Source organism: Hyalella azteca, unplaced genomic scaffold (assembly GCF_000764305.2).
Source record: "Hyalella azteca isolate HAZT.00-mixed unplaced genomic scaffold, Hazt_2.0.2 contig15555, whole genome shotgun sequence".
NCBI classification, from domain to species: Eukaryota; Metazoa; Arthropoda; class Malacostraca; order Amphipoda; family Hyalellidae; genus Hyalella; species Hyalella azteca.
The window spans coordinates 1-51,617 of NW_025945400.1; the positions used below are offsets into that span (position 1 = coordinate 1).

Consider the following 51,617-nt stretch of genomic DNA (forward strand, 5'->3'; position numbering starts at 1 on the left):
CAATCACCGCAGGATTGTGCGCAGATTGCGGCAGCGACAGCGCCGCGCAGGCGCAGATTTTGGACCTGCTGTCGTGCGCTCCTGCGGTGCGCAGCCTGCGCGCTCTGCAGTACCTGCCTGCGGGCCTGCGGTGTCCTGCGCTCTTAACCGCGCGCAACCACGCCGCAACCATACTTAATGGTGATGGTCCCAGCCTGCCTACCAGGCCTACCAGACCTGGCAACCATGGTGCAGGTGAGAGACGATTTTTTTGTTATTTAAATAATATCAAATTATTAATTTAATATTAATTTAACCGCGCGTAACCACGCAGCAACCATACTTAATGGTGATGGTCCTAGCCTGCCTACCAGGCCTACCAGGCCTGGCAACCATGGTGCTGGTGAGGGACATTTTTTGTTAGTTCAACAATATTAAATTATCAATTTAATATTAATTTAACCACGCGGCAACCATTGGTGACGGCCTTAATGGTGACAACCATACCTTGGTGCTGGTGAGGGATGCTTTGGCTATCCGCGTAAATTTTTTGTTAGTTAATAAATTAAAAAAAATGATTAAAAAATAAAATTTATACATTTTTAATAAAAAAATTAAAATAAAATAATATTTCGTTGGTCAATAATTAAAATATTAAATCGTTAAATATCGTATTAAATTATTAAATTAATGCAGAAGTAGTAGTATTCAATAAAATAACATGATTTATCACTGCCTGAAGATTAATGATATTGATGAAACTGTACAAATCATTTATGTTCGATAATCATTATCGTGATGACCTGAGGATGTATGGACGATTGCAATCAATGGAGTTTAATTCAATCACGCTTTACTAATTCTTTAATTAGATCAAATTTACTTTCATTCAATCAAATTAAAAGCTTCTACTACCTCACATGAGTAACTGGAGCAATATTACTAGTATATTAATATCACTAATATAATATAATGGTATAATTAATATTAGTAATACTAGTAACTGGAGCAATATTACTAGTATATTAATATCACTAATATAATATAATAATGCAATTAATATTAATAATATTAGTAACCAGAGCAATATTGTCACGCGCCTACTTCCCAAAAAGGATACGTTGCTGGTGAGCGCAAAATGACTTGCACTGATGGTTGCCGCCGCGTACGACAACTTTAAGATGTTCTCTGTTGCGTACAAACGTCCTCAGGTTGCTACACTCATAAGTTTACGTATAATTTAAGATGAAAGTTACTTTAAGATGTTCTCTGTTGCGTACAAACGTCCTCAGGTTGCTACACTCAATAGTTTACGTATAATTTAAGATGAAAGTTACTTTAAAATGTTCTCTGTTGCGTACAAACGTCCTCAGGTTGCTACACTCAATAGTTTACGTATAATTTAAGTTGAAAGTTACTTTAAAATGTTCTCTGTTGCGTACAAACGTCCTCAGGTTGCTACACTCAANTATTGTCTTGGTTATTGTTGCCATTGTTATTATTGTTATTATTGTCTTGTGGCCATTATTATTGTCTTGGTTATTAAAGATTGCCATTTACATTATATTCTTGGTTATTGTTTCATTGTTATTATATTTTTTGCTATTGTTGCCGTTGGTATTATTGTCTTTGTTATTGTTTCCATTGTTATTATATTATTTGCGTTTTTGGCCATTGTTACTATATTCTTTGTTATTGTTACTATTGTTATTATTGTCTTAGTTATTGTTGCCATTGATATAGTTTCCATTGTTATTGTTTGCATTGCAATTGTTGTTATTGTAATGGTGTTTCACAACGCTACATCACTCTCTGTCCATTATAATGACAGGCACTCTCGACATAAATAACTATTAACATCACAGTCGTTATTCTCAACACTATAATGTATAATGATGATAATAATAAATATGACACTATATTGTATAATGATAATAATAATAAATATGATTGTAATAGGCAATGAGCCTGAACCTGAGACGATACACCGATAAATTACATGAGAGAATTAAATTAATGGGCTCCATGTTTGTCGTGAGCAGCGAAGTTATCTGAGCTGGACGTGGGGCTGCTGTACGAGGGCACGCTCGCCGCCACCGCCCTCGCCGGCCGTCCACTTACCGCCCACGCCGCCCCTCACTAGCCTGCGCCGCCCCCCACTAGCCTGCGCCGTCCCTCACTAGCCTGCGCCGCCCCTCACTAGCCTGCGCCGCCCCTCACTAGCCTGCACCGCCCCTCACTAGCCTGCACTGCCCTCACTAGCCTGCGCCGCCCCTCACTAGCCTGCGTCGTCCCTCACTAGCCTGCGTCGTCCCTCACTAGCCTGCGTCGTCCCTCACTAGCCTGCGTCGTCCCTNAGTGTCACTATTTAGACAATATGAATTATTTATTTTTCTGAGTGAATTGTCGTAATTTGCAGTGGCTGCGTAACTGCCTCATTTAGTTCAAATTATTAACTTGTCTAGTGTTAAGTTAGAACAGGAGAAGCACTTAGTCAACTCTTCTCTTTTCTCAAATTATATTTCCTGTATTACTAATTCTAGTTTTAATTAATAATGTAATCTGCATAGGTTTACCGAGATACAATGATAGTGTTGACGGAAGCGTAGAAAAACGCTCAGTCATGTCGAGTTTACAACCAAAAAGACAATTAGTCTCCCTAACTAAAAATCTTCTGAACCAAAAAAATTCTGAACTCAAAAATGTCTTGAACCGAAAAATCCTCTAAGGAGCTAATCTTAAAACATTGAGAAGCATAAAAATTTTTTCTTTTTTCAGTATCCCCTCTCGGCAAGGAAAAATTCAACTGATGATGGAAATGCTGATGAGTAACTCCGTGACATCTCATTTTACTCGCCTGCCATAAAACTTAGCTCTGTTGTGTAACGATTGTTCAGCGATATATTTCAATTATATTACAGAAAAGTCTTGTTTATTGTGATGGATGAACTTATGTTTGCGTGCTTAGCGTTTAGAAATGAACGAATAATATCGTGCTTATTTCGTATATTTTTTTTTGATTACCGCTCATTCCGTCACATTTTCACGGCATTTTGTAGCCTATTTCATTGTACCTATTTCATTTATATTGTTCATATTTCATATATATTGTACTTATTTCATTTATAAATTCGTTAGCGAATCTTTCGAGGATATCAAAAATTGTTTATTTCCCATGTACCTTAAAGAAGAAAAAATGTGTGTTTAGCTTAGCCTCTCTTATTTTCTTACCATTAAGGGCTATGATAATTTAACAATATAATAAAAGTAGAGGTCAGCATTAAATATTAGGTCATTCTGATCTGCTTATGATTCCAGCAAGATGTTCACAGGTAGCTGGGTCTCGAACCCACAACTCACTGCTCTAATTTTGGAGCTCTTTACTAAGCCTAATCGGAAGAAACTTTGTGCGCATTCTGAGCTTGTTGAGAGATAACAAGTTTGACTCCTGCTCCATGAACTAAGAATTTCATTATTAATGCCAAGGTAGGTCTAAATTATAAGCTTTTCATCCCAACCTGGCACAAATGGCAGCCGTACATGAACTTTCTAAGTCAAATAATTACATTACTGCACTGATTCATCAGCAAGTGATGAATTGCCATGGAATGTAATGATGAATTGCCGTTGAATGTAAGTAATTAAATATCTAATTTATTTCATTAACCTTCACTACTATTTAATTTAGAGTCATTCAATAGTCTCCCATACTTGAAAGGTAATTGAGAAGATCTCATTTGAAAACGAAATTCCATGTTAATAGATCAGAACATCAACAATATATTCTTGATATTGCATAAAAATTGTCAACACATCACAGCATTGATTAGAAAATATTATATAATCTTCTAGCGTAAAGAAAATTTCTAGAACAGTGCACGCGATTGTAATTACATAACCACAAACTGCACAAACCAATGCCAACAAATTCATCAATTCTTCGTTAATGTTTTTGGCCATTTTGAGTAATTTTAAAACAGGCAAGCGCTTCTCCCTCGCCATTAAAACTATTGATTACATTCAATTTATTAAGGATGTCATTCACGACCGGCGAACTTACTTCTTAATCGCGCAAGTTATGATTATTTTTGAAATTTTTTTTTTTACAAAATATATGATCTGTTTTACGACAAAACTGCTCGTGACGCAAGGATGTTGGGGACATTTTTTGGTCCCAGCACCAAGGAACACATTCAAAATATGATAGAACTCATTCCCAGCATGGAGGAACTCATTCCCAGCATGGATAGCAAGATGTTCACAGGTAGCTGGGTCTCGAACCCGCAACTCACTGCTCTAATCTTGGAGCTCTTTACTAAGTCGAATCGGAAGAAACTTTGTGCGCATTCTGTTCTCTTGTTGAGAGATAACAAGTTAGACTCCTGCTGTATGAACTAAGAATTTCATTATTAATGCCAAGGTAGGTTTAAATTATAAACTTTTCATCCCAGTCTGGCACAAATGGCAGCCATACATGAACGTTTTAAGTCATATAATTACTTACTATACTGATTCATCAGCAGTGAACGAATAATATCTTGCTTATTTCGTATATTTTTTTTGATAGCTGCTTCGATTACCACTCATTCCGTCACATTTTCACGGCATTTTGTATCTTATTTCATTGTACCTATTTCATTTATATTGTTCATATTTCATATATATTGTACCTATATCATTTATAAATTCGTTGGCGAATCTTTAGAGGATATCAAAAATTGTTTATTTTCCATGTACCTTAAAGAAGAGAAAATGTGTGTTCAGCTTAGCTTCTCTTATTTTCTTCCCATTAAGGGCTATGATAATTTAACAATATAATATGAACTCATTCCCAGCATGGAGGAACTCATTCCCAGCATGGAGGAACTCATTCCCAGCATGGAGGAACTCATTCCCAGCATGTAGGAACTCATTCCCAGCATGAAGGAACTCATTCCCAGCATGGAGGAACTCATTCCCAGCATGAAGGAACTCATTCCCAGGCTAAAGTAAAGTGACCGACAGAACGTAAATAACAAAGGTCATAGTATACAAAAAAATTTTAGTCCCACTTGAAAATTGGTCTATGTACAATTCTCTACGAAGGTGATAAATGATGTAGTTAATGAAATTAGTTTCTGAAAAATTAATAATATAATAGAAGTGCAAAGATTTTCATTAAATGAAAATTATTGAATAAAATATAACTATGAATAAATCAACAGAAACAAACCGGCTAACAACGTTTCATTTATCAAAATGTATTCAAAGCAACGTCCATGTCGCCTCAATATAACTCTAAGTATACCAAAGTTTTCTAACTTTCAGTGCAATTATGCGTACGAAAAAAACTTGAGCAATCAGCNTTCAAACTTTCAGTGCAATTATGCGTACGAAAACAACTTGAGCAATCAGCTGAGGGGTTCATTTTAACTTCTTAAAAATATTTTAAAATCTTTACTCTGAATTTTCTTGACAAAGGAAATGCTGCACGGATTATCGGACCATAAATGATTAGAGTGAGATCCAGCTGCATTAATGATTATAATTATCAGTTCAAAAAATTTATTTTTATTTTGAACTGATGATGGAGCTGATCTCCGAAACGTTTTCATTGAAAATATGGTTAATGGAATCGGTGTTTTGTCTGCTCTTAAGTTCAAGTTTCAGTGGCACAAGATGGGGAAACATATGTAGTCCATTTCAGTAATTTTCGGATGACAATCAATTGTTTTAATGGCACCTCAGTAGAGGCCTGATGGGATGTCGAGGATGTGCCGAGCAAGAGGGGAAGTAGCGTTCAATGTCCCAGCGGGGGTGACGCCGTAATCTGGTGTGGGGATGTCGGGGTCAATATCCAGAGCGTTCCAGCGGCCATCGTTGCCCCAGGGCTGGACGAGGGGCGATGAGAAATCGTGGGCGGACGTCGGGGGAAAATCATGGACGCCAAATTCGGCAGTGTCGCCGAGAAATTCGGTTTTACGTTTATTTGGGGCTTTGTTTAGGACAAAATTTGATCCGTATTCAGTTTCGACAAAACCGGAGCCGGGGTTGATGAATCCATTGAAGGCAATGAGCTCGGAGTTGCTGAATCGCTTTTGGAGGATCTTTGCTTTGCTCAATTTCTGGAAATTGGAAGCTTTGCTTTTGCTGTTATTGTTCTTATCAAACTTGGAAATGAGTCTTTCCTCGTCATGGTTTAACCGGGATGAATTCTCCCTCTTTTTGCTACGGAACTTGGTCCTGGGTAAGAGATTAACTGGGTTGTGTCTTCTAAGGTCTTCTTCAAGCCACTGGTCTAGCCTGTCTTCGACGCTGCGACACTGACGTCTCTTCAGCGCTGCCGTCAACAGCTCGTTGACTTCGTTGTTGAGGAGAACGTCTTGCGGGGTATATTTGGTGAACGTCCGTCCGTTGATAAGCACTTCCTGGCCTTGGTCATCAGCTTCGATAAGAAGATCTGTGGACCCGCCCCGTCTCATGGCGTAACCCATGACGCTGCCTTGCTCGCTGTCGCCGGCTTGGAAACTCTCGCTTCGTCTCAAGCCGCGCCGTTTGCCTTTTGATGCCTTAGAGGAATCTGTGTGATCCATGAAGGTGTCTCTGCGTCGTAGCATCTTGTCGGGCTGGATGAATCCGAACGAACGAGTGGACTCAGTCTCGATCGTGCGAGGACTTGGGCATCGATCGTTGCGATTGAATGACTCAGAGTCACTTGTTTCTGTCGGCGAGTCGAAGTCAAATATCATAATAGGTTCACACGAAGAAGCCACGTTGAGGTTCCGCTTCTTGGCCGGCAGTTGAGGTCCGCGACTTGGGATTATTTTGACTTCATCTAAATTTTGGCCTTCAGGACTAACTCTGCCTTCCCTTATTCCGCTAATGGGAATGTCCTTCACGGTGCCCTGTGAGTCCGAAATTGGTGAACTGCCTCTACTCTTGCCATAAGCATTTTTATCGTCACTTATATTTTTGGCAGACTTAGTGCCTTTGCCCGACGCGTCACCTTCATAAAAATTTTTTGCCGAGTCTCCAGTTAACAAGTTCTCATAATGCTTAACGGAGTCACGAACGGTCGTCTGTTCGTTAGGACTATCAGCACTTCCCCACCTCCCAGAACCAGCCATGGAAGTTTCATTGGAGTTTTTCCTGTGCCTCTGGACACTCGAGTTCACTTTCCTGATGTTCCTGTTGGTGCTGCTCGCCTGACTCGACGCCTCGCTCGACGATCCTCGACTCACGAGCTCGATCATGTCGTTGCCCATGGTGATGGCCTCGTACACGACCATGTCCCGCTCATAGTCCTTCTCATCGAGGCTTGTGAGTGCGTTTGACTCGATATTTTTGAGCTTCAAAACGTTCTGGTACTCAGGATCTGCTACAGCGTTATGGCCTTCTTCGATCTCTGCTTTGTTTTCATACTGGGGTCCTAAATCCGGCTTGTAAATCTGTTGCGGGCTGTTCCTCTGTGCACCTCCTTTGATGGAGGCGGCAGAACAAGAGGACGAGGAAGATAGAGAAGAAGTGGACGAACACAAAGAGCCGTCGCGATGGATGGAGTCAGGAATTAGCGGCGCTCTCCTCTTTGTAGTGGTTGGGTACTTGTTTTCTTTAGTGTTCGACGATTGAAGTCCGGCTTCATTTGATCCAATTTTGGCGACTTCGTTTCTAATATTATTTATATTCGCATAATTCGAGGTCAGCGCCATGTCCGGAGGCGAATAGCGGTCCAATGTTTCGTTAGCATCTCTTCCCAAGAGCGCCATGTCTATTGGGTTGACATAGCAGGGAGCCATAACAGTCGGCGATTCAACATCATTGATCCTCATATTCTCTTTGGAAGAGTTGGCTCGTGGCATTAGAGAAGTGGACCGAGGTAAGGGTTCCGGAGGAAGATCCTTAACACATTTCGCTCCACTCGTGTACGTAAATGTGTCACTGTTAACGTGTCCGTTAGATTTCCTCGGCAGCACGTCTGGGGTTGCGGATCGCTGGACTGCGTCTTTGGCGCCCTTGTCCACAATTACTGTGTCCGCACTGCAGCTCCTGGTGAAGGACTTAGAAGGCCTCCTGAGAACGGTTCCTCGTCTGACAGGCCCTATGGAGGAGATGTCTGAGTCTGACACAGAGGGCGTGGGTGAAGGGGCAGTAGGGAGACCGTTCATCTGGAGACGGCGCTGCAGAGCCATGTATTGTTCCTGAACCTCCCCACCTACAGTCTTCAGCAACACGTTTTCTTCCAGTAGTTTCTGTGAGAGAGAGAGACGTGATAAAATAGATAAGAGAGAATCAACAAGAATAAAACTTGGATATAATAAACTACGAAACAAATTTTCATTTTGAATCCTGATTGCCTATATTTTGGATAAATTAATAAATTAGACACAGTAAACCGTTCTTAAATCCAGTCAAATATTTTCGATTAGATGCCTTGAAAATTACTTCATATTATTTTTTATTCGGTTCATATCCAATAGATATTAAAAATCGATATTAATTTTTTCCAATCGATGTCAACCAAACTAATTGTTTTGTTCCGCTCTATACACGTTAAAATCCCTCAAACACGAAATTTCATCCCTCATACAAGAGTGCCAACCGCTCTTGCCATCTTAATTATACCTCGCCTCGCTATGCCTCTGGCCAGTATAGGCATCCACCATGTTGGCCCACCACCCACAATGTTGGCGCACCACCCACCATGTTGGCCAACCACCCACCATGTTGGCCCACCACCCACCATGTTGGCCAACCACCCACCATGTTGGCCCACCACCCACCATGTTGGCCCACCACCCACCATGTTGGCCTCCCTGAGGTTGGCCAGCTCCTGAAGGAGGCCCTGGTTGGCGGTCTGCAGACCATCGAGCTGCAAACCCAGGGCGGAGACGTCGACGTAGTTCTGCTGCCAGCGCGCGAGCTGCGCTTCGATGGCGCTGAACGCGGCGCCCTCGACACCCGCGCGCTCTACAGCCTGCAGGGGAAGAGGGGTTGTCTCTTATACACATCTAGATGTGTATAAGAGACAGGATGAATCCATTGAAGGCGATAAGCTCGGAGTTGCTGAATCGCTTTTGGAGGATCTTCGCTTTGCTCAATTTCTGGAAATTGGAAGCTTTGTTTTTGCTGTTATTGTTCTTATCAAACTTGGAAATGAGTCTTTCCTCGTCATGGTTTAACCGGGATGAATTCTCCCTCTTTTTGCTACGGAACTTGGTCCTGGGTAAGAGATTAACTGGGTTGTGNTTGTGGTGTGGTGTTGTGGCTGTCTCTTATACACATCTATATCACTAATATAATATAATATAATAATTAATAATAATAATACCAGTAACTGGAACAATATTACTAGTATATTATTATCACTAATATAATATAATAATATTAATAATATTAGTAACTAGAGCAATGTTGTCACGCGCCTACTTCCCAAAAAATATAACTCAGTGACAGAGAGCGCATTTGCTCGCCGACGAAAACATGAAGTCACGGACGGACGGACATGGCGAGCACAATAGTGCATTTTCTGCATAAATGAGAAAATGCGCTAAAAATGATACGTTCTAGTGATACGTTCTAGGATACGTTCGTTCTAGTGAGCGCAAAATGACTTGCACTGATGGTTGCCGCCACGTACGACAACTTTAAAATGTTCTCTGTTGCGTACAAACATCATCAGGTTGTTACAATCAATAGTTTACGTATAATTCAAGTTGAAGGTTATGTTCCCTGAGAGTGACATACCGCGATAGAGGGTTAAGTATAATTAAATTAAAATTAAATGCAAGCTACAATTAAATTATTAAAATGTCTGCACTTACCCTCGTTAGTGCACGGTGCGCAGTACACGTGTCCACGTTGGTGCACGGTGCACAGTACACGTGTCCACGTTAGTGCACGGTGTGCAGTACACGTGTCCACGTTAGTGCAAAGTGCGCAGTACACGTGTCCACGTTAGTGAACAGTGCACGTGTCCACGTTAGTGCGCAGTGCACGTGTCCACGTTAGTGCACAGTACACGTGTCCACGTTAGTGCACAGTATACGTGTCCACGTTAGTGCACAGTATACGTGTCCACGTTAGTGCACAGTATGAAGGTGGATGCGCTGCCGCAGCCCCGACGCGCCCTCGACTACCGCGTTCACCAGGCGCAGTGTCCACACGGCAACGCTGGGGCAGGGAAGGCAGTGTTATCATCTGTACATATGGGGCCGCCCTTTGAAAAAAGCATGTGTGTTCATATGTTTTTTTGTACAAACTACACAGATATAGATAGAAACGTATCTATAGATAGAAACGTTTTTGTATAGATAGAAACGTATATATGTTTATAAAACATAATCTGTATATATTTGACATTAATTCGCAAAGTACACGCAGTAGCCTGTGAGCACGTAGCGTCCGATTTCTCGTTCGTCTTTGGTGGGTTTACCTTGAAAAGCCGTCAATGATTGGTTGATAAGTTAAAAACCTTGAAAATCAACGATAGAACGCCCCTTAGTTTATATTTTACAGTCTTGTACTGTGGACCGCGACTTAGAAATTATTCTATACTGAGTTACATGACGCTGTAATGTTTTTCCTCGGGTCTTCTAAACTCAGAAGACCTCTTCGCCAGACCTCCGCACGATGCTGCCTGCGGACTCCCAACATCTGACACTACATTAGATGTTACGTTGCAGCGTGAAGCGCAATCGACAATGCAGGAAAAGTTCCGAATGTACGTCGCCTAACTTGCGTATGTGTGTACATGTTTAATGGAGGATGATGATGGTAGTGTATCATTCAGAAATTCGTTAATGGGCGAGCTTCTGAGATCATATGGTTGTTCCAGAGCCATGCTTCAATCCAGGAAGCACATCGGTGGTTTTTTCTTCAATTATGGAGTTTCCACCGTATTATTTCCACCGAGTGACTGAAATCCCTGCGAGACAGCAGCGGAGAAATGTGATTCTCGTGTGGGAGTGAATGTCTTCTCGAGGATGAATATCAAGTGCGATCGAATGTCGATTATCACACATCTGGAAGCGATGGACGCTTCGGACGTTTTTTTCAGCGTCCATACTGCCGATTTATACTGTATACTGACTTATACTATTGCTGACTGATGTTGTGTGGTCCAGCGTACTGCCCATACCCATGTACTGTTTAGTACCGCGTCGAAATGGGAGCATTGAAAGGGCACCTGGGCACGGGTGGCGCCCGTTCCATATCATTATCCGTCACTTCATCGTATTTTCTTCTAAAGCTTTCATTTCTGCATCTTTACTTGATGCAGAACTTTACTTTACTTTACATCTAATTCATTTTTTTTAATTAGTACCCCGCCGTAATGGGATCATAGAGTCACCTGGGCACAGGGCGCCCCAGCAGCAGCGACACGAGGAACTTGAAGCGGACGCTCTCAGCGCAGCGCAGCCGCAGCGCCGACATCGCCGCCAGCACCTCCCGCTGCCCCTCCGCCCCTCCACCTTCACACACCCGCGTCAGCACCTGCAGGGAGAGGGAGTTATTGGGCACCCGCGTCAGCACCTGCAGGGAGGAGGGATTTATTGGGCACCCGCGTCAGCACCTGCAGGGAGGGGGGAGTTATTGGGCAGCCGCGTCAGCACCTGCAGGGAGAGGGAGCTATTGGGCACCCGCGTCAGCACCTGCAGGGAGGGGAGGGAGCTATTGGGCACCCGCGTCAGCACCTGCAGGGAGGGCAGGGAGCTATTGAGCACCCGCGTCAGCACCTGCAGGGAGGGCAGGGAGCTATTGAGCACCCGCGTCAGCACCTGCAGGGAGGAGGGAGCTATTGGGCACCCGCGTCAGCACCTGCAGGGAGGGCAGGGAGCTATTGAGCACCCGCGTCAGCACCTGCAGGGAGGGCAGGGAGCTATTGAGCACCCGCGTCAGCACCTGCAGGGAGGAGGGAGCTATTGGGCACCCGCGTCAGCACCTGCAGGGAGGGCAGGGAGCTATTGAGCACCCGCGTCAGCACCTGCAGGGAGGAGGGAGTTATTGGGCACCCGCGTCAGCACCTGCAGGGAGGGGGGAGTTATTGGGCACCTGACTGACTGAGTGGAAGTTATTAAGGGCTCTGACCAAATAAGGCTTGATTAGTGATCCGACCAAGTGGCGGGGGGTAACTTGCGGATCTGATGAAAAGTAATTTATAAGAGACCTGATCAAGGGGACATCTATGGTTATTTATCAAGAGAAAGATCAATTGGGGCAACGACAGTATTTCAAGACTGGGGCAATTGCCAGGGGGCAATGACAGTGGGGGTGGGAATTGGGGCCATTGCCAGCATTAAGGGAGGGGGGAGTTGGGGCCATTGCCAGCATTGGGGGAGGGGGAGTTGGGGCCATTGCCAGCATTGGGAGAGGGGGTAGTTGGGATCACCTGGGTCCCCGCATGTAACGCACCTGTAACGCCATGGTCCTGGAGCGGCTGAGTTCGGTGATGACGGCGGCGGTGACGCAGTAGAGGCCGTGCTGGTAACGCGCCAGCAGCGTCGGCGTCACGTCATAACGCAGGCAGTAACGCAGGCAGCGCAGCACGCACAGCTCCTCCTGCAGCGCCTTCTGCAGAGCCTGCTGCTGCTGCCTGCTGCACGCGCTCTCTGCAGCAGCACAAACATCGCTGCTAGGATGGTGCTGTGGCGTGATGTGGTGTGGTAGTGTGGTGTTGAAGTTGTGGTGTTATGGAGTGGTGTTATGGTGCTGTGGTGTAATGTTGTGGTGTTATGCAGTGGCACTGGTGTTAGAGTGTAGCGTTATGGTGCTGTGGTATTATACGGTGCGGTGCGGTGTGGTATGATGTTATGGTGTGGTAGTGTATTGTGGTGTGGTGTGTCGTTATGGTGTGCTGTGGTGTAATGTTGTGGTGTTATGCAGTGGCACTGGTGTTAGAGTGTAGCGTTATGGTGCTGTGGTATTATACGGTGCGGTGCGGTGTGGTATGATGTTATGGTGTGGTAGTGTATTGTGGTGTGGTGTGTCGTTATGGTGCTGTGGCGGTATGACGTTATGGTGTTGTGGTGTGGTGCTGGTACTAGTGTTATGGTGTGGCGTTATGGTGTTGTGGTGTGGTGCTGGTGTTATGGTGTGAGGTAATGGTACTGGTATTATGGTGTGGCGTTATGGTGCTGTGGTTATAGTGCAGTGGTGTGATGATATATTTTGCTAGTGTAGTTTTTGTAATGGTGTTGCTGTTATGGTGTCTATTTCATCAATATGCACGATGAAACAATAATGCTCTCAACTAATCATTACCTCTTCACTGAACTCATTTGGTTACTAATACCGAAATGGCAGGACAAGAGAGAAATTACGGCCATCTAAACTTCTTGTAATAAACTGTAAATATAAATAAGAAGAAAATAGGTAAAAATAAGGAGAAATACAACGACGAGTGACTGCTAAAGAAGAAATAGCAGGACTCACCCCTGAGGGCTCCCTGCCCCCGCTGCGCCCCCCTCAGCAGGTCCAGCAGNCCGTGCTGGTAACGCGCCAGCAGCGTCGGCGTCACGTCATAACGCAGGCAGTAACGCAGGCAGCGCAGCACGCACAGCTCCTCCTGCAGCGCCTTCTGCAGAGCCTGCTGCTGCTGCCTGCTGCACGCGCTCTCTGCAGCAGCACAAACATCGCTGCTAGGATGGTGCTGTGGCGTGATGTGGTGTGGTAGTGTGGTGTTGAAGTTGTGGTGTTATGGAGTGGCGTTATGGTGCTGTGGTGTAATGTTGTGGTGTTATGCAGTGGCACTGGTGTTAGAGTGTAGCGTTATGGTGCTGTGGTATTATACGGTGCGGTGCGGTGTGGTGTAATGGCACGACAAGAGAAAAATTTCGGCCATGAAAACTTCTTGTAAATAAACTGTAAATATAAACAAAAAGAAAATATGTAAAAATAAGAAGAAATAAAACGACGAGGGACATAGCAAATAAACTGTAAATATAAATAAAAATAAAATAGGTAAAAATAAGGAGAAATACAACGACGAGTGACTGCTAAAGAAGAAATAGCAGGACTCACCCCTGAGGGCTCCCTGCCCCCGCTGCGCCCCCCTCAGCAGGTCCAGCAGCAGCCATGCGCCCCCCTGCGCCACCAGCTCCTGCACGAAGCTGACACCCATGCGCACAGTCAGCTTAGTCAGCCATGCGCACAGTCAGCTTAGTCAGCCATGCGCACAGTCAGCTTATGTCAGCCACGTTTGGCTGACATATTTCTACTATTATCAGTAAGTATGAAAATTACTTATCTTTCCTATGCCAATACGTTAATTATTTTAACTTATTATATTAATTAAATATTAACTTAATTATATTAACAGACACTTGAAGGTTCTCAGTTAGTTTATCATGAATTGCAACAGCAGCACCTATAGGGTTCTCATCACCCGTGGTTCTCATCACCCGTGGTTCTCATCACACCCGTGGTTCTCATCACACCCGTGGTTCTCATCACCCGTGGTTCTCATCACCCGTGGTTCTCATCACCCGTGGTTCTCATCACCCGTGGTTCTCATCACCCGTGGTTCTCATCACCCGTGGTTCTCATCACACCCTTGGTTCTCATCACACCCGTGGTTCTCATCACCTTATGTAGGCAGATGCCAGGTCCTGCTGCAGGTTCTTCAAGAGTTCCCCCAGCGAGCAGAACTGACGGGTGCACATCTCGGGGGCGCCGCCCCCCTTCTCCCCCACCTGAGGCTGAGGGGAATTATGGAATTATATAATATACAAGATATTAAATAATTAATTATATAATATATATAATATGTTATATATAATATATAATGTATTATTATATATTAATAAATATATAATAATATTAATTAATTAATATTATTATATTATATATATTAATAAAATATTAATCTCTCAAATTATTGTTATTATATAGTATTACAGATATATAGGTATTATAGTAAATATTTACTATATTAATTATTTAGTGTAATTTAGGATCATTAAGTGTAATTTGAGAAACTATTTCAATGGATATTGTAGCCTGAATTAAATAACAATATATATGGTTCGTAGATGAACTTTTACTAATACACGCAAATAATTTTTTACTTAATAACATAAATGCTTCCAATCAAATACATAAGTTTTTTTAGATCATATACACTTTTTGCAAAGGAATGTTCCTATAACCGTATTGAATGTGGCCTCGGTGACCGTATTATTTCATCCGTACGTATACGGTCACCGTATCATCGCCGCTGGGACAACAACGGCCGCGAGGCTTTCACGCTTTCGTCTCCCGCGGGTGAAAGTCGGGGGAAGAAACTAGCGGGAAAACAGCCAGCGGGTGGGCGGCACACCCGCCCCACCTGATGGGTGGGCGGCACACCCGCCTGACCTGATGGGTGGGCGGCACACGACTCACCTTGTGAACGGGCAGAGTGGGCGGCGGGTGGGCGGCAGGAGCGGCGTAGTGGGCGAGGGCGGCGATGTAGTGCTCAGGATCGTGGGCGGGGGGACGGGTGTGGGGGGCGGGGGACGTCACGTCTTCGGGGTGGACGGCGGCCTCGTCGTCCGAGCTGCGCATCGTCCCTCCGTCGTCCACGCTGCACGTCGGACGGCAATACAATAGTCATCTCCATCATATACATAATAAACATCAATAAATAAATGCGGGGCGACAAGGAAGGCAAGGGTGATGGCAAGAAGAAAGCAAGGAAGGCAAGGGTGATGGCAAGAAGAAAGCAAGGAAGGCAAGGGTGATGGCAAGAAGAAAGCAAGGAAGGCAAGGGTGATGGCAAGAAGAAAGCAAGGAAGGCAAGGGTGATGGCAAGAAGAAAGCAAGGAAGGCAAGGGTGATGGCAAGAAGAAAGCAAGGAAGGCAAGGGTGATGGCAAGAAGAAAGCAAGGAAGGCAAGGGTGATGGCAAGAAGAAAGCAAGGAAGGCAAGGGTGATGGCAAGAAGAAAGCAAGGAAGGCAAGGGTGATGGCAAGAAGAAAGCAAGGAAGGCAAGGGTGATGGCAAGAAGAAAGCAAGGAAGGCAAGGGTGATGGCAAGAAGAAAGCAAGGAAGGCAAGGGTGATGGCAAGAAGAAAGCAAGGAAGGCAAGGGTGATGGCAAGAAGAAAGCAAGGAAGGCAAGGGTGATGGCAAGAAGAAAGCAAGGAAGGCAAGGGTGATGGCAAGAAGAAAGCAAGGAAGGCAAGGGTGATGGCAAGAAGAAAGCAAGGAAGGCAAGGGTGATGGCAAGAAGAAAGCAAGGAAGGCAAGGGTGATGGCAAGAAGAAAGCAAGGAAGGCAAGGGTGATGGCAAGAAGAAAGCAAGGAAGGCAAGGGTGATGGCAAGAAGAAAGCAAGGAAGGCAAGGGTGATGGCAAGAAGAAAGCAAGGAAGGCAAGGGTGATGGCAAGAAGAAAGCAAGGAAGGCAAGGGTGATGGCAAGAAGAAAGCAAGGAAGGCAAGGGTGATGGCAAGAAGAAAGCAAGGAAGGCAAGGGTGATGGCAAGAAGAAAGCAAGGAAGGCAAGGGTGATGGCAAGAAGAAAGCAAGGAAGGCAAGGGTGATGGCAAGAAGAAAGCAAGGAAGGCAAGGGTGATGGCAAGAAGAAAGCAAGGAAGGCAAGGGTGATGGCAAGAAGAAAGCAAGGAAGGCAAGGGTGATGGCAAGAAGAAAGCAAGGAAGGCAAGGGTGATGGCAAGAAGAAAGCAAGGAAGGCAAGGGTGATGGCAAGAAGAAAGCAAGGAAGGCAAGGGTGATGGCAAGAAGAAAGCAAGGAAGGCAAGGGTGATGGCAAGAAGAAAGCAAGGAAGGCAAGGGTGATGGCAAGAAGAAAGCAAGGAAGGCAAGGGTGATGGCAAGAAGAAAGCAAGGAAGGCAAGGATGATGGCAAGAAGAAAGCAAGGAAGGCATGCAAGGGTGATGGCAAGAAGATAGCAAGGAAGGCAAGGATGATGGCAAGGAAGGCAAGGAAAGCAAGGGTGATGACAAGAAGAAAGCAAGGAAGGCAAGGGTGACGGCAAGAAGAAAGCAAGGAAGGCAAGGGTGGTGGCAAGAAGAAAGCAAGGAAGGCAAGGGTGACGGCAAAGTAGAAAGCAAGGAAGGCAAGAATGGTGGCAAGAAAGCAAGGATGTAACAGAGAAGAAAATTCGCAAGAATTTTCTGTTGGGTACTTTCTGTTGTACTTCGCTGTTGGGTACTTTCTTAGTTTCATCGCTGAAAGTTGCTCCGTGTACGCTGAAGATCCCGTAGTGTGGAATGGAGGAGGAAGAGGAAGCATGTATGTTTGAGGAACTCTAATACAAACTATTCACTTATATATGTCGGGTGTCAATCTGGCGTCTCATTTTATTCATTAAAACTATGTTGCATGATTCCATCATAAGTAATTGAGACGTAATATTCACGATACGTGACTGAGATTGTCCTCAGTCAGCGTCTAGATCACGCGATCAAGACCTTAGTTGTGGACGGAAGCCGAGATACTATAAAATGGCTGGGAATTTTAGTAAGGTCTCCTGCAGTAGTTGATAAGTGCTCCGCGATGTAAATCGCGTCATTATAGTTATCCGACCTTAAAATCGACGCCGTAGCCTCTACCTGTATCGTAACTCTTGTATTACCACCCCGTATCAAGATATTTTATCTAGAGAGAAGTGTCATACTTATCCCTTACGTACGGTATTAGTCAACGAACCCTCCTCTACCCTGTAGGTGCATTAACGTACATCTGAGACACATATTATCTGTGGTTATAATATTATATCTCACCTTCATGATGGAGGCGACGCAGAAACCCGCCTCGCCGAGCTCCTCCTGAAGGTGGATGCGCTGCCGCAGCCCCGACGCGCCCTCGACTACCGCGTTCACCAGGCGCAGTGTCCACACGGCAACGCTGGGGCAGGGAAGGCAGGGTTATCATCTGTACATATGGGGCCGCCCTTTGAAAAAAAAAACATGTGTTCACATGTTTTTGTACAAACTACACAAATATGTTTTTGTATAGATAGAAACAAATATATGTTTAAAAAACTTATTCTCTATATATTTGACATAAATTCGCAAAGTACACGCAGTAGCCTGTGAACACGAAGCGTCCAATTTCTCGTTCGTCTTTGGTGGTTTTATCTTGAAAAGCCGTCAGTGATTGGTTGACAAGTTACAAACCTTGAAAATCAACGATAGAACGGCCCTTGGTTTATATTTTACAGTCTTGTACTGTGATCGTGTCTTATAAATTATTCTATACTGAGTCACGTGACCGTCGCTGTGATGTTTTTCCTCGGGTCTTCTAAACTCAGAAGACCTCTTCGCCAGAACTCCGCACGATGCTGCCTGCGGACTCCCAACATCTGACACTACATTAGATGTTACGTTGCAGCGTGAAGCGCAATCGACAATGCAGGAAAAGTTCCGAATGTATGTCGCCTAACTTGCGTATGTGTGAACATGTTTAGTGGAGGATGATGATGGTAGTGTATCATTCAGTAATTCGTTTATGGGCGAGCTTCAGAGAGCATATGGTTGTTCCAGAGCCGTGCTACAATCCAGGAAGCACATTGGTGTTTTTTTTCTGCAATTATGGAGTATCCACCGTATTATTATTTATAAATGAAATCCCTGCGTGACAGCAGCGGAGAAATGTGATCCACGTGTGGGAATGAATGTTTTGTTGAGGATGAATATCAAGTTCGATCGAATGTCGATTTCCACACATCTGGCAGCGATGGACGCTTCGGTCGTTCTTTTTTCAGAGCCCCTACTGCCGATTTATACTGTATACTGACTTATACTATTGCTGACTGATGTTGTGTGGTCCAGCGTACTGCCCATACCCATGTACTGTTTAGTACCGCGTCGAAATGGGAGCATTGAAAGGGCACCTGGGCACGGGTGGCGCCCGTTCCATATCATTATCCGTCACTTCATCGTATTTTCTTCTAAAGCTTTCATTTCTGCATCTTTACTTGATGCAGAACTTTACTTTACTTTACATCTAATTCATTTTTTTTAATTAGTACCCCGCCGTAATGGGATCATAGAGTCACCTGGGCACAGGGCGCCCCAGCAGCAGCGACACGAGGAACTTGAAGCGGACGCTCTCAGCGCAGCGCAGCCGCAGCGCCGACATCGCTGCCAGCACCTCACGCTGCCCCTCCGCCCCTCCACCTTCACACACCCGCGTCAGCACCTGCGGGGAGGGGGGAGTTATTGGGCACCCGCGTCAGCACCTGCAGGGAGGAGGGAGTTATTGGGCACCCGCGTCAGCACCTGCAGGGAGGAGGGAGTTATTGGGCACCTGACTGACTGAGTGGAGGTTATTTAGGGCTCTGACCAAATAAGGCTTGATTAGTGATCCGACCAAGTGGCGGGGGGGTAACTTGCGGATCTGATGAAATGTGGTTTATAAGAGACCTGATCAAGGGGACATCTTTGGTTATTTATCATATTTATCAAGAGAAATATCAATTGGGGCATCGACTGTATTTCCAGAATGGGGCAATTGCCAGGGGGCAATGAGAGTGGGGGTGGGAATTGGGGCCATTGCCAGCATTGGGGAGAGGGGGTAGTTGGGATCACCTGGGTCCCCGCATGTAACGCACCTGTAACGCCATGGTCCTGGAGCGGCTGAGTTCGGTGATGACGGCGGCAGTGCGCAGTACACGTGTCCACGTTAGTGCACGGTGCGCAGTACACGTGTCCACGTTAGTGCACGGTGCGCAGTACACGTGTCCACGTTAGTGCACAATGCCTGCAGACGGCCAGCCTTGAGTTGCGCGGGATCCGTTAATATACATCACGATCCGTTGAGATATTTTGCAACCTGCAACTGGCGCTCTGAGATCCGCTGGCATTTCAATTGTTTGCGAGGCCTTGGCAGCTGCAGAAAAATATTCCGCTGCTAAGTGTCGCCTTGAGGCGCCACGCATGCGTGACGCGAGCAGCTTATCGCCGTCTCATCGGCGGCCACGTGATGGCCGATGAAACTAACACAAGCACAGCGAAAAGACACAAAAACATCGTGGGGTCAACACAATATATAATTTTCTAAACAATATACAATTTATAGAATTAAAATGTAGAGACAGTTACAAATAGGAAAAAATAATCATTTGAATTTTGAAAAATATCCAATTAGGATCTATGTCGGATTTCATGGAGAACTTCGGAAGCGAGGCGCCATGACCCACCTCGCCATAACCCACCTCGCAATAACCCACCTCGCAATAACCCACCTCGCCATAACCCACCTCGCCATAACCCACCTCGCCATAACCCACCTCGCCATAACCCACCTCGCCATAACCCACCTCGCCATAACCCACCTCTCTGGTGCTCGTGTCTGCGTGTGCCGCGCGTGTGGCTGTACGTGCAGGATTCTACGACAGTAGTGACGCAGCTTCATTGTGTTCACTAGCACTAGTAGCACAAGATTCCCAGCTTCAATAGGCCTACTAGCTTCACTGGGGTAACTAGTCTCGCTAACTTCAGTGGGATAACTAGCCTAGCTCGCTAGCTTCACCGGTAAACTAACCTCGCTAGCTTCACTGGAATAACTAGCTTCGCTAGCTTCACTGAAACTAGTTTCGCTAGTTTCACCGGGATAACTGGCTTCGCTAGTTTCACAGAGATTTGAAGCCTCACTATTTGTGTAAAACGAAACGTAAACAACTTGATTATAAGACGAATCCTAAGAACACGCGGGTGAAAAACACGCATTGAAAACCGTATTCTTCCGCGTAGAAGGAGCGCAAGTCAGGCGCAGCGATCTCGCGCGTAAAGAGAAAGCAGGAACCGCTTGGTCATTTCAAGAGCAAAAACTATCAGTGCTCTGAAAATACCACGAGCAAAACAGTCATGGAAAGACACGACTAGGTAATCTCAAAATCATGGAAAGAATGACCAGGAAAACCCAAAATCATGGAGATACGACGAGGCAAACTCAATATCATGGAAAGATACAACGAGGCAAGCCAAATATCATGGAAAGATACGACGAGGCAAACTCAATATCATGGAAAGATACAACGAGGCAAGCTAAATATCATGGAAAGATACAACGAGGCAAACTCAATATCAAATATCAGACGTGAATTCAAGACCTAGCAAACATTACCTCGTGGCCCATCAAGAAAAGCTTCTAGTTCGGCAGGAATAATTACTACGCATTAAGGGAACGTGCGAGTGAAAAATACGTATAAATTTTCAGTCGACTCGAAATAGTTTTGGGTTCAGGTCCGAAGTCATCAATATAAACCAATTTTTTCGAAATATATTTATTAAGCGCATTTACTCATGGAAATGTTTCCCGAATAGTAAATTGAACGAGAAATAAGTAAGATTTTGATTTTCAAGCATTTAACTGCAAAAAAAGTTTTCGTATAATCAAGGGCTTTGGTTATCGACGATTTGCAGTCATGAATCGCTCGCTCTTTTCAGACTTTTGAATTGTTGTTGTCACTTCCTCTTCAATGGATCAAAGTTCTTGAAAAACACAGTTCAATTTAATAATTTTTTATATTCGCCGTGCCAAGATTATTATTAAGCGCATATCATAGCATACAATTCTTTGTCTATATGCACAGATTTAGCAATTGCTCAGGAGACACAAACAAGCACAGCTACACAACCTGACCGAACGACGGATATAGCGGCACTGGCAGCAAGTGGCGACATTGGCGAGGCAGGCGCAACCGCACAGCAAATCATGACTTTTTGTTGAAGTTTCCAACTCGGCGTTCAGAGAACATAATTGCGCTTACATTTGAAATAGTGGCATGATTGTGGCTAAAAATGACATTTTAAATAAATAATCAATACTTTAGTACATGTGCCTACATAAATATAAAAACATAATTCTATAAAATACGATTAATGGAAGGCTATATCGTACGTGGAAGATAATCTAATAATATAATCATGCCCCATCGTAGAAACTGCGGTGACCGGAGGGCAGCTCTGCTGCATTGAGGTTACCAGGGCAGCAGCGTGCCCCTAGGGCGGCGCTGGCCACTACACTGCCCAGCGTACTGTCTTGTACTGTCTGTTGTGCTGTCTGTTGTGCTGTCTGTTGTGCTGTCTGTTGTACTGTCTGTTGTACTGTCTGTTAAGCTGTCTGTTGTACTGTCTGTTGTGCTGTCTGTTGTACTGTCTGTTGTGCTGTCTGTTGTGCTGTCTGTTGTGCTGCCTGTTGTACTGTCTGTTGTGCTGTCTGTTGTACTGTCTTGTGCTGTCTGTTGTACTGTCTGTTGTACTGTCTGTTGTGCTGTCTGTTGTGCTGTCTGTTGTACTGTCTGTTTTACTGTCTGTTGTGCTGTCTGTAGTGCTGTCTGTTGTACTGTCAGCGTTACCGGCTACTGTCGCAATTACACCGACAGTTATACTTCACGATACTGGCTTTCGCGCTTTTAACTGCATAGGTTATTGCACCGACTGCTCTACTGGTTGGTGTACTGTAAAGTACACTACAATTCCACTGGCAATCAAAGTATACTGTGCTGAAAATTATACTGTTGGCTGTAATAGCTGCCGTACCGGCTATTGTGTTATGTGTATAATTGCGCGCTATTTTGCCACATACGAGTTAGATTTCACACCTGTTCGCTCTCCCCTTTTGGCGTGAGAACGTCGTAGTCAACAGGCGTCTCTGGTCGCCTATGATCCGCCTATGATCCGCCGATGGATCCATGTGGAGGAGACTGGTATAACACGCCGAGAGCATTAGTAAGTGTGTCTTTAATTGATGTATTCGATTGCTGTTAAAGATTAAGGTTAAAAAATAATTATGAGCGGGATATCATGGTCAATAGCAGTGGTTTCAGCAGGTTTCATCCGGATCTTGTGATGAAATGATCATATACAGGAAGCACGATAACTAAAATGTTCAGTATAAATAATTTCATCACTTTTTTATTACTTCTATATCACTTAGCAACGAGTTTGCATTAATAAACTGTAGTCACCTGCAGTAATTTTGTTTTCTTAGCATTTCTACTACGAATATCTTGAGCTTTCTTATGCAATGCTGAGGCTCGCTTGTAATTTTTGAAGAGAGAATATGCTAAATAATTCTGAAATAATCAAATCAAGTTACAGCATTACTCACAGACAGTAACATCGACTTCTGCATGTCGCTCATCATGATTTCGAACTGTGTGCAAGCAACTTCGATCGTCCGCAAGATACATTACTTCAACATACTTCAACAACAAACATCAACAACATTTTACACGCTACAGTTTTTTATCTGATGTGAAACACCACAACTTTACTTACCAAATTCTCCAGCTTGGATTACGCGTGTCTCACGAAAAAAAATTAAACTGAAGCAAATGTTTCACTGTTATTCAATTTAGTCCATTTGACATGAGATAACGTAATAAGTTTCTTAAACTCTTGGTCCAAGTACATATTACATTCCGTCATTTTCAAGTCTGCTGACTCGAGTAATCAGAATGTTTTTAACCTCAATTGAGGTTCAAACGCACATCGAGTCTAGATTGATAGAGGTTTAAAACATGCCATCATCGTCCAGTTGTCAGTGACAGGCTTTCTGTATTTAAAGCTGCTACATAATGCCAGGTTTCTGATGCATGCGCGTAGTGTGAAATAAAGATAGAATGGAGAGAAAGTTAAGGTACCGAATCTGCCGCTCCTGTCCTCCCGCGATCACTGTTGACGTTTACACTGTCTAAGACACTGTCTACTCTACAGCTTACTGTAATGTCTCTCAGAGTACTTTATTTCATCTATTGCACCGTGTATTCTACTGTCTACTGTTACCGGTCGATTTAAAGCAGTATTTCTTTCGCTGTCAGCCTGTCAGGCCAATGATGTCTGCGGGATCGGAACCACTGCTGTCTGCCGAGACACTAGTACATGGACCAGATTCATTGGATATGAAAGCCAGGCTAATTTCTTCCTGTACATTAAAAGTAGTACAATCGAAGTTAACAGAAATTGAAAAAAATGAGATAAGCAGAGTCAATATAGTGTTACTGAAGAATTACTCATGGATATGATAGTCTACACGTACAGCCCAATAGTCCATTTTTTATTTCATCTTACAGAAAACGAAGATTCCCATAAAAGAAAATTACTCCAATTCAATGCATAACTAAATTAGATATTGAAAGCATCAAAATGGTTTAAACGGAATTATTAAACGCTCGCATCTTTACATAAAGACTAGTTTTTGCTTTAATAGCGTGAAGCGTTTCAGACATGACCAGATGAAAAATGTAATCAAATTTGCGAAGCAAAAATTCATCTCAGGTTCATCGGAGGAGAACATGAAAAAAATTTTATTCATCGTACAATAGATGATAGATCTAAGTACACAGAAGTGAATGCACACGCGGGTGAACGGGTGATGCATGACTGCATTCACAGTGATGTCGAATGAATGCTCCATACTACCATACACGACGAGCTATTGACGGAGAAAACCTAGCGGAAAGCCACTGCCGCATCACATTCACTTTCCCACAGAATTTGTTGAGGCTTGAAATAAAAGATTGCTCACCACACATAATATGAATGGTCAAACAATACAAGTGTATAGATACATGCATGTTCTTGTATAGACATGTATCATAATACAATAGAAATGTATGGATACATGCATGTTGTTGTAGACATGTATCGTGACACAATACAAATGTATGGATACATGCATGTGACATTCATACACGTCGTTCTTGTTAAAATAGAAAATGTAGCAGGGTTTCTTTGATAAACTTGTAAAATAAAATATAAAAAAATAAATTATGAAGAAATCTGTTGTGTCTGGATGATGTTGTGCCTGGATGATGTTGTGTCTGGATGATGTTGTGTCTGGATGATGTTGTGCCTGGATGATGTTGTGTCTGGATGATGTTGTGTCTGGATGATGTTGTGCCTGGATGATGTCATACAAAAAGAAATTGTTAATATAATTTAAACACTTCAATAGCTTGTCGTTATTAGGGCATTTTCTCAATTATGGAAAAAAGGCGCTATTGTGTTCGTCATGTTTTCTGCTTTCGACCACGTTTTCGTCGACGAGAAAATGCGCTCTCTGTCACTCACTGCAGTGAGTACTGAGTTATTTTTTGTGGTTATGCATATTAAACGAGGCCGAGTTTGGAGCGTTTATATATATCCTGAGCTGCGCCATGTTCAACCGCCGTGGTTGTTCCATGAAGGGACGGGCGGGAGAAGCGCCCTGCAATAATGGTTCTTCCCATAGTTTCTTCCCCGGACGTTCTCGAGGGTAAGAATATCTTTCGCATGACTCAGCGGGAGAAGACTTCTCCGTACAGCCCTGAGGGGGAGAAGACTTCTCCGTACGGCCCTGAGGGGGTGAAGACCCCTCCGTACGGCCCTGAAGGGGAGAAGACTTCTCCGTACGGCCCTGAGTGGGAGAAGACCTCTCCGTACGGCCCTGAAGGGGAGAAGACTTCTCCGTACGGCCCTGAAGGGGAGAAGACTTCTCCGTACGGCCCTGAGGGGGAGAAGACCTCTCCGTACGGCCCTGAGGGGGTGAAGACCCCTCCGTACGGCCCTGAAGGATGATGACCCCTTAGTATGGCCCTGAGGGGGAGAAGACCCCTTAGTACGGCCCTGAGGGGGAGAAGACCCCTTCGTACGGCCCTGAGGGGGAGAAGACCCCTTAGTATGGCCCTGAGGGGGAGAAGATTTTCTCGTAAGGCCCCTGGAGGAGAGATGCCTCGCACGGCCCCGGGCAGGATACAGGAGGGGCCAGGGAACAACGGGGCACAAAAAAACAATGGGGGAAAAAGACAGTGCATGGGGGCAAGGAACAATGGCGGGCAGGGAAAGCGTATAGCGTCACGGCAGTAATTCCTGTCAGTGCTGGTGCAGTGACAGCAACTGCGCTTCCTGTAGCTGTATAAGCGTCGCTGGCGTTCCTGGAGGCTATGTGGATGACAAGCTGCCCCGTAGAAATATTGCAGTGAATAGACGGCGGAAAGTAGATATTTATTGGTGCAATTTTAGGTTAGAAAACGTTTATTGCTGCAGTTTACAGAGTTAACACCAATCTACTACAGGTGCACACATAGTTTGAAGTCGAATTTTATTTGGGTCGAGTAGGGAACAAATGATATAAAAGACTGGGTGGAGAGACGGGTGGATAAGTGGGAATCATGGGATGAAGAGATAAGTGGGAAGATGAAATGGAAGGGAAAATCCGTTAATGGGATTGAGACAAGTGGGAAGATGGGATGGGGAAACGCGTATAAATATGGGATATAGACATGTAAGATAGGATACAAGGAGGCTTAGCAAAACATGAGTATCGACGTACAATAATAAGCTCGAGGATGGACGCAAGGCATACGACGGTCGTAAGCTTACAACGGTCGTAAGCTCGAGGATGGACGCAAGGCATACGACGGTCGTAAGCTCGAGGATGGACGCAAGGCATACGACGGTCGTAAGCCTACAACGTTCGTAAGCTCGAGGATGGACGCAAGGAATACGACGGTCGTAAGCCTACAACGGTCATAAGCTCGAGGATGAACGCAAGGAATACGACGGTCGTAAGCTCGAGGATGGACACAAGGCATACGACGGTCGTAAGCTCGAGGATGGACGTAAGGAATACGACGGGCGTAAGCCTACAACGGTCATGAGCTCGAGGATGGACTCAAGGAATACGACGGTCGTAAGCTCGAGGATGGACGTAAGGAATGCGACGGTCGTAAGCTCGAGGATGGACGCAAGGCATACGACTGTCGTACGCCCTACAACGGTTGTCAGGTCTGTAACGGTCGTTAAGCTACAATGGGCGCAAGCTCTATATAGGATGCATCCAAGCCGTTCAGAGAAGTGAAGAGCCTCAGAAATTTCTGACCAACAAATAACGGATACATCTTCCTCCACCTTCCCGCTGCCCGATGGCGTACATATTGCGGCTGTCAGGCGCTCGGCAGTGCTTTTGCAAACTTTGCAAAATACATGAAGTACAAATAAATCGCCTGATATCCAATCACATGACCCACAATCACCCGTCAAACAATCACCTTGATATCTATCGACAGACAGCCAATCATCTGGAAATGAATCAATCATCAGACCGGCAATCACAAGACGTACAATCTCCTGACCGGCAAACGCCCCGTATCGAGACTCACCGTAACCCGAGATGGGAAATGCTGGAACTGTTGTCCGACTCGTGAAGATATTTGTGAATGAGCTTTTGTGCTTGCTTTTGCACTTGCTTCTGCAATTGTTTCTGTGCAAGCTGGTTCACAAATTGGTTCTGAGAATGCACATGGTTCGGCGCATGCTTGTCGTGGTTCACACCTTCGTTTGTTGATCCGCGGCCATGTTTGCCTAATTTGTTCCGCAGAAAATCGAGCGTGGACATCCGGTTAGAAGTATTCCGGCTCAAACTTTTCGAGCCTGAGCAACGAGAACCAGATTCGTCGAGAACCTTCATCTCAGAACCTCTGGATTCACGTGAACCAGATTCATTGAAGCTCTTCGAGAACCGACGGTTCGGTTTCTTTAGGTTCTTGCTAAGGCGCCGCCTGGACACTGGACTCGCCGGCTCTCCGGCAGGCAAGTCTGCGGGGCCTCCTGCAGGCGATTCTGCCGTTTTATCTGCAGGCGAGTCTGCGGAGGACAAAGCGCTGTTGGAGCCAGGGGCATCCTGCGTGCCCCCAATGGCGGGAGCCATCGGCCTAGTCATTTTCAACTTTGATTTTCTCCGTGCCACACAACAACGAATTAATTATATAATAATTCAAACATTAATGTTGGTAGCAATTCTTGGGTTTGGCGGTTATAATTAAATTATTTCGAATGTTCCACAGAACTTCAGTTTCAATACCTAAGTAATGGCTTATGTTTTTCCTCCGAGCTCAAAACGTGTCAGCTGTGACAGGTGAGAGATGGATTAACACAGACGAGCAGTGAACAGGCAAGGATGTAAACAGACCATGCGGCGAACAGACGAGGCTGCGAACCGCCGAGGTTGTTAACACAGGCGAGGTTGAACAGACGAAGCTGCGAACAGGCAAGGCTGTTCTAAGGAGCAGCAGGTCTGAAGATCATTTCCCAGAAGCACTCTAATGTTCCTAACGATTCTCTACCTTCGTTTTAATTTCCTCTGTAATTAGAAAATTCTTGTTTAGTTGCTCAAATGTATGACTTTTCTATATAGGTACTCTTCAACAAGTGCTTTATACTTTTTACCAATCCCTAACTGTATTCTTATTAATATTCTTGCCCTTATTTAAAAATCCACTTATACTTAAATGTCTTCCAATTGTCTGCAAGCGGCATCCAAATTGCGTTAAATTTCCCCCGTGCTACTGTGTCACCGCCGAACGCTGCGACTTTCCTGAGGATTTCTCCGCGCAGCTGCGAGAGCGAGATGCGCCGTATGTCGCCCTGCACTAGTTTCCTGTACTAACTCCTAGTGCACAAGTTTCTGGTGCATACGTTTCCTGCACTAGCTTCACACTTACACTGTAGTGTCTAGTGAGTAGTGAAGATGGTACTTAACTAAGCGCAACGGTATTGACTTGAGTACCTATACTCGCTCACGCTCACTGTACTTAGCTTATTGTCCCATTTAGGTGACCTACAGGCTACAGCTCGATTGCTAAGTGTACCAGAAATATACACCCAGTTTCCATCGACTACACCGGTTGCACTCGGCAAGTTTATAAATTTATAATACTAAAAACAGGGTGGAATTCAGAAGGGGTAACATAATTAACAAATGCACATACCATATCGGATCTGAAAATCTTTTACTAGATGTTCCTTTTATAATTAGTTGATATTTTAGAACTGATCAAAGTACCAAACTGATGCGATTTTGATTTTATATGAACCAGCATTTTTAAAATTCCCTCCTAACTAGCTACTAAAATATGGCGCACAGCAACAGGCTTAGCTTGCCGCAGACTGGCGACTCAATCATAGACATTTCTTGATTTAGGAAAAATTAATACGTCAATGTTCATAATCTAGCCATTAGTAATGAATTTATAGGTCAAAATTCCTTGACAATTCTCTCGCATAAGAATAAAACGAAATTGTTCGATGACTCTTAATCTTAGCACAAGCTCGCTCAAATGGAGTTTTACATATTTTACAATCACATTTGTCTTTTTCAATTGTAGTTCATACTTCACGGTAAACCATGCCGTGTAACTAAGGTGTCTTTGCCTGTCAGATTTACAAAGCAACCCTAATAAGCGGTGTCTCATATAATAACAGGTAACAGTGAGACAATTTTTTTTCGCCATGCATTATCCCGGTTCGAATTTGGGTTAGGAGTGAGCCACAACAGGAGCTACAACGCGCACACACCAATCACCACGCAGCGTGCAACTCGACTGAGCTATAAAACTTGACACTTGAGTGACTTGACGGCTGACAGCCTGACGTGCCTGTCGCTGCTTCGACGCAAGAGTGAGAAATTTCTCTGTGGAGATATACAGAAACAGTGAGAAACTCTTGGTGAAACGGTTAAGTGTAAAGTAATCACATACAAAAATTGAATATTTCAGCTACAGGAGAGACGAAATGTCCCGCATTTCAGATGAGTTTCAACAGAGAGTAACGATAAAGCCTGTCGGTAAACTCTACTACTTATATAGAGTTTCACACTAACGATACAAAATTAGACACATAGTATGAACCTATAAATTTATGAAATTTTACATAAGAATTCGAGTCAAGCTAACCTGACGGTTTTCTACGCCATCATTCCGATCACTCCTTTTATCTAGTTTCAACCTCTTTCATCACAGTTGATTGCGTATTTTTTAATGGCATTAAATTCCAGGCCAGCATCTCGCTGTTGTGCGTGTGGAAGCACGCGCTGTGCCGAGATAGAAGTTATAGAACAGCCAAATGAAAAATATCTTCATGCGAAATATCTTCAATTCATTATTACAGAAAATGGCGCCACATCTGAGGATGCAGCGCAACGAGGTGAATAGCACCCGTTGCAAACAAAAGCAAAATCTTCACCTTTACATCAACCGTGCATACTATAGAAGCAAAACGTCATTGCACTGGAGAACAACAGCAGTCCAAAACCACAAGTAAAAAAATGACCACAACAAAGTTTGTCGTCCAACGGCTGGGCGAACTTTTTCTGTGAGAGCTTAGATAATGCGACTGGTGCGCTGAAGTGAACGATAAAAATTTGTCGATCCGCTCAGCGGTGTCTTCAGCGCGATGGTTGAGAGGGAAACAAGTGACAGAAGAGAAAGTAAGGGTGAGAGAACATATGGAAGAGAAGAATGGAGACATAGGGAAGGCAGACGAAATAAGAACTATGAAGAACGCTAATATAGCAGTAGAAAGTTCTATTGGTGCAAAGAGGAGTATGAGGCAGAGGAGCAAAATGGTCGAAGTTGTTCTCATAGAAAATTAATTAGTCCTGTAATAGTTTTAGTTCCATTTCTAACGTGACCTAATAATAATGATGAACCGTTCAAACCCAAGCGGGAAGCTGCAGGGCCTGGCAACACAATAAAATCCAGTATACTATGTATATTATTTTGTCTGAAATCACTTATAAAATGTTCCCATCACGGGTGATTTCTCAAATTACTGTTAAAGTTACAGTTATAATTAAAGATAATTGTGTATATAATTCCTGGATAAGACTAAAATTCCCGAGATCTGTGGACACCGGCCAAAAAATTCCTACCCGAGGCCGCTGAGATCGCGCAATTCCTTTCCCTAGATTAATTGACTCTCCTTTAAATTATTTTTATTTATAATATAGCACCACATTCTAGCCGGCCTGCAGTGTTCAGGCAAGCAGGGAAATACTCCACGTGCTCCGAAATTGTTCACTTACAAATTTTAAAATTGTTTCTCAGGGATGCCGGAAAAACGCACTTGTGAATAAAATATTTTTCTTGCCAACTGCTATCCAAATTAGTAGTAAATAAATTAACAATGGCAGAATTATGACGTAAAAGTTAAATTTTTGTTTGTACGTCTCAAAGAATATGGAATGATTTTTTAATAAAAAAGCGCCGTGTTGAATTATCGTTTTAAATCACCAAAATATCGATGTCAAACGACATTATCAGAAATATTATAGTTACTGCAGGCAACTGTGGTGAACATTTTCTAAGAAAAAAAAACTGAGAAAATATTTGAGTGGGATACTGCTGTAAGGGAATTTTCTCGTCTCTCTGGCAAATATTTTTTTACCGAGATACCGCAAAGAAAAAATGTCGGTCATTGTCCGCCGCAACGGCGACAAAAACAATGCAAACAGCGTTAACGGTGCGGCTAACAGCAACAGCAGCACGGCAAACAGCGACAACAGCACGGCAAACAGCACACCTTTTTAACTCACCACACTGTTCTCAAATTAACGCATCTACCACATAGTTGACGGCTTGACGCATCAACCACGCAGTTGACATCTTGACACATCTACCCCGCAGTTGACAACGTAACACATCTTCCTAACAGTTGACAACTTGAGACATCTTTCACACAGTTGACAGCCTGACACATCTTTCACATAGTTGAAAAATCAACACATCTTCCTCACAGTTGATAACTTGACATATCTACCACACAGTTGACAACATGACACATCTTCCTCACAGTTGACAACTTGACACATCTACCTCACAGTTGACAACTTGACACATCTACCACACAGTTGACAACTTGACATATCTACCACAGTTGACAACTTGACACATCTACCACACAGTTGACAACTTGAGCTTTCTTCCACACAGTTGACAACTTGACACATCTACCCCGCAGTTGACAACATAACACATCTCCCTAATCTTCCTAACAATTGACAACTTGACACATCTACCTCACAGTTGACAACCTGATACATCTTTCACACAGTTCATCTTCACAGTTCATCTTTACTAACAGCTAGTTGACACATCTTCTGACAATTTGACACATCTACCACACAATTAACGATTTAATTAGCTCATCCATGACCAGCTCAAGTCTACCACCAAGTTAGTACTCACCAACACAGTTTGAACCACGTGGAGAACTGGCGCAGCATCTCAATGTGGGAGAGGGTGCTTCACTGCACGAGTTCACTGCATGGTGTGAAGTCACGACAGTGTTGTCCCCATCAGCAGTGAAGTCACGGCAGTGTTGTGATCAGCAGCAGTGAAGTCACGGCAGTGTTGTCCCCAGCAGCAGTGAAGTCACGGCAGTGTTGTCCCCAGCAGCAGTGAAGTCACGGCAGTGTTGTGATCAGCAGCAGTGAAGTAGCTCATGTGATGCACTCTATCAATCCATTTCAAGTCACGATGCAATGACCAAGTGATTTTAGCGCCATAAAATCATTGTTTAAGTCACTTTCAATTATACTTGATTATCATCTAACTACTGAGCTAGGAACTAACCTTCGCCCGTTGCCACTCTGCCTAATGTTCTGTAACGGAAGCAAGGCGTTATACAAGAACGTCATTCACACGCGTTATATACACGAGCGTTATGCATACACGTTATATGCACGAGCGTTACTCGCACGTTATATACACGAGCGTTACTCACACGCGTTATTTAAACGAGCATTATTCATACACGTTATATACACCAGTGTTATGTACAGTGAACAGCGTACAGCAGACAATGTACAGCAATAGCGGGCTATCTTCAGAATACGGCTTGCGGCGTTAAGTGCATATATACAATAAACAATGTCAGAATACTGTGAGAGTAGTACAGCAGACAGGGAGTAGTACAGCAGGCAGGGAGTAGTACAGCAGGCAGGGAGTAGTACAGTAGGCAGGGAGTAGTACAGTAGGGTGAAGAGAACACAACTTGTTTTTCTTAAATTCGATTTTCAACAAAGATTTTCCATGGGGATCCCTGCCAAATGAATCCCTTTAAAATATATTCTTATCAAACATATTCTATAATTGCCGCATGCCGCAGAGCCAATGAGAATTGCAGACTAGTCTGTCAGAGATAGAGACTATTCCATCGGTGACTGACTAGTCCATCGACTTTTTAAATAAGTAAAAAAAGAGAACTACTGCGAGAGTTGTGCTGTCGAAAAGTGACCTCACAAAAAGTGTCGAAGAGTGAAAGCAAGAGTAGCCTTAGCTCTAGGTGGTATAAATGAACCTGTTTAGTAGCAGGTAGAGGCAGTGCAGGCAAGAAGAATAAGGTAAAGAGTAGCAGAAAAGAGCAGCAGGTTAAGGCCTGTCTCTTATACACATCTAGATGTGTATAAGAGACAGGTCCTGCATCAACACATCCTCTACACCAAGAGTCTCGCATCAACACATCCTACACCAAGAGTCCTGCATCAACACATCCTACACCAAGAGACCCGCATCAACACATCCTACATCAAGAGACCCGCATCAACACATCCTTCACCAAGAGTCCTGCATCAACACATCCTACACCAAGAGTCCTGCATCAACACATCCTACATCAAGAGTCCTGCATCAACACATCCTACATCAAGAGTCCTGCATCAACACATCCTACACCAAGAGTCTCGCATCAACACATCCTACACCAAGAGTCCTGCATCAACACATTCTACATCAAGAGACCCGCATCAACACATCCTACATCAAGAGTCCTGCATCAACACATCCTACACCAAGAGTCCTGCAACAACACACCCTCTGTCTCTTATACACATCTAGATGTGTATAAGAGACAGGTGCAGGCAAGAAGAATAAGGTAAAGAGTAGCAGAAAAGAGCAGCAGGTTAAGGCAGTGCAGGCAAGAAGAATAAGGTAAAGAGTAGCAGAAAAGGGCAGCAGGTTAAGGCAGTGCAGGCAAGAAGAATAAGGTAAAGAGTAGCGGTAAGGAGCTCAAGGTTAACGAGCGCCGGCTGAGGCGGCGGCAAGGTTAACCACACCCAATGCAGAGGCAGGGAAGTTATCAGTAATTGCTATGGAAATAACTATGACAGTCACGGTACCATGGAGTTGGTAATTACCCCAAACAAACCAAATGCGGAACCAAACAGAATCTTCGGTGCAAACACTGAAATTCCGAAATCCTACACCGAGAGTCTCGCATCAACACATCCTACACCAAGAGTCCTGCATCAACACATCCTACACCGAGAGTCCTGCATCAACACATCCTACACCAAGAGTCCCGCATCAACACGTTTCACACCAAGAGTCCCGCATCAACACATCCTACACCAAGAGTCCTGCATCTATACGTTTCACACCAAGAGTCCCGCATCAACACACCCTACACCAAGAGTTCTGCATCAACAATTTTCACCATGAGTTGCTTATACACATAAATATAGGATACCGTGTTTAGGATACCGTATATAGGATATATTTGACAATGTATATGAGATACAGTATATTTGATACCGTACATACCCAGTGAAAATTTACAGACGCGGCAGCTTCTGATTTGGATTACCAGAAGCTGGGGCGACTCTAAATTTTGTTAGGGTATTGGATACCGTAAATAGCATACGCTATATAGGATACCATATCGAGGATACTCTGGGCGACACCGAAGAGTGAAAGGATCAAACGAGCGACACTGCGGAGCGATCGGCAACTTTCGTCGTGTCGCTTTCATCGTCTTCCAGATGACGTGAATTAGGAGCATGAGTGCATGCATGAGTACCAGGAGTAAGTACATAATTACCACGAGTAAATACATAATTACCATAAATTTGTGAGTGCATCACGTTTATAAATGCGTACTTTGAACATGTATCCCGCTACTCCGTTCATCCACCTGCAGCGATCCTACAATTAAGTAGAGCTGTACAACACCAGACCTGTTAATGACCTATCCATCCTCCAAAATAAATACCTCTGATTTCTTGTATCTGACTAATTAACAATTCAAATGAACTCCAGAACCTACAATTTTTAGAGACAAGCCCATAGGAATTTCAGAACCTTCCGCTGTTAAGTTCAAACCCCTAAGGATCTCCAGAATCTTCTGCTGCTGAAGCCAAACCTAAAGGATTTCCAAAACCTGCTGCTGTTAATTATTGGAGTCCTTCCATCAGTGTCTACCACAGATGAGTTCGACGGCCCTATAGGATGATTCTTCACTGGGCGTTGAAATCCCCTATTATTGAACAAATATTCGGCACCGACTCCTCTTTGTGACGTCAAGAGATGTTTCAATTTGTCCCGATTTTGACGCAATTAGAACAAAACGTCCCTGTTTTAATAGTAGCAAGAACACGGCCTTGTCACAATAAGAACATGAACTCGGCGCAGTCACTATGATAAACAAACAGCGTTGTTATAATAAGAGCATGGAATCAGCCAGGCCACAATAAGAAGAGAACTGAGTTGTTACAAATGACACAAAAACGCAGCCTTGTCAAAATAATAACACAAACACCTCCCGAAGACCAAAAAAACAAGAACTCCCCGCGCTGGTAAAATGAGAACGCCGTGCACCATGAACATGCAACGCTGCCGGAAGCGGGCTCTTTAAAGGCCACATGTCCTGGGCCAAATCGCGCCGAGGCCGCAACGACAACGACAACAACAACAACAATCCAAATAAAACAACAACACAACATCGACAATAAGAAAAAACAGCTACAGCGACAAGAACAGAACAAAACAAGTACGTCACCAACAACCGTAACAAGAACGGACCCTAGCAGTGGTCAGAACAGCCAGCCATATAAGAACAAAGGCGAAAACAATAAGCAGTCGATAACAGAGATAACAGTGGCACATCAAAGCAAACAACAACAGTAAACAGCAGGCAACTGTACATAGAACAATAACAACTTAGCAACGACAACAGAGCACAAAAAAGGCAAAAACAAAAGATAACAACTTGGGGACCGGCGGCTGGAGCCCTCGTGCGGCCTTGATTTTACGACCGCCGCACCTTACGACCACTTCAGCTTACGACGATCAAAAATATCGGTAAATCATGTATAATGAACGAGAAATAATATAGACTGTGAGAGGACGATGGAGGAGGAATGAGGTTAGAGGAAAATAGGGAGGTAGGGATTGGGAGGCAAGGAAGGAGAAATGTACCGAGAGGTATGGTTGGAAGAGAAGGATGGGGGAACAGAAGTATGAGGAGAGGGGCTTGAGGGAGAGGTGAGAGGGTGCGAGGTCACGGACTGTCACGTCCTGCAGCTCAGGAATTCATTGTGTCTCCTTTTGTTTTTTGCGTGGTCGGAGAGCAACGGGGTAGCAGGCGAGAATGACGGCCTGCTTAACGCAGGCCTTGGCGAGACAACAGCAGTAACAGCGAGACAATAACAGGCATAAAATAAGAGAGAAAAAACAATATATTTCAGAAATTGGAGCAAGTTGAACCCGGAAGCAAAACGGGAGATATTTCTGATGAGACATCGGGACGAGCTACGATGAAAAGCGTGCACCTGCAGCAGCGAAACAATTAAAAGGAAAGCAATGAAAACCGGAGCAACCAATCATACCCCAGCGGTCACAAGCTACGGGCAGTTACATATGAAATCTGCCACCCAATCACATCCCAGCGGCCAGACGCTCCAGGCAGTTACATATGAAATCTGCCACAGACGCTCCAGGCAGTTACATATGAAATCTGCCACCCAATCACATCCCAGCGGCCAGACGCTCCAGGCAGTTACATATGAAATCTGCCAGCCAATCACATCCCAGCGGCCAGACGCTCCAGGCAGTTACATATGAAATCTGCCACCCAATCACATCCCAGCGGCCAGACGCTCCTGGCAGTTACATATGAAATCTGCCAGCCAATCCCATCCCAGCGGCCAGACGCTCCAGACAGTCACATATGAAATCTGCCAGCCAATCACATCCCAGTGGCCAGACGCTCCAGGCAGTTACATATGAAATCTGCCAACCAATCACTTCCCAGCGGCCAGACACTCCAGGCAGTTATACATATGAAATCTGCCAGCAAATCATATCCCAGTGACCAGATGCTGTGGACAGTTACATTTGATGTCTTTCAGCCAATCACATCATAGTGACCAGATGCTGCCAGCAGTAGCATTCGAAATCTGTCAGCCAATCACATAGCGGTGACCAAGAGGCTTCAGGCACCTGAATTGGCAGAGCAAAATCAGCATGGATGACATGACAAACCTGCGGTCAACGTAAGGACTTTCAACCACCGTAAGGACTTGCTACCACCGTAAGGACTTGCTACCACCATAAGGACTTGCTACCACCATAAGGACTTGCTACCACCATAAGGACTTGCTACCACCGAAAGGACTTGCTACCACCGAAAGGACTTGCTACCGCCGTAAGGACTTGCTACCGCCGTAAGGACTTGCTATCACCTTATCAAGGACTAGCGAACGCCCCTACGGAGTGTGGAGTTATCGGGTTCGGGAATGCCAGTAATGCAATTCTTGGATAACGTAACCATTCGGGGGAGCAATGAACCACGACTGATGGAAAGCAACCGAATATATACACAATATATACAGCTAATCATAAATAAATACATACCTATCTCAGTTTATAATATAGGTAATCACATTAACAAATAATAACTTCGGCTGCCGGCAACGTTACGAAGACCCAACGAAGCAATCCACTCAAGATGGCATTCGTAAAATCTCAACCGCGAACAGCAAATCGTGTAAGTTTCACATCACTAATGGTTTCTCTAATGCCATGTAGCACTGGCAGGCACAGACTCCAGTGCTAAGGTTTGCAAGCGCTGCCCGTTAGAATGTACCCCGAGGTTAGTGTAAATGGACTGCATCTGACACTGCGCGGATATGATCAGCGGAGCAGCAGACAAACATCCTCTCACTAGCGCTTCCAGACAGACACTGACAGCGGACAACCTGCCAGCCTACCTTGGTCAGCTGTTCAATGTTTACGTTTGTGCGCTCAAGAGTCAAGACGTTGTCATTCAATGAATGCATATATGGAACTTATTTAGCTGGAAATTCAGTCATTTTACAATGGTGTGTTCAACATAACACTAAACGAGGATATAGATCTAAAGCGTACAAACGTTAAACTATAACCGTTTTTTTAGAAAATGTAAGAAAATAAGACCACAAATGGGATGAGATAACCTAAAAATTTTTCTTCACGTAAAAATTTTTCTTTCTTCTTCTTCAGAATTTTCTTCAAATATGAAGCAAACGAAACTAGGTAACATCTAGAGTGCAAAATTTGACTAACATGATTCTGATTTAATAACGTTACTATTATCATTAACAACAATAAGCTTAATTAAAAGTTCCCATTAATATTCTTTGCGTAAATATTATTTTTCGAGCTTATGTTACTGTAAATCAAACCATTGTTATATTATATGCAGAATTAATGACGAGTTTCTGACTTATTCCTACATGTGAGCGTAATTCTAAGACTTCTTTATCCTTTTCTGGTGGAGACTAATCTATGATTCAGTTTTCCCATGCAAAAAATTATTGTTTCGTAGCCTCTCATTAAATTTACTCTTTACCTCATTTTTTTGCGGTAACGTATAGCGTAGTTGCGGAACTAACACTAAAATTAAAACTAACATCAGCTCCGCTTTATTCTATACGTATCTCTCCATTATATAAACTTGACCTTCCGTTTAATGAACTTTCAACTGCTCGTTAATTGAATCCTGCCTCAGCGACTGAACCGCAGTGTGGCCTGCCGTCTTGCGCGCATTTAATTGTAAACTTGTGAGTATTTTGGGCCATGGTTTTGTCTTTGGATTCATTATGGCTAAAATTTTTATTTAGAATAAGCCTGATTGCGGTTCCCAACGGCTGGGATGCTTAACTGCGCAGGCACCATACAAACGACGTTAAATCAACGTTTAAAATAAATATTCTTTGGTTGAATCAACGTTAAAATGAACGTTGTTTGGTTGAATTTACGTTAAGATGAACGTTGTTTGGTTTAATCAACGTTAAAATGAACGTTGTTTGGTTGAATCCACGTTAAAATGAACGTTGTTTGGTTGAATCAGCGTTAAAATGAACGTTGTTTGGTTGAATCAGCGTTAAAATAAACGTTGTTTGGTTGAATCAGCGTTAAAATGTTATAATGATTGTGGTTTGGTTGAATCAACGTTAAAATGAACGTTGTTTGGTTGAATCAACGTTAAAATGAACGTTGTTTGGTTGAATCAACGTTAAAATGAACGTTGTTTGGTTGAATTATCGTTGATTAAACGTTGTTTCAACGTCATTTGCCTGGTGCATGGAGCTGGCACCCGAGGTGAAAAATTCGGTGGAGCGAATTTTTCGTCAGCGTTTGTGGAGAGCGTACCGACGAGACCGGCCATGCGCCGGCATTAATCGGACCACTGCCAGTACTTCGGGCACGTCTCCCTGTCTCTGTACTCTCAAAGAAATGTGTGAGGCTTTAACCCAATAGCTATGTACTTTTTGTCCATTGTATTGGCCATAATGTATCAATTTGACCTGGCAGAGGGCGTATCAGTGCTACGTCCAGTCTATGCTCGAGCTATGGTTAAGGAAGTGATGGATAAGGAAGTTAAGGAGGTGTCAATAAAGGAAAATATAACCCAATCATTTTATTTTATTATCAATCATTACATTTTATTCTTGATATCCACGGAGTAAGCAGAGATTTTGCTTCTGATTCTATTCCTATTGTTCATCACTCGAGCAAATAATATGCCGGAAAATTGTGATAAATTTATTTATAGGTTTTCCAATAAATACTCTAAAAAATAACGAGGAAAAAATTTAGCCGAATGATTTCAAGCCAAGATAATTTTTAAAAATCTTTAAAATCTATGCCCTCTGCGGAACGCAAGAGGAAGTTATTTAGATGCGGTGCAGTGCATTATAATTTGATTCGTCTTCGCGTCGAGAATTCTTCTATTTCTGCTTCACTCTTGGTTCACTTTGGAATTTAACTCCCGATTCTATTATTGGCTAACCTTAATTAAATATCGAACTTGGTTTTCCTTTTTTTTTTCAATTGAGAATAGCTCTATATGACTCACTGCAGTTTGATTGCTTAAACACTTCACAGAGGCCAAATTCAACCTTGCAGACAGAGGCCAATAATGGAGAGGCCAAATTCAACGTTGCAGACAGAGGCCAATAATGGAGAGGCCAAATTCAACGTTGCAGACAGTAGCCAATAATGGAGAGGCCAAATTCAACGTTGCAGACAGAGGCCAATAATGGCCTAGTCTGAAACGTTGAAATCGCTATTACGATAATAAAATGCCTTAGCATTATAAACGGACATTTCAAGGCCGGTTATGCAACTGAGTTTCCTGTTTGCAATGGCCAAGGAACATTTCTTAAAATACTGAACAGACTTCAGTGAAACTCGGCTCACCAATTTCTGCAAATCTTCCTCTAATGCTACTTTAACAGAAAAAACAGCTTTCTGACCTCCCAATATGGATAATTGATTTAGAGTATTATATGCCTGAGAAGGATGTTTACATCTGTGTTCTGATATTAACAGACTTTCAGAAGAATTTCAAGTTCACAGTAAATAATATGTTGGCATTGATATGAGTTCGAGACGTTCGAGAGTCAGCTCAAAGTTGAGAATTTTACTCAGGCTGCATTTACGTAAATGAAGCTGTCAACAATATATTATTATTTCCAGCCCCGGCAGTAACTAACATGGTTGAACTAGTAGATTCAACCATGGTAACTAACGCCAATTAGTGCTGCTGCGACTGCAACTTCTGCTATAAAAAGTTTTATAACGTCACGAAAATCCTATTTAAGTCTGCGGCTTTTCAAGGGCGGATTAGCTCCTAAATTAACATTACCTTAATTCTTGGCAAGTATATACTAGAATATCGACAGGTACTTTATATGTTAAAATATTTCTAATATTATTCAAAGCGGGGAATAATTTTACAATTTAACTAATTATCGATGGGTTCTTTTCATGTCTTGTTTCCGAGGCATGAAATAATGTACACAATTTTAGTCATTCACAGCAAGAATATATAAAAATTTGTATTACTTAAGCCTGGCCTTATTCTATCAATGAAAACAGACACGTTTTTATCATAATGCCTTAAAATCTCGAATCCGAATTAGAAAATAACAATATAAGAATGCAGCGTTCTCGCTAAAGAAGCGAATTCCCCACACATTCCCCTGTGTAGAAGGTAACGTGTTTGCCATCAATATGAAGGCAGAGAGTAAGCGTTTAAAAAAGCCTAATACGTTGCTAAATATTTTATTTATCATACTGAATACAGTTTAACAGATATAAGATAAAAGTTAAAATTGGTAGAGGCACCGAACATTTGAAGGCAAAATAGCAGTGACCACAATTATCAGAAGAGGACATATAACGAGAACATATTTTGTCGCAATATACTGTGGAAAATTTTGGTGGGAGCGCTGAAATGTAAGTATAAATGTACGGTATTCGGTACGGAATGTACTAGTCTAGTACTGACGAGCAGCCGATCGAGTTGTGCTTGTTATGTATCTGCACGGTCTAGTTACTCAAGTAACTTATGAGAATATCAGCACCTGGATTATATAAGAGGAGATGCCTTCGAGAATTTGAAGCGTTAACTTTTATGAGAGTTAGGACTGAAGAGTGGAAGCGGATTTTAACGCCGTATTCGTTCCGTCAAGGGTAAACGACGAATAATTATTAATAAAATGGAGAAATGAAACACAAGGGCGTAGAGATATACATGAACGTTGTATTGTAACACAACAACGCTGAGTAAAAAAAAAAAATAACGTATGTATACCAATTATAAACATTTGTACAGCAGCGGCGACAGGAAACGCGGCTTTGCAAAGCTGATCCAGAGTTTGGACTGAGGTAGACATGCTAATCAGTCCACAGACACGCTGGTCAGTCCGCAGACATACTAGTCAGTCCGCAGACACGCTAATCACTAAAACTAATCAACCAACTTAGTTCCAATAGCTTCGTTGCTGAGGTCGCAAATTCAACAATTCGTTAAATTTAACGTTAACAACTGCGCATACATTGAAAACTAACCGCAATATCATTGAGCATCTATAATCTCTAGAGAATATCTATATCTTAATTGAAAATAAGATGAGGTGATGTATGACGCATCTTCATGGTGTAAGTACATGCAATTACAATTAATGAATGCTAACGTCGAATGATGAAGTACCATAAGAAGTATTTAAATGCAATCATGATGGCTGAATGAAACTATCACATAAACGAACAAAACCACAAAGCAGACTACTGTAAAGTAAATGATTTTAACCAAGCCTTATCGCCCTTATCTAGTAGCTTGTAGTGGTAATGCTTCCTACACCTTATAGCCCTTATCTAGTAGCTCGTAGCGGTAATGCTTCTCACGCCTTATCGCCCTTATCTAGTAGCTCCCAGCGGCAATGCTTCCTACGCCTTATTGCCCTTATCTAGTAGCTCGACTTTTTATGCCTTATCGCCTGGAACGCCATAGCGGTGCAGGTTTGACAGTTAAGGACTGATGGACTAAGGCCCGTCATGGCGGTGCAGGTAAGGACGCACTGTCTTGTCCATGCCGTAGTGGACGAGGGCGTCGATGGGGTGGACGATGAAGGGGATCGTGGCGAGCCCCACCAGCGTCGTCGCCCACTTGCGTCGCGCCAGGGGCACCTGCGGAAGGGGGAGGGAATANTACGACGTCGTAGTGTGGGGTGAGGTGCTCAGAGTTACGACGTCGTAGTGTGGGGTGAGGTGCTCAGAGTTACGACGTCGTAGTGTGGGGTGAGGTGCTCAGAGTTACGACGTCGTAGTGTGGGGTGAGGTGCTCAGAGTTACGACGTCGTAGTGTGGGGTGAGGTGCTCAGAGTTACGACGTCGTAGTGTGGGGTGAGGTGCTCAGAGTTACGACGTCGTAGTGTGGGGTGAGGTGCTCAGAGTTACGACGTCGTAGTGTGGGGTGAGGTGCTCAGAGTTACGACGTCGTAGTGTGGGGTGAGGTGCTCAGAGTTACGACGTCGTAGTGTGGGGTGAGGTGCTCAGAGTTACGACGTCGTAGTGTGGGGTGAGGTGCTCAGAGTTACGACGTCGTAGTGTGGGGTGAGGTGCTCAGAGTTACGACGTCGTAGTGTGGGGTGAGGTGCTCAGAGTTACGACGTCGTAGTGTGGGGTGAGGTGCTCAGAGTTACGACGTCGTAGTGTGGGGTGAGGTGCTCAGAGTTACGACGTCGTAGTGTGGGGTGAGGTGCTCAGAGTTACGACGTCGTAGTGTGGGGTGAGGTGTTCAGAGTTACGACGTCGTAGTGTGGGGTGAGGTGCTCAGAGTTACGACGTCGTAGTGTGGGGTGAGGTGCTCAGAGTTACGACGTCGTAGTGTGGGGTGAGGTGCTCCTACTTATTACAGTGTCAATTACAATTGTTATTTCAATTGGATTAACACTGCAGAAAGTATTATAATTATATATTAATGCCAGAAAAACCACACTGACAATACAATCTAGTAACAATAAATTTATCAAGAAAACCAAACGCGGATCATTTGCATGATAATACAATTGTACAATGTACACCGTTGGCATAGAACCAACAAATAATAATTAATTAATCATTGGCATGAGTCAGTGGAAACAACAATAAAAAACAGTTATAGACCATTGGTATTAACATTACAATGAAGACATAAAATCTCAACAAGTTATGCCAATGCCGCTACCCGCGCCATCTTGGTGGCCTTGTCCGTCGTGTCCGCGACGACGTAGAGACCGGAGACGCCGTACGTCGCGCGTACAAACCACGGCGACGTCAGCGCCCGGAACGACTCGCCCACCTCGTTGGCGTACCCTGCGCGTACCACAACAAACGTCAGGGTACTTCTAGGGTACTCACAGACAGAGTTGATTAGGTCATTAGGCTAGCCGCTAATTATGAACATCGTAGAATTTTACAGACTATAGCGGGTCTCGAACACGCAATTCACTGCTTCAACTTCAACTGTGCCATTTAGGCTGAGACAAAAGGTCAATTGTTGTCTGTCAATTTCTGGTGAATTTAACCAAATTGGAGCAGGTAGGTGGGTTCGAACCCGCAACTTACTGCTCCAATCTTGGTAATAAACAAGTACGTACGTTGCCCCTTGAACACTACTAATTAGGTACACGTGACTTCATTCAATCGAATTATACGAAATCGTATAATGGTATTTGTTATCTTGAACTGAAATGGTTGTTGCCTAATGTTATGGTGGATGTAGACTGTAGAGTATAACAGTTTCCGTATACCTTATACCTATTGCAATTTGCAACTTTAACCGATTTCTTCGATTTATTCGGCTGGAATATCTCATTTTTACGACATGTATGACGTATCCGTTATACATAGATAATAAATAAATTATAATTATAACGAGAAAGGAACATCTAATCTAACCGAATATCCAGATGATGTAGAAACCTTTCTGAGAGTATATTCTAGAAGGCAGCGTATAGTACCCACCTAGAAGACGCACCGGTGTATCCCTATATATGTCAACCTCCTTCTTGTCCTCAGCTTGGTCTCTGTCTGCTTTTGCATTATCCATTGTCCTTCAACCTTGAAAACCACATAAATTAAAATAGTTTATTTTTCAAATATTAATTTTAAAGAATGTACAGTTCTTTTCGTTTTTAAAATATCGACGCATTATTTATGAGCTTACAAAGAGCATTAATAGTAATACTAATATGTTGCAAATCACACCACCTTCTTGAAGTCATATATACATAAATTAGCTGATGCAGAAATAAGTATAAAATTTTATCATTGTCGTCTGCTGATTCAATTTATATTCTCTTAGTCCAATATACAAAATAGTCTGTTCTACAAAATTTACGTTTTCTGTTTCAGAAACGTAAAAAACTATCGAATTAGGACGCAAACAAAACCAATCCGGACCTACTCACCTGGTAATTATTTGGAGTAAATCGAAACTAGACTAATCAAACTAAAAAACAGCAATAATTTAATTCGATGCTTTTGGTTTGAACGTCCCACTAAATGCACTTTTCAGTCACAAAAAGCTGCAACCCACACAGCACTGCTTCTCACTATAACAACATTGACGCTGATGCAACGGCCGTGACCGTTATATCGTCTGTCGTGCCAACTTCTCATAAGTACTAGAATTCGTACAAACGTACTGTAAATCTATATGCAACAGTAGCTTACTCCAACAGCAGTACTTCATTCAACACTGCAAAATTGGTATCAAAAGGAGCTTTTTAAAATTATTTATCATTAATATAGCTGGTAAATTTCCTTACAGTGTCTAACTCTTATTAATTGTAAATGGGCTTCAGTTGCTCCAGCTACATTCCTCTAGTGAACATAATTTTTTAATATATTTGAAGTGGGAACAACTATTTAGTTACACATGAGAAGGTCTCGTGCAACGATGAACTAAGGAATGTGATAACAACGCAGGACTCGGGGAACATGGGAGCGAAGGATAGCGAGATGTTCAAGGAGAGCGAGAAGGTTTTCTTAGAGCGTTAGAACTAGGGAATGGGACGAACCATCCAACAAATTAATAATTAGACTGTTTTTACCTAAATAATTGAAGTAACCCTCTGATTTTATATGCTTGATAATAATTTCTGGAGAAATGGGTTGCGAGTTCGAGATGGAAACAAGCTTTGATTGTTCTGCAATGTTAACAATCGCGACAGGTCTGCGGCCTAGTAAACGCTGAAAACGTTCTATCATATTCTATATTTTATATATTTTAACAACATCAAATATGAGAAAAGAGTAGTTAGTGCTTCTGACGCTCAATGAGCAGAAGCTACGGATATAATTTTTGTTGCAGTGAAAAGGTTTTCTATTTTAATTTCTTTACTTAGTGACTGAATTTCATTAGATGGGTACTTCTTCATTGGAACGTGATATTTAGGAGTAGAACGACTTTTTTCGTGGATTATTTTTTAAGATGTTGGCATGATTTATTAGATGTTTTAGTCTTTTAGGATTCTTGTGAATAGTTAACTGTACTTGAACTTTTTGTTAACTGCTGAGTGCGACGTAAACTTTTAAATATTGTTTTTACCCTAGTAAAAGATCTTCTATGCATCGTGATAACCGATCTAAAGGTCATGAACAGAGGTCAGCTCGCAACCCAATCCAATCTTAATAATAATAATGATAATAGCGGTTTCAGCGTTTAGTAGACTCTACGTCTGTCGCCAATTCTTAACATTGCAGAACATTCACAGCATTTTGCGGTCTCGAACTCACAACTCACTGCTACAATTCTGCTATGCTTAACCGCCCGGCCTCCTCGCCGATTCTGACCAGAAACTGACGCACAGAGCATCGAGGTCAATGACTAAATTTTTTGTTTAAATTTCACGGGCTAAGCCAACGAAATCAGCAAGAAATTCGGACGCACTGAACAAGCGCCTCCATTTTTTTTGCCAGTGTCTTTGATAAGCCGACTTACTTCCGCCGCGAAATTTTCCATGGGCATATTGGCAAGACATTCTTATATTTTGGTTGTGACAAGGGTGATGGTACGTTCCCCCTCCCCCTGCCATCTGAAGCGTTTGTTCCTTCAGCGCTTCAATTTGCTGGCAGCGTTGATGTAACTTCTCTTGAAACGCATAAAGCTCCGTATTGGGCTCTCGCCGTCGCCGGCAGGAGAGCTGTTGCTGCAGTGCCTATAACATAGTGATGTCGGCGCTGAAGTGTAGGCCTGTCGCCTGATGTGGCCTAGGTAGCTCGTCGAGCTTCGCTCCCACCTACATATGTCTTCCTCAGCACTTCAATGACAATAATAATCTCCAATATATAATTTTGAACATGTAGAATACTGCGAGAATTTTGATTGCAGTGTTGGAAGAATAACACAGGCTATAGTTTTAGAATTGTTAATTTGTGTTGCCTTCTCTCAACCTTACCGGAAATTCACCCACACAGCATAATCATTATTAGCGCTCTATATGATATTCGTTATTTAATATCTGCTATGGGAGATCATTGTTGAAGACCGATCATGAGTCTGATCGACAAACCTTGTTGCTCAAATGTGGAAAGACGATGATTCTCCGTTGCATGTTGTGGATGTGTTGTCCGCCACGTGTTGTTTACTCCAGCTCATTTCGTGATTCGTCCGGTATAGTTTTACACCCTTCAGCAACGTAGCCTACGCTCTGCCTGTCAGCAGTTAAACCTTCTCTTTAAGCACAATTCTCCTGCCGCCCTTTAACCCAGAACTGATAATACAATTTCTGCTTAAGACTCACCTTCTGGAAAGCCTGGAATCGATCTGAAATAAGGCGGAGTGGGGGCGCTAATACTTTCGTCGGTGCTGGCCTGCTGCTCTGTAACTTAACAAAGTATTTAAGTTTGTATTTCGTCCGATCATCGATTTGGCATGGCTGACCTTGAGGGTACGCAGCCGTAGACCAGCAAATTAACGCTCTAATCAGCCCTGAAGCCAACATCAACCATCTAAATGCTATAGATATTGTCATCCTAGCACCTAACCAGCTGTAGACCTGTGGCCGTGGGTGGCTGTAGATGTAGTCAATTGACCTATCTCAACACAGACACACAGTGAACACACGAACTTTAAACCAACACTGCTTCAGCTGAAGTTCAGCACACAAGCTGCTACTCCACATAGTTAACGGTCAATACGTTGCGGTTGTTCAACTTCTCCAATGCTTTATAACCCATACCATCACTTCTTACACATGACATGCTGTTATCCTAAAGCCCCTTTCACACAGGGCAGTAGATACTGCGTGCGTCAAAAATGCCGCGGCAGTATTTACAGCGCAGTCTTTCACACGAGGCGCTTTTTACTGCTGGGATCTATCAGTCTAACAGTCTTGCAGTGCTAAATAAAAGAGTGCTTTGTGCACCATCAATAAAGAAAGGACCAGCCCATGGCGTGCATTCTAATTGCACTGAATTTAATTTGACAATAGTATATGTTAGAGCAATCATTGCCTGTCATTTCAGTGTTTGTTTCAACCCTCTTCTGCAAATAATGAATTTCTGACTAATTTTTAAAGAAAACCTACGTAAAGAAGGGTCACAAAATAGTTAACCCTGCTTGGGAAATAAGCTCTGTCTAATAACAAAAAAATTTTTGGCCAGGTTTGTGAATGTAGGCAGGTAACCTCAACCTCAAGTAATAAGCAACTTTTGAGACATACTAGACATTCCTACCTGCTACCATCACTGCCTGACATGTATTAGAAAATGGGGTAAAAAAGGACCGGACATGGGGTAAGACAGGACCACTAAATGATCCTGTTTTACCCCACAAACGGTCCTATCTTACCCCACAAATGGTCCTGTCTTACCCCACAAATGGTCCTCTTGACTCCTCTATTACCCTACAGTTTATCAAAAATAGTTTTTAAATGAATATATTATTGTGCAGTCAGTACATGGAGTATTTTGGTCAACATTTTTATCTTTGGCTCAAACTTCAACTTGTTAGCTCTTTTAATTAGAGAAATTTAGTGCCCTATTTTAAATTGCATCAAAGGGATGGAGAAAATAAACAATATCAGTCTATAATCTATCAGTCTAGCAGTGCTGTTTATTATGCACCTAAAATACGGCACCACTGTCTGCTAGGATGTGGCGTCAAAAACCGCCCAGTGTGAAAGATTACATTGAATACCATTGCAAGCTAAACTGTTGCGGCATATCTACTGCCGCAGTTTTAGCGCGACACACGCTGGCATCAGGCGTCAAGTTCTACGCCGCAGTAAAAGCAGTCGTGTGTGAACAGCAGTGCATATTTCGTATGTCTGCTAAGGTTCGGCAGTAAATACTGTCGGACGCTGGCAGTATTTACTGCCCTGTGTGAAAGGGGCCTAAGTGTCTGCTGACCACACAGCACACTGCATTGCCGCAAATGTGAACTGTGCCAAACGGCAAACGGTAACGCGTCATCACCTTACTTACTCTGCAATACGTTAACCCCACGTCACTGTTTCCACTTTCCCTGCCTTACTATCCCCCAGCATCTTCTTCCCCCACACTTACCCCAGTCCCCGCAGGACCCCGACTCTCCACCATTATTGCATGGCTAACTGGAGGCTTTTCTTGCAGACTTTTGATGCTTATCCGAATTAGGTTAGGTTTGGTTCAGTTACAACTTGTATAGATCCTCTTTTCATAGCGTAATGCAGTCAAGTGAGCAGAAACTAAGAAAAACCATCCAGCAGTCGGTGAAAAAAGGTGGGGAGACAGGGTAAGCATGGAGGTAGAGTTATGCTGGGGGAAAACAGCTGCGACGAACGGACGGGCTAGAGTGCTGGCTGTGTATCAACAGCGCCAACAGCGGTATAGCATAGGGAGTTGCTTACCAAAAATTGTGAGGTTACACGGCATGGGATAGAGCTGTTGGGCGGTTTTAAATACGGCATAGAGCGATTGTATTGGTGGCTTACTTCTCATTAGCTTGCTGGTTAATTTCCATGAAGGGGATTTGTACCTTTGTCTTTTAACATATAATCCCTTAGTCTACACTCTACTCTGCCTTTTAGCAGGCTTATGCACGGAAAGGAAGATGAAATATATGCTGGTCTTGGGCAATGCTGGCCTCTGGCATGCATCCCGATTCCCGACCCTGACACTCCCATGTGCTTGCACTGTCAGCCACTGTGGGGTGGAGGAGACCGTAGAGCATTTTCTCCTGGCATGCACGCAGTACTGCCTGGAATGTTGGGTGCTGATCAATAGTACTCAAGCCGTCAAGCGTTGGGTGTCCAGCATCCATCTGTTAGGATACTTTTTGGAGGAGGCAAATTTTGTTGAAATGTTCAGCATGTAATAATAAGAGCAACAGTTATCTATTTAACACATACAAATTGCCTGGCTTCTCTGTAATGCACAAGTAACATCTTGGTTTGAGCTCAGATCCAAAAGCTATAAGCCCACTGAATAAGATCTCAAAGAACCAGTGAAATAATACTGAAACTTCCCAAGTAAATCCTGCTGAGTCCAACTGTCCAGGTGTAATAAGTGGTAATTGGGCAGCTACTTCCTCACCTGCAAGCTGCTAACAATAACAATACAACGACATTTTGTCTGGTTTCACCATTTCTGCAGAGCAATTTGAGTTTTTTTCAGTGGTTGAGCACAACTCTGCAGCCAGACACAGCAGACAGTATTAGGAGCAATTTTGCTGATTAGTGCCCTCTGCTCTCATGTTTTTTTCACCACATATCAAATTTTGTGGCAGACTGAGTCTCAGAGTCTGCTGTGGTAATAACTGCATAGTCTGCAGGCTGCATCAACGCATGGCAGCATGGCTACTAACCTACTTTGAGTATGATGTCTCACACCCAAGATTTGTGATGGCTACAGCAATAGACCTCCGAGTAAATTCTCTTAAACTCCAAAAGAGCCACTTCAGACTGAACATTAGAGGTAACTTTTTCTCTCAATGTATGATCAAAAACTGGAACGGCTTGCCAGCGAATGTCGTCTAAGCACCATCTGTGGAATAAGTGTGGAAATTTCAAGAGTTGCCTTGATAAACATTTGCTTAATGCCTTAATCTGCCTACTCTCTAGGCTCCATCGTAATGCCAGAACTAGACACTAATTTTTTTTTTTGCTGCATCACTTATTGTAAATGGAAGGTAATTCTCATATACTTATGTAATTCAACTCCGCAGGCTCCGCTTGTACTTGTGAGTAGTGAATGAGGCATGATAAAGTCTCACTGACAGACTGACTCACTGTCTCAGCATACCGGTAGTGTAATCACTGTAATGATAGTGACGAACCAGAGATTTTTTATAATCAGTTCATTTTTATTTGTGACAAACCAGAGATTTTTTATAATCAGTTCATTTTTATTTTTTCCTCATCTACTCAATATTTTGATTAATTTATTACTATGTATGATAATCAGATAATGCTGGTATCCAACTTCCAAGATACTGTACTGAGTGTACTGACTAGTCTACCTGTACCTTGCAAGCAGAAAGGATTGTTTCAGGAGTGATTTTAAATAGTGGAAATAAGCTGGATTTCCTATTTGCACTGGAGTATTTACAAAAAGGCCATAGGAGATAGGAACTTGTGACTTTCTATGTACCTATATTCTAGATTCTACGAACTGACGATAGAGCTGGACTCCGAAACGTTTTCTATAACAATATGAATTTTTGTGGACTATTCTTTGCTTTTAAATTTTTTGTCAACTTGCAATTTAAGCAAATAAGTGACATTAATACTTTAGATAGGAACAGGTGAAAGGCTAGATAGCTAGCCTAGAACCGTCATGGCGGTGCAGGTAAGGACGCACTGTCTTGTCCATGCCGTAGTGGACGAGGGCGTCGATGGGGTGGACGATGAAGGGGATCGTGGCGAGCCCCACCAGCGTCGTCGCCCACTTGCGCCGCGCCAGGGGCACCTGCGGGAGATGGACGGGATATGAAAGGGGCACCCGGGAGAGGGAAGTGATGTGAGGGAACGGGCATCTGGGGTTAGATGAGAGGGAAAAAACCAATAAAAAACTTTTAAAAACTTCGTTTTCTTAACGGACAAAAAAGATAAAACATTTACTCTTACATACCATTACATAATATTTTACATAACTTAAATGTTATGTAAGAGTAAATGTTTTTCTTTTTTGTCCGTTAAGAAAACGTGGTTTTTAAAAATATTTTTATATATATTTATTTTCTACTTTTTAGTTAGCAATTTTAGCAATTAAATCAATTTCCATGGTTGGCAAGTGTGGATGTTCGAGAAAAAACTCAATTCCAAACCGTGAATTTTTAGTGTTTTTTTTTTTATTTTTTTTTGAAAAATTTTTTTTT

General features: G+C 43.2%; 2 protein-coding genes across 2 annotated transcripts; both read right to left on the minus strand.

Moving 5' to 3' along the window:
• Window positions 1-5,533: 5,533 nt before the first annotated feature.
• On the minus strand, window positions 5,534-27,485 carry LOC108670702. The gene is made up of 10 exons (XM_047884548.1): window positions 27,050-27,485; window positions 15,340-15,520; window positions 14,542-14,654; window positions 13,978-14,066; window positions 13,390-13,572; window positions 12,370-12,566; window positions 11,309-11,451; window positions 10,047-10,128; window positions 8,759-8,932; window positions 5,534-8,207 (listed from the first exon to the last, which is right to left on the minus strand). Exons 1-10 carry the CDS (start codon window positions 27,355-27,357, stop codon window positions 5,703-5,705), a joined length of 3,975 nt encoding a protein of 1,324 aa, XP_047740504.1. The 5' UTR covers window positions 27,358-27,485; the 3' UTR covers window positions 5,534-5,702.
• Window positions 27,486-41,752: 14,267 nt separating this feature from the next.
• On the minus strand, window positions 41,753-44,893 carry LOC108670701 (mitochondrial fission process protein 1). The gene is made up of 4 exons (XM_018158191.2): window positions 44,725-44,893; window positions 44,279-44,374; window positions 43,500-43,627; window positions 41,753-42,460 (listed from the first exon to the last, which is right to left on the minus strand). The coding sequence occupies exons 2-4, from the start codon at window positions 44,361-44,363 to the stop codon at window positions 42,317-42,319; spliced, it is 357 nt and encodes a 118-aa protein (XP_018013680.1). The 5' UTR covers window positions 44,364-44,374; window positions 44,725-44,893; the 3' UTR covers window positions 41,753-42,316.
• Between the last annotated feature and the right edge of the window lie 6,724 nt (window positions 44,894-51,617).

Excerpts from the sequence above, each read along its gene's own strand:
- LOC108670701 (XM_018158191.2), bottom strand. The coding sequence starts at position 44,363 with ATGGATAATGCAAAAGCAGACAGAGACCAAGCTGAGGACAAGAAGGAG. Across the intron at positions 43,628-44,278 it reads TACACCGGTGCGTCTTCTAG|GGTACGCCAACGAGGTGGGC; the intron begins GTGGGTACTATA and ends TGGTACGCGCAG. Across the intron at positions 42,461-43,499 it reads AGGCCACCAAGATGGCGCGG|GTGCCCCTGGCGCGACGCAA; the intron begins GTAGCGGCATTG and ends CCCCTTCCGCAG.